We start from the raw sequence: 72,089 nt of genomic DNA on the forward strand, positions 1-72,089 counted from the left end.
TATATAATTTTATATATAATATATATTATATATTATTTTATATATTATATATTATATATATTATATATTATTTTATATAATATATATTATATATATTATATATTATTTTATATAATATATATTATATATATTATATATTATTTTATATAATATATATTATATATATTATATATTATTTTATATAATATATATTATATATTATTTTATATAATATATATTATATATAATATATTATTTTATATATTATATATAATATATATTTATTTTATATATAATATATATAATATATATTTTATATAGAATATATTATATATATTTTATATATATTATATATATTTTTTATATAATATATATTATATTTTGATATATATTAATTTGATATATAATATATATTATATATATTTTATATATAATATATTATATAAAATATAATATATATTTTATATATAAAATATTATATTTTATATATAATATATAATATATATTTTATATATTATATATTATAAAATATATAATATATATTATATATAATTTATATATAATATATATTTTATATATAATTTATATATAATATATATATTTTATATATAATTTATATATAATATATATATTTTATATATAATTTATATATATTATATATATTTTATATATAATTTATATATAATATATATATTTTATATATAATATATAGTATGTATTTTATATATAATATATAATATATATTTTATATATTATATTATATATATTTTATATATAATATATATTTTATGTATAATATATAATATATATTTTATATATAAAATATATATTTTATATATAATATAAAATATATATTTTATATATAATATAATATATATTTTATATATTATATATTATATATTATATATTATATATTAAATATATATTTTATATATAATATATATTTTATATATAATATATAATATATAATATATATTTTATATATAATATATATTTTATATATAATATATATAATATATAATATATATTTTATATATTTTATATATAATATATTATATATATTTTATATATAATATATAATATATATATTTTATATAATATATATAATATATATATTTTATATAATATATATAATATATATATTTTATATAATATATATAATATATATATTTTATATATAATATATTATATATATTTTATATATTATATATAATATATATATTTTATATATAATATATTATATATATTTTATATATAATATATATAATATATATATTTTATATATAATATATATAATATATATATTTTATATATAATATATATAATATATATATTTTATATATTATATATAATATATATATTTTATATATAATATATATAATATATATATATTATGAGGTATTTAGAATATTATGAGGAAAATTATGAGGTATTTAGAATACACTGGCAAAACAACTTTGTGTTTCCAGCCAAAACCCTAGAGTCAGTCTTATGGAAAACTGAGATTCTGCATTGCATTTAGTTAATTTATTAGGGCCATTTATTCTTACAAAACAGCATTTCTTTTAGTAAGAAGTAATCCTTTTGCTATGTTTTTAATTTCCACAGCAAATTAAATCTGCACAGCACTTGCCATCCCCTCTTCCTAAGAATCTAGCTCCCTCTTTTTAAGGCCCAATCTTAAATGCCACATCCACAGACAGGAATTTCCTTACCAGCCAATCGAACTCCCTACCCTTTTATCCTGTTCTATTTTCTTCTGGGATTTTGCACCTTCTTTTTATCTTTTTCCAGAACTAAGTCTGCATGAGAGTAGGGCCTTTGCCTTGTCCCTGCTGAGTCCCAGTTCTGGCACCGTTCATGGTGATGGTCAAATATTTGGTCAACAAAAGAATCTCGCACAAAAGCTTTCCTCTTTCTGGGTCCCCGCGTTCCTATTCCTAAAATGAAGCAGTTGCCTGACCTCCCATGGTCCCCCTGCTCTGACTTTCCATGTTCTAGCCCTGCTGAGAGGCATCTGTACAGTAATTGCTCCCACAGACCAAACTCCCCTGCTGCCATGGTCTGTGCAGGGTGACCGGGTTACAACAGAAGACACAAACCCTGGCACGTTGGACGTCAGTGTTTCTTCTCTGTCTAGCGCTGGTTAAGAAACCTGGGTTCAGAGACTGTAAAGTGGGAGTAGTGTTTTTCTTATACAATTCTCTTAAAGCACTTCAGTTATATATCCCACTGAATCCTCAGAATAACCCTCTAAGTTCATCTCTGTGACAAGAAAGCTGTGGACTAGAGACACAGGGAAGTGGGAAGGCCAGGATTCGACACAGGACGGATTCCCTTCTCTGGAAGGCATCCCCTGGTAATATGTGAGGTCCAGCTACCATCTATGGAGGTACAGGAGGGGCAGCAGGGTCTTGAGAAGGGAGCAAGAAGACAGGGCACAGGGTGGGATCTGCTGTGACTGCAGGTCATGGGAGGTGGAGAAGGGAGTCTGCTTGGGGCCTGAGTGGTCAGGGACAGTTTCAGGCAGGAGGGGCTTCTGCTGGGATTGTGAGCAGAGAGGATAGAAGTTATCTGTGCAAGGACAGAGCCTGGTGAATGCCCAGGTAAGGAGGAGGCAGAGCTGGCTGGGGCTGAGGGCACATGGGAATGAGGAGGGTGAGGAGGGCAGGACCAGATGGAGGCAGGGGGGGCTCTGGAATACCGGGCATTGCCAACGTTTTTGAGGTTGCTTACTCCAGTGGTTCTCAATGTATGACTCCAAGAACACTGGGGTTTTAAGCATTGGATTACATGGGAAAAAAATTGTAGTCCCTTATCTCCAAAGGGAAATAAATAAATCCATGAATATTTTTTACTTGGTGGCTGCCTATTCTCACTTCTCTCCACCAGAATCTAAGTCAAGGATAGAAGCTGATTGAGCACGAAGTTAGATAAACTATCTTGCATTTAATCAATCATTACAAAAAGTATTCATGCCACATACAACTTCGTAACACCCAGGTGCGTGACCATCTATAAAAGGGGGGAACCCAACCTCTATCCCTTTTCCATGTGGGCAGGCCAAGGGTTCTGAGGGCTCATCCACAGGGCTCGCCGGCCTGGCCTCCTGCTGCGTCCCGGGCTGTGGACCACTGACCCACAGGCTTCTGAGTCCTGAGCACAGATAAGGGCTCCTTTCAGGCCTTTCCTTGAGCTGCACCTAAACCTGTGTGGGCAGGCAGTGTTTGCAGGCGTGTTTACGTGCAGGCGTAGCACCATGTGAGACCACTGGTCCAGGGTTTCAGAGGTCCTGCTCAGGTAAATCGGCTGTGTTCTCACAAGTTCACAAAGCTGAGTGGGTGTGCAACATGAGACACTAGTGCTGTGAGGGACAGAAGAGACAGAAAGAGGCCGAAGACCATCAGCCAGCTGAGAAAAGCCGAGGCACAGGTATAGCTGGGCACCTGGAAGAAGCTCTGCCAAATGGAGTCCTCCTTGGCAGGAGTGGTAGTGCTAAGGCTAGCAGAGTGGGCTACAGGCAGGTCCAGCAGGCCCTGGGTAGAGCTCATCCTCTGTCTGTCCATTCCTCCCAGACCCCAGCGTGGTAGAGGAGAAGACACAGGCGTAGCAAACGAAGGTGAACAGAAACACAACATCCCCATTGTAGGCTGGCCAGGCTCAGGCCCTGGGGTGAAAGGAGACAGGTGCTGTAAGACCTGGAGAAGGACATGAGAAGACAGAGTCAAGGGTGAAGGAAAGGACCAGGCAGTGGCAAGGGGTGGTGCTGCTGGAACAAGTCTAAGTGGGAAGCCTGGTGGTCAGGGATGGCCCCCAGAGGCCTTCTGAGCCAAGGCAAATTCTGACACCTGGCTCTGTAATCTGAAGATGTCACTATACTTCAACTCATTTCTGAGTTTTGTAGTCTTATTTCCTCAAAACTCAATAGCATATCTAATATCTGGCTCAGCTGATGTAATCAAGCACCAGTGCTTATTTAATAAAGCAATGGTAAGGCCGGGCGTGGTGGCTCATGCCTGTAATCCCAGCACTTTGGGAGGCCGAGGCGGGCAGATCACGAGGTCAGGAGATCAAGACCATCCTGCTAACACGGTGAAACCGTCTCTACTAAAAAAAAAAAAAAAAAAATACAAAAAGTTAGCCAGGTGTGGTGGCAGGCGCCTGTAGTCCCAGCTACTCCGAGGGCTGAGGCAGGAGAATGGTGTGAACCCGGGAGGCAGAGCTTGCAGTGAGCTGAGATTGCACCACTGCACTGTAGCCCGGGCCACAGAGCCAGACTCGTCTCAAGAAAAAAAAAAAAGAAAAAGCAATGGTAAATGAAAGTGCCAGCTGAAACTTGTGAAGTACTTTATAGATATGAGCAGCTGCGATAAAGGAGGCTGCCTACAAAGCCCTTGGCTCCCAAAGTGGTAAGGGAGAGACGTGAGTGCCTCCAGGAAGCCTCTCCCATCCCTGGGGACCCTCAGATGGCAGCAGTCAGGGAGGGGTTAGCACTGCCTTCATGGAGAAGGGGTGGTCTTTCTTTTTGATACAGCCACTGTGGACTAAGAGGGGTCAGGCTCCAGTGGAGCTCACCATACATCAGTCATCTGGCAGCAGCTCGAGAAGCATGTCCTCCACGCCGTCAATCTGAGAGGCAGAGAGAGAGAGAAGGCATTGATCGGCCAGAGCCCTCCACTCCCTCCATTCCTCACTCCTGCGCCTTCGCCTAGCTGGAAACAGCAGGTAGGAACCCAGGTGTGAGTATTTCAGGGGCTCTCGGAGACTGCCCCTCCTCCCACCAGCCTTCAGCCTGTGACTGCCCACCAGAGATGTCTTCCTGCGGCCAGCTGGGGGCTGGGAGGAAATGGAGGTAGGGTTCTGTTAGAGACCTCAGAGGATCTATCTTCTCTCTGGTAAAGTCCTTTAGAAATCCGCACTTGTACATTTCCCTCATTTTTTAATGCTTTTGGGACTGGGATGGAGGGAAGATAAACCACTAAGGCCAGACATGGAGGAGGGGAAACCCAAGATCACCCGATGGATCCCTGGGAGAAACACACTCACCTTGATGTGGTACACTAAGCGCCAGAAACTGGAGTCTGAGGATCGGTATCGTCCATCAGGGTAGAGCTGCCACATGATAGGCAGCAGGCTTGGGCCTATCTGGGTGGGGGTCATAGGACTCCCCAGGACAACGTCTTCCTGACGCAAGAGCACCCGTAACTGTAACCTATCCTTTATCTGAGGAGAAGAAAAGGACAGGGCATACTTTCAGGTTCCGCTTGCCAGGGCTCCTCCAGGCACAGAAAACCGGAATCCTTCCTGCCAGCCACCCACCCATCTGGGCAGGGGTCCGAGTGTGAAATGATGGTCATCACTGTTTCCTGAAGCTCACTTCCTTAGGCCATGCATGCTCCTCTCAGGGACTCTGGCTGGGCCAGGACCACCAGCACGCACATGTGTCTAGCCACCCAGACAGGGCCATGAAAGGCACACTTTCTTCTGGTGGGTTGCAGTGGCTCACACTTGCAATTCCATTGCTTTGGAAGGCAGAGGCAGGAGGATCACTTGAGGCCAGGAGTTTGAGACAAGCCTGGGTGACAGAGCGAGACCCTGTATCTACAGAAAAAAAAAAAAAAAAATAGACAAAGAAAGAAGAAAGAGAGAAAAAGAATACCGGCCTTTTCAATGATGTGAGGCAAAATCTGTCCCACAGTTTGGTAGTGGGTTATTTTTTGTGGAGCATTTATCATGATTTTATGAAAAACTGTCTGGTTCGTGGTTTTGGTGTCATGTTGAAGAAGAGATTTCTCAACCAGAGATTTAAAAAAAATTCACTGAATCTTCAAATTATTTCTTCAAATTTTGATTTAAAAAAAGTATTTAACTTGATTTTTAAAGTAAAAACATATTTAAAAAATAGAAATGCCAATAAAAATGCAAATTTTGTGGTGGTTAAGAGCCTAGAATTCCAACCCCATTACCTACTAGCAATCTTACCTCGGACAAATGTACATTTTTGTACCTCAGTTTCCCATCTGTAGAGACACAGTCAACACTCAATAATTTTTGATTGTTTGCTACTGGACATACATGTTCTAATATATTTTTTAATTGTTATGCTTTCTTCAGTGTATGTTTGGAAAGAGTTTGAACATTTTTTGACTCTTTTTCATTGAGTAAATCCAAATACTTGTAAAAGACTTATCTATTTCTTTAACAAAAACTTAACATGGACTAAGGACCCATCTTAAGGCATCACACATAAAAAAAGTCAATATTGATTCAATACCGGCACTTACACTACGACATCACTTGTTAGATTTGTTTTCTAAATAAAGCACAGAGGTAATGGAAAATACTTCACACTCTAGGGCAGTGTTTGCTATGCCTGGTTGACCCTAAACTGTTGAGGGTTCTTTTTAAAAATACAGATCTCTGGGACCCACCTGAGATGATTCCGATAATCGGCCATATGGATAAGTCACTTAGAGATATTCATTTTTAAGGATTAGGACCCCGAAGCCCGGAAAATCCCTGCTGTAGTCAACATTATAGTCACACTCCACAGGCACTGGGTCCCCCGCTTTGACCGACATTCCTTTGCGGTTTTCCCACCCTTCTTCCCTGCCTGGAGAACTCCTATTCATCCTCCAGAGCCCTGCTCAAAGTGGCTTCATCTGTGGGGATCCTCCCTGCCCCATAGTGAGTGCTCCTTGAGTCCTCGCCCCTCCTAGGGCATCCCAAGCTCCCAAGGGCTGCCCCTGCTGCCTCGCCATCCGCTCCAAAGCTGGCTATACCTCGATGGTTAAGGGCAGCCAGGCACGCTGCTTCTCGTCCAAATACACGAACTTCTCCCAGGCCCACAGGCGGTCCGGGTGGTCGGTGACTGCCTCCCCGAGTATCGGGCACTCGGCCATGACGTCCTCAGGCCGCCTAACAAGCAAGAGCCACAGCCTCTCAAGGCCGCTCGCTGGTCGCTGGGATATGGGGCCGACCCTTTATATCCGGGCAGCATGCGGCCGCCACCAAGCGGCGGGGCGGGAGGACGGCCTTGGGGCGGGACCCTGGGGTCGGGAGAACGACCTTGGGGCGGGGCGTAAGGCAGGATGGGGCGGGCTTTGTGGGGGTCTTGGTGGCAAGTGAGGGTCCCGCGCAGGCGCTACGTCCCGGCCTGACTTGCTCCCTGGAACGGTGGCAGCGCCTGGGAACGCAGACCTGGCCCCAGCTGGCCCGCGGCTTCCTCCAGGCCCCGGCCAGCAACGACCCCGACCGCCGCCCTCCGCTGCTGCTGGAGAGGCACCCGGGGTGACCTTGGCCCTTTCTTCTTCTGGAAGACCCCGCCGCTTCCCTCGGCTGCCGGACCGGGACTCTGGGCCTCTGCTGGGAACTCACAGTCGACACTAGGATGCCCAGAGCCAGGACCCACTCCTCATCTTCTGGGATCAGAAGAGACCTGCGCGGGCCTGAGTTAGGCCTGGGCTTTCCCGGGTTCCCTGGATCTCCACCAGCCTGTGCCTTTGAGTGTCAGAGTACATTTCTTGGCAAAGGACAACTCCTGACGCTCCCTCTCCCTCTTCCGTACACAAAGCATGCGTTTTCCACAGGTCTGATGATGCTGTGGACATCTAATAGCCACTACAAAATGGAGAATCATGGGTTTTTCCCCTTGGGCTTTGAATTTACTAGTGAAGGCATAGTTCGAAATGAATACTTAAAAAGAAATCCCTCCTTCCACCCGAAGATCAATGGATTTGAAAAGTGCCTGGTTTATATGATCAAAACCACCTCTCTGTAAATTACAAGCAATAAGGAAAACAATTTCACTTTATTTTGCGGTAACGCATTCCCACTAAGGCAATTAAGAAAGTCATGCACGATGAAAAACATGTGAAACCAGCTCCAGCCTGGTTCAAACATCACCGTGGGATGGAGTTTGGTGTCTCATCTTCTAGCTCTTTCCCAGTTCTCTGACCAGGCACCAAGAAAATAATTTGTGATCCTTTGAAATATCACAAAAGTGGAAATTAAGAGATCTGATGAGGACATCTGATTCACCTGGCAGCTGGGTATCTGCTTCTTTGCCTATCCAGAGAGCCTAATGCCCAAGAAGGGGCTGAGAGGGCCTAAGATAGTCGAGACATAATGGGATTTACCAGGAACACAACATAGAAGAGAAAAGCCAAGGGAAGTTGGGGATGGAGTGAGGGCCCTTGAGCTCAGCAAACCTCTTTTCCACTGTAGCCCTTAGTGGTGTTTAATATTTAATATGCAAACTTAAAGGTTTCATGCTGATTTTCCTGTGAATGGCTCTTGACTCCAGACCCAGATAGCCACAGAGCAAGATGAAAAGCTCGCTAATAAGCTCTGTTGGGGAGTTCTCAGCCCAGGCCAGAGCTTTGAGGTGAGAATTAACAAGTCCAGTTTAAATAGTGCTGCTGGGTTGGACTTTTGTGGCCAGGGAAGGGGTGTGGCTCCTGGCCACACCCAGGAGCCAGTGTGGCCACTGACCCAGCCTCATCAATGGCCCTAGGATCCAGAATGCTACAAACAATGGAGCAAGAATCAGATCCGGGTGTCTGGGTAAGCAGAATGTTCTGGGAATATAATTCCTTTTTCCTTCTTTTGTAAGAACAATTTATTTCTTCAGTTTTGCATGAGGGCTTCTTAATATTGAGCAAGAATATATATCATTATTGCGTGAGATTTAGAAAATTATTTGAGAGAGGGTTCCAATAAATGAAAATGAATTAAAGATGTCTGTGGAGTTCATTGGGCAACTTATAGAGCCCTTGAGCTTTTTTAAGTGAACATTCCACTAGAGGGGAAACAGTAGCTATTGCATAGTCTCAGAGCTGTCTCTGAGCCTCTGTGGCATGTTATCTGCCCCATCTAAGGGTTATAAAGGCCATAAGCCTAGCTTTAGAATTTTATGTTCCTTTCCGAGTCTTTGTTAGTCTGATTTCCCTGAGGATAAGCAAATGGATGTTTCACACAGAAAGCTACAGGAAGCAATCATTTTGACAGAATCCTTAATGGATGCATTCATGTCCTGATTTAGATCTAGTTTTGCCTTTACCACGATCACCTGTGAACCTGGCAAATCCTTTGCAACTTGGCCTCAGTGCCATAGTTTTGTAATGAGTGGGCCAAACTACCTGCTCTCTAAGCTTGTTTCTAACTCAATAGGCCCCAATCCTCCTATAACATTGCCTAGTGGGAGGAGGGAATAGTTAAGAAAAGAGATGGACAAAATATATGATGTTAGTTCAGGAAAGCCTACAGTTTTGGGTACAGTGGCTCTAGATCAAGGACCCCAGTGGAGTTCATGGAAGCCATTCTTCTTGTTTGGGTTCCAAAGAAGGGGTTGAGGAGTAGTCAAGGCCATCAGGATGACCTTGACTCAAAGTGTGGTCCCTGGACCAGCTACAATAGCATCACCTGGAGCTCATAAAAATGACAGAATCTGGAGCCTCCCCCAAGACCACTGAGTCAGAATCTGTATTGGAACAAGACCCCCAGGAGATTCATGGGCATGGTAAATGTTGGGCTATATGGAGGGAGGGTCAAGAGGGAGAGATAGGGGGTGTCTGATTCAACACACCAGTGCCCTCCAGACTTCTCCAACTATGACACAGGACTTATATCAGTGTTTATGTATCATTTACTTCCAGGCTATCTTATTTTCTGCCAAAATCACCTCTAATATATAGAGTGTTTTCCTCTTAAAAGAAAATCCTAGTAACCAAGGTCATCCTAACCAACCCTGGGGTCCTTGATTGTCAATGATTATAGCAAGCTGGAAAGAGCCTATTTAGAGGCTACTCAGGTGTTTAGGCCTCTGGGCCCTATGATGACTGACCCTAAACCACTAAGAATCACCTGGGAAGCTTTAATAAAACACCTGCACCTGGATTCCACTCCAAACCAATTAGATCAGAATCTCTGAGATTGAGGCTTGAGAAAAGTAGGTGATTCTAACATGTAGGCAGGGTTAAGTACAAGTTCTCTAAGATCTGAGTGACTGTTTTTGATGTGTGCACAGATTTATAAATCTAAATAACTATGAAAATGACAAAGCTATTCTTTCTACCATCAATTCTCATTGTAAACTTCACCCGAACTCCATATTTTACTTCTTTCCCTTTGCCCTACTTTGCTGCTTCCAATCCTTTGTGGTCAGGGATCCATAGCCCTAAGTTTATTGGAATCATAAGGGTCTGAGATCTTGCTAATGTGTAAAACACAGAATCTGTGATATATATGTAGCTATTAAGGCATCCATGCCTGGAGTGTTTTGTTTGTTTGTTTGTTTTTTAAGACACAGTTTCCCTCTTGTTGCCCAGGCTGGAATGCAATGGCGCGATCTTGGCTCACTGCAACCTCCACCTCCTGGGTTCAAGTGATTCTCCTGCCTCTGCCTCCCGAGTAGCGAGATTACAGGTATGCGTCACCACACCTGTCTAATTTTGTATTTTTAGTAGAGACGGGGTTTCTCTATGTTGGTCAGTCTGGTCTTGAACTCCCGACCTCAGGTGATCCTCCCACCTCGGCCTTCCAAAGTGCTGGGATTACAGGCATGAGCCACCGTGCCCAGCCTGTTTTTTTTTTTTTTTTTTAATTCCTAGGTCTGGGCCATAGTTGAAATAATTAAGGCTGCTGATCAAGTGAGTTGTAGCCTTTATTCATAAGGGATGAAATGGTATCTCTAAGTTAATGGAGAATCTGGGACAAGGATATTTCAAGTAGAAATTAGGGACTGATCCTACTCTGCCCACTACATAGCTATCATCTCTCTCTTTAAAATGAACAGTTCTAAGAAACTTAAAGCTTCTCCAACGTTAAGGTGTATATGGAGATTTTATTTAAATACAAATTCTAATTTGGTAGGGTTGAGGCGATTCTCAAGATTCTGAATTTGTAACATATTCATATCCTCAGAGTTGAGGCAGGTACTAATGGTCTATAAATCACCTCTGGGTAGCAAGGACCTATACTAACCCCCATGCTACCCTTGATACCCACACAAAACACAAATGCAAAACACAACTCACAACCCCTACTCAAAATGCAGCGAATAGTTGATTCTGCCAAGCTAGTGAGTGACCAAGATGTGATAGAATTGCGCTGGACACTTTGAGCGACAACTGTGGCTGCCATTTTCCAGCGGCAAGTTAAAGTTGACCTACATTTGTATTGGAAACATTTCTCAGTCCCAGGATTACTCCACACCTTGGGTGTGACTGTCCTACTGATGCTATGATGCCTACAGCTTTGTTTTTGTTTTTCTGTTTTGTTCAAAAATGCGTTAGCTATTCAGATCTTTTGTGGTTCCATATGAATTTTAGGATTATTTTTTCTGTTAATGTGAAAGTGTTGTTGGAATTTTGGTAGGGATTGCATTGAATATGTAGGTTGCTTTGAGTGGGATGAACATTTTAATAATTTCAATTCCTTCAATCTATGAACATGAGATATTGTTCCATTTGTTTGTGTCTTCTTCAGTTTCTGTCATGGGTATTTTGTAGTTTTGCGTGTTCAGATCTTTCACCTCATTGCTTACATTTATTCCTAAGTATTTTATTATTTTTTGTAGCTATTGTGAATGGGATTTTTAAAAATTTCTTTTTCACATAGCTCATTGTTAGTGTATAGAAACGTTACTGATTTTTATATGTTGGTTTTGGTATCCTGCAATTTTACTGAATTCATTTATCAGTTCTAACAGCTTTTGGATGGCATCTTTAGGAGTTTTCTATACATATAAGATTATGTCCTCTACCAACAGAGACAATTTAACTTCTTCCTTTTCATTTGGATGCCTTTTCTTTCTTTTACCTGTTGCTCTGATTAGGATTTCCAGTTCTGTGCTGATTAGAAGCAGTGAGAGTGAGCATCCTTCTCTTGTTCCTGATCTTAGAGAAAAAGCCTTAAACTTTTTACTATTCAGTATGACGTTAGCTGTGGACTTGTCATATATGCTTCATTGTACTGAGGTACATTCCTTCTAGACCTAATTTGTCGAGAGTTTTTACCTTGAAAGGATATTCAATTTTGTCAAATGCCTTTTCTGCATCTATTGAGATGATCATATGGTTTTTGTCCTTCATTCTATGAATGTGATGTGTTACTTTTATTGGTTTGTGTACATTGAACTATCCTTGTATCCCTGGGATAAATATCATTTGATAATGATGAATGATCCTTTTAATGTGCTGTTGAATTCAGTTGGCTAATATTTTGTTGAGGATTTTTACATCTATATTCATCAGGGATATTGGCCTGTAATATATTTTTTTCTTGCAGTGTCCTTGTCTGACTTTAGTATCAGGGTAATGCTGGCCTTATACAATAAATTTGGAAGTATTCCTTCCTCTGCAATTTTTTGAAGCACTTGGGAAGGGTTGGTATTAGTTCTTTAAATGTTTGGTAGAATTCAGCAGTGAAGCATCGGGTTGTGGGGCTTTGATGGGAGACTTTTTATTACTGATTCAATCTTCTCACTTGTTATTGCTCTGTTCAGATTTTCTATTTCTTCATGATTCAGTCTTACTAGGTTATATATGTCTAGGAGTTCATCCATTTCTTCTAGTTTATCCAATTTGTTGGCACAACATTATTCATAGCAGGCTCTTATGAACCTTTGTATTTCTGTGGTATCAGTTGTAATGTTTCATCTTTCATTTCTGATTTTGTTTATTTAGGTCTTCTCTTTTTTTAGTCTAACTAAAGCTCTGTTGATTTTGCTCTTTTCAAAACATCAACTCCTAGTTTCCTTGATCTTTTCTACTGTTTTTCTAGTATATTTCATTTATCTCTGCTCTGATCTTTATTATTTCCATTCTTGTGCTAATCTGAACCTTAATTTCTTCTTTTTCTAGTTTGTGGAGGTATGATGTTAGGTTGTTTATTTAAGATCCTTCTTTTTTGATGTAGGCGTTTATTGCTATAAACTTCCATCTTAGAACTGCTTTTGCTACATCTCACATGTTTTGGTATGATATATCATATGTTGTGTTTCCACTTTCATTTGTTTCAAAATATTTTTAAATTTTTCCTTGTAATTTCTTCTTCAACCACTGGTTGTTTAGGAGCATGTTGTTTAATTTCCACATACTTGTGAATTTTCAAAATTCCTCCTATTGATTTCTAATTTCATGCCATTGTGATTGGAAAAGATACCTGATGTGATTTCAATTTTATTAAATTTTTTAACACTTGTTTTGTGGCCTAACGTGTCATCTATCTTATAGAAGGTTCTCTGTGCTCTTGAGAATATATTCTGCTTATGTTGTATAGAATGTTCTGTGTGTGTCTGTTGGGTCCATTTTGTCTCAAGTGTAGCTCAAGTTCAATATTTCTATATTGATTTTCTGTCTGGATGATCTGTCCATTGTTGAAAGTGGAGGTATTAAGTTCCCTGACTATTATTGTATTGCAGTCTATCTCTCTCTTCAGGTCTATTAATATGTGCATTATATATTTAGATGCTCTGAGGTTGAGGGTATATACATTTGTAATTATTTTGTCTTCTTGATGAATTGACTCATTTATCATTATATAATGACCTTTGTCCCTTTTTATAGTTTTTAACTTAGTCTCTTTTTTTATGTAGTCAATGTTCTCCTGAATTAAGGTCTATTTTATCTGATGTAAATATAGCTATCTCTGCACTCTTTTGGTTTCCATTTGTATGAAATATGTTTTTCCATCCCTCCACTTTCAATTTTTGTGTGTTCTTAAAGGCAAAGTGAGTCTCTTGTAGGTAGCATGTAGTTGAGTCTGTTTTTTTTCTTTTTTTAAATCAATTCAGCCACACTTTTTATTAGATAATTTAATCCATTTACATTCAAGGTGATCATTAATAGGTAAGGACTTACTACTGTAATTTTGCTCATTGTTTACTGGTTATTTTGTAGATCCTTTCTTCCTTTCTTGCTCACTTGCTATTTACCTTTGTGATTAGATGGTTTTCTCTAGTGGCATGCTTTGATTCTTTACTTTTTATCTTTTGTGTATCTACTATAGATTTTTGCTTTGTGGTTACCATAGGCTTACATAAAACATCAAATAGTTACAATGGGCTATTTGAGGCTGATAACAACTTAACCTTGATCACGAAAACCTCTACGCTTTTACTCCAGTGCCCCTCCAACTGCATTTTATAAGTTTGTGTAATAATTTACATATTTTTATATTCTGTATCCCTTAACAAATCATTGCAGTTGCTATTCTTTTTAATAGTTTAGTCTTTTAACCACCCCTCTCCTTTTTTTTTGAGATGGAGTTTCACTCTTGTCACCCAGGCTGGAGTGCAATGGCATGATCTCAGCTCACTGCAACCTCCACCTCCTGGGTTCAAGCGATTCCTGCCTCAGCCTCCTGAGTAGCTGGGAATACAAGCATGTGCCACCACACGTGGCTAATTTTTGTATTTTTAGTAGAGATGGGGTTTCACCAGGTTGGCCGGGCTGGTCTCAAACTCCTGACCTTAGGTGATCCGCCCACCTTGGCCTCCCAAAGTGCCGGGATTACAGGTGTGAGCCTCCATGCCTAGCCTTAACCTTCATACTAAAGATATAAGTGATTTACACACTACCATTTCAGTATTAGGGTATTGTGAATTTGACTCTGTACTTACTTTTACCAGTGAATTTTATACTTTTATATGTTTTCATTTTACTTGTTAGCATCCTTTTCTTTCAGGTTAAAGAATTCCCTTTAGCATTTCTTGTAAGGTATGTCCAGTGGTGACAAACTCCCTCAGCTTTTCTTTTCTGGGAAGTCTTTATCATTTCCTAAAGGACAGCTTTGTCAGGTAAAGTATTATTAGTTTGCAGGGGTTTTTTTTCCCTGCAGCACGTTGACTATATCATCCCACTCTCTCCTGGCCTGTAAGGTTTCTTCTGAGAAATCCACTGCCAGCCTTGTTAGAGCCCTCTTTTATGTGATATGCTTCTTTTTTCTTGCTGCTTTCAGGATCCTCTCTTTGTCTTTGATTTTTGACAGTTTGATTATAATATGGCTTGGTGCAGTCTTATTTGGATTGAATTTGATTGGAGACTTTTGACCTCCCTACACCTCAATATTTATATCTTTCCCCAGATTTGGGAAATTTCTAACTTTTATTTATTTGTTTATTTATTTTCTTTGGTGCCCCTTATGCGCCAGGAAGCTTTTATTTTTTTAGATAAGCTTTCTGGGTTTTTTTTTGTTCTTCTCTTTTGCTTCTTGGTCATCCATAATTTAAATATTTGTTCTCCTGATGCTGCCCCATAAATTTTTTAAACTTACTTCATTATTAAAGTTTTTTCTTTTTTCTCCTCTGACTGTATACTTTCATATAACCTGTCTTTGAATTCACAGATTCTTCTTTTGCTTTATTAATTCTGCTGTTGATGCTCTCTGTTGCACTTCACATTACATTCACCAAATTCTTCAGCTCTAGAATTTTTATTTTTGCATATGATTTCAATCTCTGTTTATTTTTGTATATGATTTCGATCTATGTTGTTCATTTATGTTTCTCTGATTTAATTGAATTGTTTTTCTGTATTTTTATTGAAATTCTCTGAGCTTCCTTATAGCAATTATTTTGAATTCTTTGTCAGTCAGTTTATATATCTCCATTTCTTTTGGGTCAGCTACTGGGAGATTATTGGTTTTTTGTTTGTTTTGTGGTGTGGCATACTTTGGATATTTGTCTCCTCTAAATCTTATGTTAAAATGTAATCTCCAATATTCAAGGTGGGACCTGGAGGTATTTGGATCACAGGGAGAGATCACTCATGAATGGCTTGGCAGCCTTCCCACAGTAATGAGTAAGTTCTTGCTCTATTAGTTCATGTGATATCTGGTTGTTAAAGAGTCTGGGACCTCCCCCCAATCTCTTGCTTCCTCTCACCACGTGACATGCCCCTTTACCTTCTACCATGAGTAATAGCTTCCTGAGGCCTCACCAGAAGCAGATACTGATGTCATGCTTCTTGTACAGTCTACAGAACCATAAACCAAAATAAACTTCTTTTCTTTATAAATTACCTAGCCTCAGGCATTCCTTTATAACAATGCAAAATGGACTAATACAGAAAAATTAGTACTGAGTAGTGAGGTATTGCTATAAAGATACCTGAAAATGTGAAAGTGGCTTTGGAACTGGGTAACAGGCAGAGATTGAAGGAGTTTGGAGGGCTCAGAAGAAGACAGGAAAATAAGGGAAATTTGGAACTTATTAGAGACTGGTTAAGTGGTTGTGACCAAAATGCAGATAGAAATATGGACAGTAAAGGCTAGGCTGACAAGGTCTCAGATGGAAATGAGAAATTTACTGGGGGCTGGAGCGAAATTCACCCTTGTTACTCCCTAGCAAAGAACTTAACTGCATTTTATCCATGTCCTAGGACTTTATGGACAACTAAACTTAAGAGTGATGACCTAGGATATCTGGTGGAAAAAGTTTCTAAGCAGCAAAGCATTCCAGAAGTGGCATGGCTACTTCTAACAACCTACAGTAAGATATGGGAGCAAAAATCCTCAGCCTGCTCATGCAGTAGAGAAGGAAAGAGCATCTTCAGGAGAGGAATCCAAAGGAGAAGGATCCATGCAGTCTGGGGAACAAACTCTTCTAGAGAGATTAGCATGACTAAAAGGGAGCCAAATGCTAATATTCAGTAAAATGGGGAAGAGGCATTTCAGGAATCTTCCAGGCCACCCCTCCCATCACAAGCCCAGAGGCCTAAAAGGACAGACGGGTTTTAGGGGTCAGGCCCAGGGCACAACTGCCCTGTGCTGTCTTACCTTGCAATGCTGCTCCCCACATACTTGCAGCACAGGCTCCAGCCTTGGCTCAAACAGCCCCAGGTACAGTTTGGGTCACCACTCCAAAGAGTGTAAGCCATAAGCCTTGGGGCTTCCACATGGTATTAGATCTGCAGGTGTACATAATGCAGGAGTTATGGAGACTTGGCAGCTTTCACCTAGATTTCAGAAGATGCATGGGGAATCCTGGGTGCCCAGGCAGAAACCTGTCACAAGGGCAGAGCCCCTACAGAGAGTCTCTGCTAAGGCAATGATGAGGAGAAATGTGGGATTGGAGCCCCCATACAGAGTCTCCACTAGGAGACATACACAGTCCACTAGGGGACTACCTAGTAGGACTGTGCAAACTGGGCTAATACCCTCCAGACCCCAGAATGGTAGAGCCACCAGCAATATGCACTCAGCCTGGAAAAGCTGCAGACATTCTACTCCAACCCATGAAAGCAAAGCCACATGGCCTGCACCCAGCAAAGCCATGGGGATGGAGCTGCCTGGGGCTTGGAGGGCCTACCCCTTGCACCAGTGTGCTCAGGATGTGGAACATGGAGTCAAGGGAGATTATTTTGGAGCTTTAAGGTTTAATGTCTGCCCTGTTGGGTTTTGGACTTGCATGGTACCTGTTGTTCCTTTCTTTTGGCAGATTTCTCCCTTTTGGAAAGGGAATGTTTACCCAGTGCTTGTATTATCACTGTATCTTGGAAGTAAATAATTTATTTTTGATCACACAGCCTCATAACTCTAATGAATTTGTCTTGAATCTCAGATGAGACTTTTGAGTTGATGTTTGGAACAAGTTAAGACTTTGGGAGACTACTGGAAACGGATCATTGTATTCTGCAATATGAGAAAGACATGATGAGATTTGGGGGCCCAATGAGAAATAATATATTTTGGATATTTGTCCCCTCCAAATCTTATTTTGCAATGTAATTGACAATGTTGGAGGTGGGGCCTGGAGAGAGATTTTAGATCATGGGGGCAGGTCCCTCATGAATGACTTGGTGCCCACCCTATGGTAATGAGCGGGTTCTTGCTCTATTAGTTAATATGAGACCTGGTTGTTTAAAAGAGTATGAGACCTCCCTCTTTCTCTTACTCCCCCTATTGCCAAGTAATATATCTGCTTCCCCTTTGCTTTCTGCCATGTGGAATAGCTTCCTGAGGCCTCACCAGAAACAGGTGCTGGTGCCATGCTTCTTGTACAGTCCGAAGAACCATAAGCCAAAATAAGCCTCTTTTTGTTATATAAGCTACCCAGCCTCCTCTATTCCTTTATAGCAATGCAAATGGACTAATACATGGTGATATGTATTCTTGGCTTTTCATGTTTCTTGTTGCCTCATGTTGAATTCTGCACATTTGTTAAGATCAATCCCTTCCAGACTTTATGGGCTAGTTTCAATGTGGAAAGACCTTCTTCTACTTGGAGGTGTGAAGGCACTTCCTGGATGCTATGTAGCAATTCTGACACCAGTGAGGGTGCCACTGTTGTCAGACAGTGTCTCTGTGCAGCTCCGTCAGCTCAGGTGTTGATGTTGCTGAAGATTGCAAGTGGCCAACAGTGTGGATGTCTGCAGTGGTGGTGAAGATTGTTGGGTTTCACTGGTAATAGCTGCTAAGATCTTCTCAATTTCTTTTTCTCCAACTGGGGAACTTGTGGAGAGGAGTTCCCTTTTGGTACTGGGTCCAGCTTGTGGGCTGATTTGCATTGGCAGTGGCATCAGTATTGATGAATGGTACCCTGGAGTAGCCATAGAGCTGAGATCTGAAGCTTGGGCGTGTGTGGAGGGACTATGGCTCTGGGTCTGCTGGTGCCTGGGAGAAGGCACCCCTGCTGCTGCATTGGTAACAATATATGAGATGTGAGTGCTTGTGAAGTGTCAGCCAAGAATGGGAGCACAGACATGGTCAGAGTTACAGTAGCTGCGGGGTCAGGGCAGGGCCTAGTTCTCTGTGGCAGCTGAGCAGATGCCTGAAGCATAGGCATGTACATGTGCAGAGAGACCTTGATTCTGGGCTGTGGGGTGTAAGCTTGTTCTATGGCTATGTCTCTGGTGTCTGACACACGGGTGGGTGCAATGCGGCCACAGAGCCTGGTGTCTGGACTGTGTTCACTCATGGGGCCGCTGTGGCTCATGTGTCAGGGTCATACCCAAGGGAGGGTGGTGGCTGTGGTCTTGAAGCCACACAACAGCTGTTTCTTGGGTGGGGAAAACCCTACCCAAGGGTTTTTTCTCTCTCAGATTCACCAGTGAAAGTGGCTGTTGTTCAACCTCAAGGCAGAAGATGCTGTTACACCCTGAGAAACAGGCTGCTGGGGACAGGATGGCTTCTACCATATGGCTGATGTCAGTAGCCTCTGCCTTTCTTCTTTGTTTCTAACCATTTTCTGGCATCTCTGTTCTGCCAGTCTCACAAGCAATCTTTTCTGTGTGGGTATTCTCTGTGTTTTTTTTTTTTTTTTGAGATAGAGTCTCGCTTTATCCCCCAGGCTGGTGTGCAGTAGTGTGATCTCGGCTTGCTGCAAACACCGCAGTGAGTTCAGTGATTCTCCTGCCTCAGCTTCCTGGATAGCTGGGACTACAGGCACACACCACCACGCCTAGCTAATTTTTGTATTTTCAGTAGAGACGGGGTTTCACCATGTTGACCAGGATGATCTTGATCTCTTGACCTCGTGATCCACCCGCCTTGGCCTCCCAAAGTGCTGGGTAATGGGCTTATGAGCCCTCTCAAGGCTATTTTGGTTTGTGGATAACTGTCTATATTTGTTTTGTTGTTTGGGGGTGAAGGCTGTTTTCTTCTACTCCACTATCTTAGGTGACATCACTCTACATTTACTTCTTATATATATTTTTCCTTCCTAGATTCACTTTTTGATGGAATAATTCCTCTAAGAGCCCTTATATATAAGGCCTTCATGTGATTAACTTTCTAAAGATGTGCCATCCAATATGTGACCATTGTCCACATGTGGCTATTGAACATGTGAAATGTGGTCAGTCTATATAGAGATATACTATATGTGTGAAATGTGCCCTGGATTTCAAAGATGACATACATGCGTGCACACACACACACACACACAAACACACACAATGTAGTGTTACTCATATCCCCATATATGCCAGCATTCTTCATTTTGCTTATACATTTTGCTTTTAATCTTTGTCAACAAAAAATTCATGAGTTTCTTAGTATTCTGTGTGTTGTGCAAGCAGATGGGCTCTGAGCAGAGCCTGAGAGGCTCCCATAAGAGCAGAGACATGAGCTGTAATGTGTAGACATTAAATCGCCTAAAAGCTGCACAGAGAGCTTTTCAGTGACTGTCGAGTCCTGGAAACTCTCCTGGACAATCAGCGCTGCTGTTCAAGTATACTCTGGGCAGAGATGATGTCACAGTACCTCTCCATAAAGGAGGACATTATTCTTACATTTAATAAATAACTTGGAATTAGGAAAACTGTAGGGGAATTTGGGTAGAGGTGGGAAGCAGGGATTCAGCAGTCAGGTGCACCTGGGCAGGAGGCATGCTGTGGCCTGGGTCCACAGGCCTGAGGATGGAGGAAGCTGAGATCAGGCAAGGGTGTCTCCAGGTGGGTGAGGCCACAGGGTGGTGCACTGAACAGGTGAATAAATATAGCCTTGCATAAATTACTCAGCAATGAAGTGGAGCTGGGGAAGATTAACCAGGATTACACTGTATTTATAAACATGGGTTTTAAGCTCATTGTTATTAAGAAATATAACTGAGAGGGTATCATGGAAGATTCACTAACTTTGGCAAAGTGGAACAAAAATAGTAACAGTATTTTTTTTTGTATTACTAATAAATGAGAGTGTTACATATAAGTCAGAGATTGCAGCTTGAAGTTCAAAGCTAGGCATCAGAGTCCTGTAATTGTGTGCAAAATTTTCTTTATGTGTAAATAAATGACTTCTTTTTCTAGGGAGAGGGTCTAAGACTCTAAAAGTTAAGAACTACTGATCGTGTGGTTTATATTCATGATAACTGAAGTTTTTCTCCATTTATGACAACTTAAAAATATCATTGGCAGTAGGGGGTGGGGCAGAGAATTCTCCCTCTAGAGGACAACATCACATCTATCCTTGAGTTCATTAAGGTAGTAGACTAAATATAAATAAATCTTTTCTGGGCTCTATCATGTCAAGTTATTGCACCATGTAATGATTTGGAAATGTTCACAAGGAGCCTGACTACATCCCCTGATCAGGCTGCTCACCCCTTAAGAGTTAAAGTCTGTGCTCCCCCGACTCCTGTATTTCTTAGCTCCATTTGCCTTGCAAGGTGCTCATCTACTTTCTCTTCTCTTCCTGTTAGCATCACTTTCTGAGGGTCTCTGTGCATCTTCATTCTCCTAATCTGTTGTCTAATTTTACATGATCTTATCTGAGTGAGAGGCTAGGGATGGCAAAGGCATTTTTCCTAAAGCTTAGTGACCTCACTAAAATCTTTTTCATTTCCTAGTTTCTGTTTGAGCCAAAAAGCTGACCACTGGATTAGTCTGGGCATTGCTATATTGTGTTAAAATTGAGCAGAACAGTTGTGGCAATAACCTCTGGAGATTAGAATACATTGCTTGAAAATCAAGCCAAAGAGTTGCTGGGTTTTTTCCTCATTTTAATTTCCAACCCTCTGTTGCCAGCTTTATCTCTTCCCAGGCTTCTGAGTGCCGCTGGAGAAGGTCATAGCATCTTTCTGATTTTATACATTCATCATGTCTAATCCCAGCTCAGCCCACTCAGCAGTCTTGATGATTTATTTCATTACTCACATTGAAGATTTCAGACTTATGCTTTTCTCACTCCCTATTAGAATGTAAGCTCTATAAGGGCAAAGCTTTTGTTTTGTTTCATTGAATCCTACACAGCCAGGAGAGAGCCTGTCACACAGGAGATGCTTAAGAAATACTTGAATGAATGAATTGCTGTCCAGAAAGAAACCTTATATTGGGAAATGGCAGAAGCTCATTGGGCCACCCAGAGTGGGGCGGAGGGTAGCACAAGGAGCCACTAAACTCTACCTTAAATTCTTCCCTAATAACATTGGTGAATTGGATTTCCTGAGATTGAGAACTTCTTTTCATTAAAGAAAGTAAAATTCCACAGAGGAGGAGAAAATATTTGCGACGTACAGAACTGACAAAGTGCTCAGATCCAGAATATGTAAAAAAAATTCTAACAAAGTAGCAGAAGACTCACTTCCCAGATTCCCCACCTCCTCATATTGTTATATTGGTGATTAGGTTTTAACAATATGAATTTTGAGAAGACAAGCAGTCAGACCATAACACCTATTAAAAGATGCCGCATTCCCCTTGCTGAGATAGTAGAATAGTAATCAATAAATACTGAGGGAATTCAGAGACCCACACCGGCAGGAGAACAGGGTGATAGTGGGGAGAAGGTCAGCAAGGAAACATGTGAGCAAAGGAATCTGTGTCACAAATAAGTTCAAGGGAAGGTACTATGCCTGGATGTGCACATAGGCCAGATTTATGCTTCTTTCCACCCAAACATCTCAGTGTAGCAAAGAGTAACAGAGCAGCATTGCCCCCAGCATATCCCGCCTCCAGCCACAGGGTGGTTTTCTCCTCTCAGAATAGAACGAATGTATGATCAGGTTTTACACTGAGTCATTCTGTTCCCAGGGCCATGCAGGATACGGAGGCCTTCCTCTTATCTCAACTGCAAGAGGCCTTCCTCTTTTACTAATCCTCCTCAGCACAGACCCTTTACAGGTGTCAGGCTGGGGGACGGTCAGGTCTTTCCCTTCCCACAAGGCCATATCTCAGGCTCTCTCAGTGGGGAGAAACCTTGGACAGTAACTGGCTTTCCTGGGCAGAGGTCCCTGCAGCTTTCCGCTGTGCATTGTGCCTCTGGTTAATCAAGACTGGAGAATGGCGATGACCTTTACCAAGCATACTACTTGTAAACATATCGTTAACAAGGCACATCCTGCACAGCCCTAGATCCCTTAAACCTTGATTCCATATAACACATGTTTCTGTGAGCACAGGGTTGGGGCTAAAGTCACAGATTAACAGCATCTCAAGGCAAAACAATTGTTCAGGGTACAGATAAAAATGGAGTTTCTTATGTCTTTCTTTTCTACATAGACACAGTAACAGTGTGATCTCTCTTTCTTTTCCCTACCATCTGTAAGAGAAAGTGCTTCTCACCAAAATCGGCAGGAGCCCCTCTCAGGTTTTATCTAAAGAAAACCTGTCTTTAACTGCCAGCCACATTTCCTGTTTCTTTCCTCTTTCTTTAACTCTTACACTTTCTTCTTTCGCTTATTAAACTTTTGCTCCAACCTCACCCTTGGTGTTCTCGCTCCTTAGTTTTCTTGGTTGTGAAACAAAGAACTTCGAGTGATGCCTTGGGCAATGAGATTGCTTCACCTGGATGGATGTGATGACTCAGTATTGTAAAGATGTCAGTTTTCCCCCAAAGTGGTCGACAAATTCAGTGTGATTCCAATCACAATAAAAACTTGACATATTCTAAATTTTTATGAAAGAATAGAGTTCTTCTAGCGGCAAAGTTAGAGCAAAGAGGGTGTTCCTTATGCATTTTAAAAATATTCTAATAGCTATAATGGTAAAATGAGGCATGATTTTTCCAACAACAGACAAATAAATCAAATGAATAGAGGAGTGAACCCAGTATACATGAGGATTACATATAAGATCAAGGTATCATCTAATGAGGAAAGCATGAGCCTTTTAATAAACAGTATTTTGGAAACTGCCTTACTATATGGAGAAAGCTAGGTTCCTATCCTTCACAATGTTTTAAAAACAAAACAAAACCCCAAAACAAAAACTCTAAATGGATTAAAGAGGCACACATGAGAGGCAAAACAATATATATGTTTGTGACTCAGGAGTGCAGAAGAATCTCCTTAACAAACGCTCAAATTAGAAAGCATACAGGACACTGGGCACGGTGGCTCAAGCCTGTAATCCCAGCACTTTGGGAGGCTGATGCGGGCAGATCACCTGAGGTCAGAAGTTTGAGACCAGCTTGCTCAACATGGTGAAACCCCGTCTCTACTAAAAATACAAAAAAAAAAAAAAAATTAGCCGAGCATGGTGGCGGGCGCCTGTAATCCCAGCTGATTGAGAGGCTGAGGCAGGAGAATCGCTTGAACCTGGGAGGTGGAGGTTGCAGTGAGCTGAGATGGTGCCACTGCAGTCCTGCCTGGGGGACAAGTGTGAAACTCCATCTCAAAAAAAAAGAAATAAAGAAAGATAGAAGAAAAAAAAAGAAAGCATACAGGAAAAAAAAAAAAAAAAATGGGAAGAAAACTATCAGCAAAAATGACAGGCAGGTACCAGGACAGGGAAATGTATTTGCAGTATCTAAAACCTATGAGGAATTAACATTTAGAGCATTCCAAGAGCTTTTTTATATCAGCAATATAAAGACAAAAAGTCTAAAGGAATTCACAAAGTCTATACAGAAAATTCAGATGGAGAAACCCCATTGCTTGAAAAGAGGTGTTTAATCATAACACTAGTCAAAGAAATGCAAATTAAAGCAACATAATACCATGTCACACCCATCACATTGAAAAACAATAGGAAGTCATCTAATACTGAATTCTGGGGAGTCTGCAAAGAATAAAAACCTGCAGGCATAGGTGGTAGGAGGGTAACGGATACAGCCTTTCTGGAGATCCATCTGGCAGGAGTCTGAGATTAAGTATGTGTACCTCCTTTGACCCAGCAATCCCACTCAAAGATGTAATCCCCCAGAGTAATAGTTGCTATAAGGGTGTTCAATTTAGTATAATTTAGCCCCAATATCTAGATTATTGCCTGAAGGATAAAAGCACTCATCAGATGTTTGTGAATCAGGAAATGAATGAACGTCACAAAGAGAGCAGAAAGTAAACAATCTGCACCTGTAGGCATAGACAAGTAAAATGTGGTATATTCCTATGATGGAAGAGGATACTACAGTAGTTACAAGGAGCAAACTGTATTTACGTGAAGCCACCTGGATAGACTGCAAAAGCACCTGTCAAAGGAAGCAAGTGAAAAACAGAATCAGATTTGTTGAAAAAATCCCATTCATGTAATTTTTAAAACCACACCCCTCAAATTATTTTTTAAAAAGTTATACATCCAAACAAACATTAGAAGGGAAATTGGGAGGACGCATAAGCACTAGGTTGGATACTCCATAACATTGACAGAATAATGGAGAGAAATAATGAGATACCAAAGGGGCATCTTGCCTGAAACTGTTACCGGAAAGGGGTCCCGATCCAGACCCCAAGAGAGGGTTCTTGGATCTCACGCAAGAAAGAATTCAGGGTGAGTCCATACTGTAAGGTGAAAACAACTTTATTAAGAAAGTAAAAGATGGCTACTCCATAGTCAGAGCAGCAGCTTGGGCTGCTGGACTAAGGATATATATTTCTTGATTATATGCTAAACAAGGGGTGGGCAATTCTTGGAACTGAGTGTTCCTCCCCCTTTTAGACCATATAGGGTGACTTCTTGATGTTGCCATGCCATTTGCAAACTGTCATGGCACTGGTGGGAGTGTCTTTTAGCATGCTAATACATTATAATTAGTACATAATGAGCAAATAAGACAATCAAAGGTCACTTTCATCACCATCTTGGTTTTGGTGGGTTGGGGCTGGCTTCTTTATCACAACTTGTTTTATCAGCCAGGTCTTTATGACCTATATCTTACGCCAACCTCCTATCTCATCCGTGACTAAGAATGCGTAACCTCCTGAGAATGCAGCCCAGTAGGTCTCAGCCTTATTTTACCCAGCCGCTATTCAAGATGGAGTCTTTCTGGTTCAAATGCCTCTGACAAAATGTGCTAATGTGCCAGGAAGTGACCATGAGGAACTCAGTTCTGAGCACCTGAGCTCCTAAAAACCACCCACCTCCCAAAATTTCAGACCAGCTCTTGGTACAGATAGTGGGTACAGAAAGTGGTCAGAGGAGGATTCCATTCCTTGTTTCTTGCCTCCCAACTCCCTTTCCTCCCTGCCTTGAATAACCTCTTTCTCCCTCTGTGCATCCATTTACCTGACCAGTCCCCACTCCCAACAAAGTGCCCAGTGCTCTGTGTCTGTAACACAAGGTGAAAGACTTTGGGAGCAGAAAGGATAGTTTTCAGACAAAATTCAGTCTGCAACATGAGAGAGCAGCAAAATTAAAGCCCTAAGCACTTTGTCCAGAATTACTCTCTTTAAAGGAGGAACTTGACAACTTGGCATGCACATGTGGCTCTCATGGAAGACAGAAAATGAGAAAGTAAGCAATGAGTTTGAAAGGTTTTTGCCCTTGTACAAAAATAACTAAGCACCTTCTGTGTCCCTAGTTCAGTGCTGAGGAAAGAGAAATTTACTCAGGTACAATGTCAGTCACCCTGTCTGCTGTAGCATAAGGAATATAGACCTTGGAATCAGACATTCCAGCATTGGCATTGGGCTCTGTCATGCACAAAAAGCCATGTGACCTTCAGCAAATTGAGTCATTGATGATACTCAGTTACTGTATCTTTAAACTGGGGCTATTTATACCTATCTCAAGGACTGGTGAGGGAGTTAAGGTATGTCAGACTGGGAGCCCAGTGCCAAGATCTCCTTTAGGAATTACAGCCTGTTGGGGAAATAAGACACATGCTTTGAAACTTAAGCAACCATCTTGCTGGATATAAAACCAATATACAAAAAATTCAATAGTATTTCTATGTGCAAGAAACAGAAAGTAAAATTTTAAAGGTACTATTAAAACAGCATATTATTCATATATAAACATAACAAAATATGCATAAGATTGTATATTGAAATTTGCAAAACATTGTAGAAAGGAAACTTAAATAAATGGAATGATTCAATATATCATGGATCAGATCACTCAGTATTATAAAGCCATCACTCAAAGCAATCCCAATCAACATCCCAGCAAGTTTAATCTTTTTTTGTTGTTCTTGTCAGAAATTGACAAGGTGGTTGTAAAATTCATATGGAACTGCAAGAACCAAGAACAGCCAAGGCCATTTTGAAGTAGAACAAACCTGGAGGATTACCAGACGAAAAGCTACAATAATTAAGACAGTATGGGCCGGATGCGGTGGCTCACGCCTGTAATCCTGTTACAAATAAGGTTTCGGTGCTGCAAAAGAAATAGCACTTGACTATAAAATTTTCTTTTTAATTCTCAGCAAGGCAAGGTACTTCTATAGAAGGGTGCACCCTCACAGATGGAGCAATGGTGAGCGCACACTTGGACAAGGGAGGTGAAGGGGTTCTTATCCCTGATGCACGTGGCCCCTGCTACTGTGTCGTTTCCCTGTTGGCTAGGGTTAGACTGCACAGGCTAAACTAATTCCGATTGGCTAATTTAAAGAGAGTGATGGGGGTGAGTGGTTTGGCAGGAAAAATGGTTATGACAGAGCAGGTAATCAGAATGAGTCAGGGTGGAGCAGGGAATCGGAATGAGTCAGGGTGGAGCAGGTAATCGAAAAAGGTTGCTTTATGACGAAGTTAAATTTAAAAGTAGAAGGCAAAGAATTGAACATACTGACGTATTGATTCTTTGAAAAGAAATTTAGAACTCATATTAAACAATCCCAACACTTTGGGAGGCCAAGGCGGGTGGATCACCTGAGGTCAGGAGTTCGAGACCAGTCTGACCATCATTTTGAAACCCTGTCTGTACTAAAAATACAAAAATTAGCTGGGCGTGGTGGCACATGCCTGTAATCCCAGCTACTTGGGTGAATGAGGCAGGAGAATTACTTGAACCCGTGAGGCAGAGGTTACAGTGAGCTGAGATCACACCACTGCACTCCAGCCTGGGGGACAAAGTGAGACTCTTGTCTAAAAAAAAAAAAAAAAAAAAAAAAAAAAAACAGTTTGGTAGGCTCAAGGATAGAAAAACTCCACAATGGAACAGCATAGAGAGCCCAAAACAGACCTAGAAAAGAGACATCACAAGCAGTGGGGGAAAGGATGGCCTTCCCAGCCATATATGTGTGGACCAAAATGAATCTCAATTCTTACCCCACACAATGTACAACGGATTGCAGATTTAAACAAAAAAGATTTTTACTTTTTAAAGGAAAACGTGACCGAATGTATTCATAATCCTGAAGTAGGCAGATTTCTTAAGGAGGACATAAAATCACTAACCGTAAAAGAAAATCTTATAAATCTGGACTAAATTTGGATAAAATGAAAGATGCTCGTCATGACACACCATTAATAGAATGAAAAAGCAACCTACTTCTTCTGCAAAGTAGTAGGAGATATTTGCACTACATGTGTCAGAAAAAAGACTCGTATTCAGAATATATAAAGAACTCTTACAAATCAACATGAAAAAGACAAGCAACCCAATATATAGGTGGGCAAAACACTCAGACAAGAGCTTCACCAAAAGGGTTATCCAGATATCCAATAAACATAAATGAGCTCTACCTCACTGGACATCAGGAAAATGCAGTTTAAAACCAATATTAGACATCAATATTACATACTTACCAGAATTACTAAAACGAAAAAGAGAAAATACTAAGTGTTGGTAAGAATGTGAACAACTGGATTTCATATTTTGTTAAGTATACACTTATTCAACCACTTTGGAAAACTGGCAGTTTCTACTAAAGCTGTGGTTTTGCTTTCCACATTTTCAGTTATCCGTGGTCAACTGCAGCGCAAAAATATTAAATGGAAAATTCCAGAAATAAATAACTACTAAATTTTAAACTGCATGCTATTCTAAGTATTGTGAAGACATTTCTCACTGTCCTGCTCTGTTTTGCCTGGGATGCGAATCATCCCTTTTCCCAGCATATCCATGCTGTTTACACTCCTTTCCAGTTGCCACTTAGTGGCCATCTTGGTTTTCAGATTGACTGTCAAGGTATCGCAGTGCTCATATTCAAGTTACCCTTATTTTATTTCATAATGGCCCCAAAGTGCAAGAGTACCGATGCTGGCCATTCGGATATGCCAAAAGGAAGCTTTAAAGTGCTTTCTTTAATAGAAAAGGTGAAAGTTCTTGACTTAAAGAAAAAGAAAAAAAGTATGTTGAGGTTGCTAAGATCTACAGTAAGAACAAATCTTCTATCCATGAAATTGTGAAAGAAGAAAAAGAAATTCATGCTACTTTTTTTGTCGCACCTCAAACTGCAAAAGTTACAGCCACAGTCATGATAAGTGCTTAATGAAGGCAGAAAAGGCATGACATTTGTAGGTGGAATACACGAACAGAATCATGTTCAGATTGGCAGCAATTGGGTTCAGTATTATTCCAGGTTTCAGGGACCCACTCTTCTTACCTAACAGGAATGTGTGCACATGTCCACCAGAAGACATGTATTGGGAGGTGCATTGTAGTGCTGTTCAAAACAGCCTCAATCTGGTGACTACCTGAAAGCCCTTCTCAGCAATGAGAATGAACAAACTACAGCTATGCACAAAAAGATGGATGAAACTCACAAACATAAGGTTGAGGGGAAGAAATCAGCCATGAATGAACTTCACAGACATTCTGTGGGCAAAAGCAGACAGACTCAAACGAGTACACATTGTATGACTCTATTCATGATTCCATTTACAGAACACAGAAAAACAAGCCAAGCTGATCTGTAGTGCTGGAAGTTAGAAGAGGGATTACCCTCAATGGGGAAAGGCGGTAGCTGGAAGGGGGTATAAGCTGAAGGATAATGGAGGTGTTAGTTATGATCTCCTTTCTTGAGCTGGGTGCTGGTCACACAGGTGCATTTGTGAACATTCACCATGCTTATACTCAAAATACTTGCACTTTGCTGTATGTCTATTATACTTCAGTTAAAGGGTTTTTATTATCAACATTAAAATTAATATCTTTGGTGAAGCTTCTGAGTACTTTGCCCACTTATGTATTGGGTTGTTTGTCTTTTCATGTTGGTTTGTAGAAGTTCTTTATATATTCTGAATAATAGTCTTTGACACATGTACTGCAATATCTTCTACTACTTCGTGGGTTGCCTTTTCATCCTTTTAATGGTGTGTCATGATGAGCAATTAAATAATAAAGAGAAGTTGTCTGAAATGCTGACCATCAAGAACCAAAGGGGCCAGGTGTGTTGGCTCATGCCTGTGATCCTAGCGCTTTAGGAGGCTGAGGAGGGAGGATTTCTTGAGGCTAGAAGTTTGAGAACAGTCTGGGTGAGACCCCATCTCTACAAAATTAAAAAAAAAACAAAAAACAGAAAAAAAGGCTGGGCACGATGGCTCATGCCTGTAATCCCGGTGCTTTGGGAGGCCAAGGTGGGTGGATCACTTGAGGTCAGGAGTTCAAGACCAGCCTAACCAACATGGTGAAACCCCATCTCTACTAAAAATATAAAATTAGTCGGGTGTGGTGGCACATGCCTGTAATCTCAGCTGCCTGGAAGGCTGAGGCAGGAGAATCATTTGAACCTGGAAGGTGGAGGCTGCGGTGAGCAGAGATTGTGCCATTGCACTCCAGCCTGGGCGACAAGTGAGACTCTGTCTAAAAAAAAAAAAAAGGAACTTAGCCAGGCATAGTGGTGTATGCCTGTGGTCCTAGCCGCTGGAAAGGCTGAGGCAGGAAGACCACTTAAGCCCAGGATTTCGAGGCTACAGTGAACTATGATTCCACCACTGCACTCCAGCCTGGGCTACCTGAGTGAATGAGACTCTGACTCAAAAAAAAAAAAAAAAAAAAAAAGGAAAGAAAAAAGCCACACACGCACACACAAAACAAAGGATGAACACAGGCTTAGATGCTATGAAAGTTTGGAGTAGAAATTGTTGGTGTGGCCTGGAGAGGTCCCAGGGCTCTTCTTGGATAGGAGCATTTAAACAGCCTTGAGGCCTTTTGATGAACAGGAAGAGGCCCTTTGGCTCTCTGTAAAAAAATAACCTTTGAAAAATAGGTTGATGATTATAACCAGTTCTTTCCATGCAGGGAAATTTCTGACCAGCCTCATGTAATTCTGAAGAAAAGGATTAAAAAGAAATTTCAGTGTGATGTAGTAGGTGCAGAGAGAGGCATACTTTCTTCTATGAGCCTAACAAAGTTACTCACTTCTCTGAGCTGCAGTTTCTGCATCTGTAAAATGAAAAACAATGCCCCTTCAGAGGGTTATGAGTGTTAAATATGATGGTTGGCATGAAACTGTTAGTGTGGAAAAAAAAGAACCCTAGACAGCCTTTATTAGTCCCTAAATAAACAGTGTATTATATATCGGGTTTAAACATAGCAAGCCTTTTCTAGATCTCCCACCTCCAAGAACCTGTGGGTGACATTGATAAATATATAAACAGCTAACTTCAGGCTTCTGCTCTCCAGATTGGAACAGTTGTTCATCAGCACAAAGGCTGAGGGTATTGGTGCTGGGATTATTCACAGGGAGAACTGGAGTGGGTCTATGGTCATTATGCAGTTTATTACTTAACTCCCTTTGGCTGCTCCATGCCGTGCCTAGAGATGAAGCAGCACTTTTATTTGAGGACAAGAAGCTGGCTCACAGTGGGTTTGTGAGTCCCCCATGCCAAATGTGCTTGCTTTGTCAGACTCTGCAAGGTTGCTCCCTCCTGCTGAAATCCTGGAGGTGCAATGTCATGAGTTACAGGAATCCCAGGATACAGGAGATGGAGAGTGAACTCAAAACCTTTACTGCCAAATTTGCTGCTCCTTGGGATTGTACCACCTCTTTCCTGGTCTCCTGGTAGCAGTCTCATATTAGACTTAATTATGCTAACTTATTTAGGCTAAATTATCTCCCTGTACCTAGACTCTTCTTATCATGCCCGCTACCAAGTAAGATCTTCTACAACAGGAATCTGAACAGGTCACTGCCCTGGGGATAAAGTGCCAGCTCCAGGGCAGACTGTACAAGTTTCTCTGAGATCTGGCCTTGTAGAGTGCTGGAGGCAGAGAGACTATCAGGATGGTTGCTGTGTGCTGAGAGAGGGACGATGGTGGTTCAAACAAAGGCAGTGGCAGCTGGGAGGTAAGAAATGAGCTGCTGAAAAGCTATTAAGGAAGTAGAATCAATAGGAAGAAAAATAATCTACAGGAAGTAAAGTCAAATCAACAGGAAGTAAGGTTGACTCAATGGGAAGTTGAGTAAAATCAATGGGAAGAAAATCAGCTGATTGTTGTGTGTGTGAGTGTGTGGTTGAGGGCTAGGCAGGGGGATGAAGAAGGGAAAGGAAGAGTAGATTTTCTTCCCAGATGCTTTTCTGGAAACTGTGTTGTTGGGGATGCTATTTACTGTAATGGGAGCATAGTGAGAGGAGCAGGTTTTCTTAACCTGCCCCCACCATCCCCTACCCCTGGACCCCAGCCACAGAACCTGAGAGAAAAGTTCACAGTGGGGTTGTTTAGTTGAGAACGTAATGCCAGAAATCAGCAATGACGGCCTCGGGAGGTGAAATGGGAAGGAGAGACCCAAGGCAAGGAAACATTATTCAACTGGCCACCACCATGAGTGACTGGTTGCTCAATCCCATGGAACTTCTGAGTCACTTTATGAAACGCGTCTCAGGACTGTCCTCAGATGATGAAAGTGGAAGGAAGGCATTAGCTCCTATCCCTGTTGGCCCAAAGCTGCCCATAGAGTTAACATTCCTACACTTTTGATTGCATGGATCTGAGGGCCCAGGAGTGTGACACCCTGAGAGAAGCCCAGGGATAGGGCACAAGAGACATACAGCCCTAACCTGAGAAAAGGCACTGCCAAATGGCACCTGCACAAAGCCAGTTGAAGCTCGGTGGAACAGGCCATCACAGCAGTGGATGGAAAGAGATGGAGTAGAGGGCAAGAGCAGTGGACTCCATCTCAGGGAGCTGTGTGAGAGTGATCCAACATCCAGTTCAGAGATAAATGTACTAAAATATAAAATGATCCCTGAACTTGAGAAGCCCACAATCTTGGAAGGAGGACATTTAAACACAAGTTACACAGCAAGGTGGGGAGAGTGTCACTGCTGCTAATTGCCGTGAATATAAATATCTATTTACTTTTACGGGACACTGCTTTAAGTATATGCTTTACTGTAAATTCACTCATTTAATTCTCACAGCCATCCTATCAGGAGTTAATATTATCCCCAGTTCACAGATGAGGACATGGTGATACATTGTCCAAAGTCATAAGCTAGTAGGTGGTACAGCCAAGATGCAAACTGTTTAAACCCTTTAGAATGATCAAAGGAAGTAGATACTGGATCTGATGAGTTGGAGGGGGCAGATCAGCCATGAGTTGGTTATAAGGACACTCCTTTGTATATAGTTAGTGCCATTTTTGCAAAGGCATTTACAAATACGGTTTAACTGATACTAATAATACAAGGCAGGAGTCATCGTTGTCATCTTTATTTGATGGAAGAGGAAACAAAAGCACAGAAAGGTGAAGCATCTTTACCCAGATCATCCAAAGGATCAGCAGTGGGGCTCCTGCAGGCCACTGGGCAGCTGATGGCTAGCAAATGTCCCTTCTGCACTCTGCTTTGGAAGAAGGATGACCAGAAAGGCCTGGGCCCATTAGCATTCCAGCACTGTCCTCAAGTGAGTCAGGTACCACTATGCAGACTCAATTTTACCTTCGGTAATTTCCTCCCTCTGTAAAGATTTATTTTAGGCTATAGCGGGGCAGAAGGATTCCTCACAGCTAAAAGCATTTGCCACTCATACCAATGTCCACTGTGATTTTCACCCTGATTCTGGACATGGAGGGAAAGGTTTGTTTCCTTTAGACCACATCTCCTGGGCCGGCCATGGGAGATGGTGACAGAAGCTTGTAACAGAAGCTACATTCTAGAGAGCTGAGGATATTCGAAGATATGTGAGTCAAAAGTGGGAGTAGAGAGCCTGGCCCAGGGCAGGTGGGCCAGGCCTGAAGTGAGACCATGAAATAGACAAGCCCACAGAATCACCCCAAGAACCAGGGGGACAAGGGTGTGGTGGGAGGACACTGTCCATACCTCTGAGGATGGAGATTGAGGTCTGTCTTTTCAGCCTGCTCACAGCACAGCCCCTGAGGACTCATTTCCTGGCTCTGAGACCCACTTTTCCTGTTTGGCTTATTGGTTAAAGGTGTGGACTGTGGAGCCAGCTTCATGTGGGACTGACTCCTCCACTAGCTGAGGGGCCTTGGACAAAGCACCTAACGTTTCACTGCTCGGTTTCCCCTCTGTAGATAGGAGATGTTGATAAGGGCAGTCAGGAGGATTGGATGTGTTACCTTAGGCTGAGTGCTGAGGAAGGAGCCTAGTGTACAGGGCATTGAGAAGTCACGTCTGAAATACAAGACATCACTCAGCCTTGCCGCGAGGCTGTTGTGAGATCAAATGAACACTGTAAATTGCAAGGCAGGCAAGGCAGGCAAAGCTACCATGTGGGAGACACTCATGCTCCTCTACACAGAGCCCTCCCCTTTTAAAACCTGCCCTCCAAAGAGGCTCTGGAATCAGCCTTGTGAGCCACACTCCCTGTCATCCAGCTCTCAGCATACTTCCTCCAGCCTCCACACCTGCCACCTGCCACGTTTCTCCTTGGGATCCCCTCTGCCCAGGCCAGCTGTGCACGGAACCCACAACCATGAGCTGCCTGCCAGCCCTGGCTCTTGACCACCAGGCTCAGCACCCTCCTTTGACCAAAACACACAGGGTGAGCCTGCCTGGGGCCCCACTCACTCAGGACCCTAACATTAGAGTCCTCTGATGCTTGTCTTAGTCCAGAGACCGAACCATTCATCTTTGTATTCTCTGAAGTGCTGAGATCAGTGCCAGACCCAGAAGAGATGGTTCAGAAACAGTAATCACGATTGTGTGTGTGTTGGAGAGGGTGGTATGCTCAAGGAGCTAGGCTGCATGTAATCCTCTCAGCAGCCCTATGAGGTGCGGACAATTAATGTCTCCATTTTATAGAGGAGGGTACTGAGTCATGCACAGGTAAGTGACTTGCCCACAGTCTTACAGGTAAGCAAGAGAACAGATATTCTAGCCTAGGCAGTCTAGCCCTCAGAGTTGTGCTTTAACCTTCAGCATGTGTGACCACTCTGGATGAATGGGCATTGGGCTGGATGTTGGATTGGGATTGGATTGATGGGACATATTGCCCATGGCAGCTCATCGAGCAAGATTTTTGTTGTCCTAACTCCCACCCCCACCTCCACCCCACCCTCTGAGTTATTCTGCAGGCAATTTGACCCCAAGGGGACCCTAAAATGTACTGTAACCCCAACTTGACCCCAAAGGATATTGTTGATTTTACTACTCTCTGCAGATGGAGCTGACATATCTGACTACTCTTCCAAGGACTTGGAGGTTATTTTTCCTGGAAGAGTGGATGCATTTGCTGTGAGTCTTACTCAGCTCCTTGGTCCAGTTGCCTTCCAATGTGACATAAGGGGTCCAGACTGTGTCTACTGCCCTCAGATACCCATATCTACCTCTGGAGAAGCCAGAAGAAATTACTCTGCACCAGATCCTGGGGACAGAGGATGGAAAGGATGCTTAAGAAGAATCAAAATGTACCCACCCAAACCCTCCGGAGGTGCTTATGAGAGAAGCCATTGGAATCACACCTATTGCTTCCTGGCTTGTAATCTTGGGCAATTTGGCTGGCCCCTCCCAGGGTCTTAGCTTCCCCATCTATGACTTGAGATGATTCCTAAGGTTCTTGTTTTTAGTAGCCTCTGAGCCCCATCGTTTTGTCTTCTGACCTTGCATTGGCTCTTAGATCCCCAGGGCCCTTTCCCTTTTCTCTCTGCAAAGGTAGGTAGCACAGCTGGCTGGCTCTTCAATGCAATGTGCACTGCTACAGTGAGGACCCTGGACAATACCTTTCGTTGCACTAAATAGCATCACAGTTTTTTTTTGTTTGATTTTTTTTTATTCTTAAGAGGAGCATAAAAAAGTATAAGTAACTTGGTAGGATGTTGACTTTGCCTTCCTAATTAAATCTAGGGGAGAATCCTTGTGGAAAAGATGCCAACAAAATGTATCTCTGAAATTAATTATGACAGCTGAACCAGCATTGGATGAGCATTATCTTTCCTCTTGTCTTCCTCTGACTTAGGTGATTTTAAAAATGCAGTTATTCGTTCTCTCAGCAAACACTTACCATGCTTTTGGGCACTGTGGTTAAGCACTGGGGATTTGGAGATAATCGGGATGCCTGGCGTTGGGTGCCGGAACCTAGAAGAAGCATTCTTCATGCATCATCTTATTTAATCCTAACTCTACGAAGCAGGTGCTCTCATTACCCCCATTTTACAGATGAAGAAGCAGGATGAGCATGATTAAGTAACTTATCTAACATCACAAATTGTAAAAGGCAGACCCTAGGTGCAACCCAGTTATTCTTCAGCAAGATGGTAGGGGAACTCCTTACCCTTTCTTTGAAATGGAGCAATTGCCATTTTCTCATTCTTATGCAGTGTGTCAAAACCACTCTAGAAACTCTTTTATTTTTATATCAGGAGTGCAACAGTACTCTTTCTGGGCAGTTATAGCCTCAAGACAAATCTCCTAGCACCCCTCTTGGTCTAACTGCCATCTCTAAGTCCCTTCTGTCAAGTAAGTCTGTGGCAATGCCTGTAGAGAGACAGAGAGATAAATACATTAGTGCATCAAAACCTCCCATGTGTTGAGATAAAGGTCTCTATAACGTATAAGGCAGACACAAAGGAGAGTCGGCTGCACTTAAGATGATGGCCTGGGCACAAAACTTACATTAGTTCATGAAGGTAACATTAGCTGCTGTAGCAGCTATAAAGTCCCAAGTTCCAGTAGGTTAACAAATGCAAATTGAGGTCTCAGTCCATTGTGGGTATGCTGGCTAATTTTATGTGTTGACTTGACTGGGCTAAGCCATGCCCAGATAGCTGGTTAAACATTATTTCTGGGAGTAGGTGTGTCTGGAAGGTTGTTTCTGGAGAGATTCTCATTTGAATCAATAAAGAAAATTGCCTTCACCAATGTGGGTGGGCACCATCCAATCTGTCCAGGGCGCAAACAGAACGAAAAGGTAGAAGAAGAGTGAATTTGCTATCTCTATTTGAGCAGGGACATCCATCTTCTCCTGCCCTCAGACATCAGCACTGTGAGTTCTTAGGTCTTTGGATAAACCAGGACTTACACTATCAGCCTCCCCAGTTCTGGACCTTTGCATTGGATTGCAACTTATACTGTGGGTTCTCTTGCTTCTCAAGCCTTCTGACTGAGACTGAATTATATCACTGGCTTTCCTGGTTCTCCAGCTTGCAGACAGAAGATGGTGGGACTTCTGAGCCTCTATAACATCAAATTAATTGTGTGTGTGTGTGTCTGTGTGTATCATATTGATTTTGTTTCTCTGGAGAATTCTGATGAATATGGTGGGTACTCTTGTTTGGAGGTGGTCATTCCCAAGGCCATCCAGGTAGCCATGTCCCTCTCATCTTGTGGCTTTGCAATCCCATGGGGTCTCACAGTCCTTTGCTGGATCCTCTGTATCTGGGTAGGAGACAGGGAAAGGACAGGAGCCAACCATAGGGGGCTCCCATGGGCCAGGCTGTGAGTGAGTCCCATCACTTCTGACTCACAGTCCAATGTCCAGAATGCAGAGACCCTGGCTTCAGAGGAGGCTGGGAAATAGGGTATGGCTATGTGTGCAGGAGGAAAGGGAGCAGGTTTGGAGAACAACTGGTCACTTTCTGCCACAGGCCTCCATACTCAATCCATCCCATTTTCCTGAAATTGCTTCTCTGCAAATGTCTGTTCCCATTAGAGTGTGCCCTTAAAGGGCAGAGGCCACTTTTCACTGGAATCCCATGCTGGAACGCAAGGTCTTGGGCATAAAAGGAGCTTGACACGTTTCTATTGGTTGACAGATGAAGGCATCAATGAAGACTTGGGTTGGATCTCCATCCAGTTTTATATAATTTTGGATTAGCATTGTGATTTGCAAATGTGATGCTTACTTGTGTACATGAAGGGTTCTGATTTGGAAAAGAAGGACCTTCTTCCATTGGAAACCAACTTGTTCTTTCGATCAAGCAAGTCTCAGCACCGTCATTCATGGGATGGCAGACAGACTATGTAAACTAACCTGTGTGTTATTTTGGCAATAATAAAATAGGATGGCAAACATCATCATTCTATTCAAAAGAGAGAACCTTTTCTTTGGCAATGACTGTCGTTATTGGGTTCACTATGTAGTTGATCAGGAAGCCCCCTCAAGAGTCATTTGCCATTAAGGAAAGACAGGCAAAGACTAGTGGGGGTAACAACAGCTGCCAAATGTTTTTAAAAGCCCTGAAATATTATGTAGACCAGGGTTCCTCAGCCTCAGCCCTACTGACATTTTGGGCGGGATCTCTGTTGTGGGGGGTGTCCTGTACATTGTAAGGTGTTTAGCTGTGTCACTGGCCTCTACCCACTGGATGCCAGTAGCTGCTCCACAACCGTTATGACAATCTAAAATCTCTCTAGACATTGTCAAACACCTCCTGGAGGTCAAAATCACTCTGGGCCGAGAATTACTAATCTAGAGAGTTCCTGGTGAAGGATGCAGAGGCAAGGACCATATTTCCCAGCTCTCTCTCACACCCTCTGTAAGGAGCAGCATGGATCACCAAGCACTATTGTTTCTGACAAGGCGTTTGCACACACCTCAGTTATGTTTAAGGGAAATGTGGCCATGAACACTATCTCAGCTGTCACTTTCCAGCCCCAGCGCCGAGCAAAAGGTCAGGTTGGAGGGATGAGGTGAGCAGTTCAGGCTGCCTCAAAGGGGGCTGTTCCAGCAAGATTGTTCCATGCAACATGTCACATGTCACACTGGGTGGCATCCACAAAGGGACCCTTCTGATGGAATCTCAGAAGGGGGTCTCTCCCAGTGGGCCTAGGTCAGTAGAGAGGACTTGATCATAACATGAGATAGAAAAGCCAGCATTCCTCTCTGGTCACCAGGTGTTGCAGGGTCATCGCCTGGCTTCTCTGCCCCATGACCCTAATTCAGAGAGAAGAGAGCATTGCTCAGTGTAACTCTCTTACTTTAAAAAAGAGTTCTCTGCAACATGACTCTATATTTGGTGTCTCCTTTCTGTTTTCAGTTCAACAACAACCTTGGAAGGTAGACAGACTGGAAAGCATTGGCCCTATTTCATGGATGAGGAAACTGAGACTAAGGTTGAATGACTTTTCCCGAAAAGAACTCAAATCATTATATCATGGTCCAGATGAGTCCAAGCAACCCAAGTGTTTCCAGTTTGCAGGCTGCTGTTTGAAATGCAAACTTAGGTGGAAATTTGGGGTTGTTAGATTCCCAGCCATTTGCCATGATGAGCCTGGTGAGGACACAGGGTTTTGCAGAACATGTATGCCTCTCATCCTCCCTTAGTCAGGATACCAGAGGGATGGGTAAGAACCAAGCGGCCGGGGGAGGGGTTGGGGGGGTGGGGACGGGGTGCTTGTTCTTATGCGTGTGGTGAGGACAACATGTGCAATTGTTCTTGTCCAGGACATGTTAGCCATGATAGCCCCTCTCCTGCTTTGTTTTCCTGCTATTCAACACAGCTGGTTCTGTTCTCCATAAAACAGGGATGAATCCCTCACAGGGGAATAGGTCTTGTTTTTGTTTTTGAGAAATGTAATTAAAATCTGGAAAGAGTTCACTAGTTCTGGAGAAAAGATAGGGCCTCGCTCTGTGGCTCATCCCCATGCCTATTACCTTGGATGCTTTTGAGTATGCTGTTCTTCAGAGTAATTAGTATTTATTAGATTAGCAATTTTTAATGAGACAAGGAATTAGAACTCAGTGAGCTGGCAACATAACAAAGTAAATAGAGGGCATGGAGGTGGGGGATCTAGCTCAAAGGGAAGTGGAAGGGTCACCCACATCTTTCCAATGGTCCTGGAGGTACAGGGGCAGCAGGACAATGGGACATGTGGCTTATTGGGAAAGTGAGGGACAGAAGGGAGCTCCTGTCAGCCTGGAATTGAACTGCAGGCATTGCATTCATTTTCATGTTTAACCCTCTCAACACCCAATGATAAGGAGCTGCTCTCCAGGAATGCCTGAAAATCCCCTGCGTCTCCATTAAACCAACGTATTTATGGGCTTTTTTGGTGTATGAGGTCCTTTTATTTGATTATCACAAATTCTGAGACTTCTCTATTGTTATCCCTATTTGACAAGTGGGAAATTGAGGCCCAGACAAGTTAAGGGTCATAAACTTAAACAAAGCAGTGTTTACTGGCAGAGTTGTATGGAAACCCAGGCCTGCCCCTTCCATGGCACCATGTGTATCTCAACCTTGATCATAATGAGGTGTGACAACCAGAAACGGGGTCTGGGCCAAAAGATAGACGATGCATTTTGCATGGGAGACAGGTTGCTGATGCAATCAATGAAGAAACAATTTCCTGACATTTTGCATTTGGTTGTGGCCAGTGTAAGGTGAGGGAGACAGAGACTAATTAGATTTCTCGGAAACAGAAAAGTGGGTAGCAGCAAGATAGGAAGGAAGCTGAGAACTGGAAGGAGGACATATCCTCAGGGAGCAGACAACTGCGTGAAATGGGGGGCAACCAGGATGCCCTTTAAGAAGGAGAAATAGAAGCTGAATGTCGGTCTAGGTGCCCGCCTAACTAGAATAACCAGAGAGACTTCAGAGAAAACGAGAACTGGGGAGTGACAGTGACTTCTGGCACTCAGACAGTGGTAAAGCTCATTGAGATGAATGTTTGAAATCCAGTTCTCTGCAAAGCCAGGAAGGAGACCATGTAGATCCCTATTTACTTTCTGTTTCTAGGCTCCATTGTGTCTCTCGTCTCAGAGCCATAAGAAGAATTTTTGAAGGCATCAACTGCCTTAATTAGATTGGCAGGGTCATAGCCTCTCTTTAACCCTTTTGATGCACTCAAATGGCCTGCTTCTTTTATGTAATTGAGCGTGTGCAATGTTTCTTATAGAGGATAAATCATTTTCTTGCTTGATCACATTTTCTACTGTGGCCCTTAAACTGAGAAATTCTATCTTTTTGGAAATGATGGAAAGAGGTTGTGTCTGTTAGTTCACTCATATCAATTCATGACTCCTGTAGATAGGAAGAGGGACTTCACTGGTCTGGAGGAATGGGCAAAGGGACTGAGCATAAGTGTCTTCTGGGCTCTCCCTATTGGCATATCCAGTCTAAGATAATGTGCTTTTCCTTTTGCTCCTGCCCTCCATGGGATAAGCAAACCTAGGTGAAGCCCAAATCAGTCTTGGCAACTCAAGACTTAGCCCCTCTGTGATTAATCAGATAGGATTAGCCCCTTTCTTAGCCCCTCTGTGATTAATCAGGTAGGAGTCAGTTTCAGTTCTCCTTCAGCTGCTTGGAGAGGTGTCTGCTCTGCATACCCGGCTTTCCCATTGTGTATTCCATGATACACATTCCATGATCTTTATGCTTCCCAGAGGAGATGATAGCTATGCTGAGATGTGAAAAATTACTGGGAATCAGCAAAGAGAAGATGCATTGGAAGAGCCATCCAAACAAAGGTCATGGCGTGAGCAGTAAGGAGGTGAGAGATGGGATGACGAAGATAGGGACGGGCATGTGTCTGCTGTTTCCACAGCACAAGAGGTGAGGTGGGGAGTGGTAGGAGTCAGACTGGAGTGGTCAGTTTGGTCAATATCATGGCATCCTTAGATGCTGAGCTCTGGAGCTCTGACTTTATGATGTAGACTAATGAGTCCTAAAATACTTTTCTTAGAAAGCCAGTCCTGTGAAATACTCCTTAGGAAAAGTCCTGAGGCCAAGTATGTTTGGGTTATATCTTAGAGATTCCCAATAAACAGTAGGCCATTGGGCACTGAGAAGTCCTCCAATGAAGAAAACTATTCAGTTTATTAACTTGGTAACCATTTTTAACATTCTGAAAAGCCAGTTTTTAAAAACCTCTTTGGTAAACATTGCTTATGGGCAATCCAGGGTCTTTGAAAGGTCTTAAAGAAGACAGTGATTCTATAGGATTTATCTTTAACAGTTTGGAGAATGGATTTGAAGGAAACAAGGCTGTATATAGGAGACTAGTGAGGCAAGGGTTACAGGAATTCAGGGGAGAGATGCTAAGGATACACACAACACTAGGAGATATTAGGAAGTAAGCAGTTTCAGAGACATTTAGGACATAAAACAATCAGAACCTGGAAATCTATTGGATGTGATGAGTGAGGGAAGGAAGAGTCAAGGATGACTTCCAGGTTAAATCAGGTGGATGGTCATGTCATCAACTAAGAGAAATAGCACTTTGATATGTTAACTTTGAGGAGCCAATGGTGTGTCAAGGAATAGATCAGGTATGCAGATAGATTTGAGTCTGGCTCATGGAAGAAGTTCAGGTTGATGATACAGTCTTTGGAGTTGTCTGTATTTAGTTGGTGATTTGAATAAGAGCCCCCAGACAAGGGTATGTGTAAAGTTAAAAGAGTCATGGTCTGCTACTATAATGTTAAGGAATAACTTCAAGGGGCAGAAAGAGGAGGAGGTACCCATGAAGAATTTTGAGAAAGAATGAAAGTGGTATGAGATAAACCAGAAGCTGTTGCTCCATAGAAGTCATGGGGGTGGGAGACTTAAGAAAAATACAGTGACTCACAGAGTCAAATATAAGAGACAGGCATAGTGCGATGAGGCATGGAGGAAGGATGTGGCCATTGGATGCTGGAAGCTCCCTGATACCTTCCTGAGAGTGGTTCCAGGAGGGCAGTGGGAAGGAAGGCTGATTTTAATGGGTTTGGAAGTGAATGGAAGTCAGTGAATGTCATGGAAGGCAAGTCCTTTGAAAGTTGGGAAGAGAAAAATATGAGAGATGGGATGACAGCTGAAGTATGGACATCTAAGTACGGGGCCAATGGAGAAGGGGAGGCAGAGGTGCAGGAAAAGAGGGGACAATTTATGGAACAACAAGAGCAACGATGGAATTAGAGAGTTGAAAAATGACAAGTGGAAGGTTTTGACAATGGAGTAGGGAGCCCAACTGAGGAAAGACCATTAATTTTAGTATATTTGATCAATGTAGTTGCGTGATTTTCCTCCTGCTTGGCAATCTAGCATAGAAATAGAGAAGGTGGGGCCCTGCATTGATGGAGTGATGGAGTTTCATCAGCTGGTTGCAGGGCATAAGGGAGGCGCAAGAGAATTAAGGATGTTGGTGAAAGAATGGCTTAGAAAGTCCCTGTGGAGTAAAAGCACCAGAGGGATGAAAAATGGGCACAAATGATTCTAAAGACCGGGAGAAAAAGGACAGGCTGAAGGGGGAAGAGTGCCAATAAAGCCAATCTGAAATAAAGTCTTGAGAAGATGGGATAGTTAAGATCAGAGTAGAGAATACTAGACATTATGACTTCAGAGGGAGGAAGATCCCAGGGATGAGGAAATAAAGGAAGTGGCTCAGAGAATAGATACTGAAAGGTCAATGAATTGGAGGCATAGGTGTTGCAGGGCCTGCTGCAGTGATGATGAGGCTAGAATAGATGACTTCTAAGGCCTCTGCTGGGTCTGCGATAGAATGTGCTGGAAGGTGTCAACCATCATCTCCAGCACTTGAGGTATACCTCCACCTACTCACTGAACATCTCACCCAGATGTCACACAATCACCATGAACTCAACTGGACAAAAAATTGATTTCATTGTGTTGTCCCTGAAGCCTGCTTCCCTTCCTGGCCCCCCTCTCCCAATTAATGGCCCACCACCTATTCAATAACTCAAGTCAGAAATCTCCCCAACATAAGTCTCATCATTTCTATCTTTGATATATCTCATATTCCAGTGCTCTCCTCTTCATATCTCCCAAATACTATTACGTCATGAGACATACCTGCTTCCTCTTTGCCGTCTACCAAGACTGAAAGTTTCCTGAGGCCTCCCGAGAAGCCGCTACACTTCCTGTACAGCCTGCAGAACCATGAGCCAATTAAACCTCTTTTCTTTATAAATTACCCAGTCTTGGATATCTTTTATAGCAATACAAGAATAGACTAATACAACCTGTTTACTGGGCAAGGGAAAGAAGCAAGGGCATAGGACCAAAGAAGATTTCTCCTCTTTTACTTCCAGGATTTTCTTTAATGAACATTCTTATGTTTTAAGTTAGAAAGCATTTCTATAAGTGTATACATACAAGTACATACATATAAGGATTTATATATATAAAACACTTGTAAGTTTATAAATATAAGCACTTATATGTACGTATATATGTATACACATATTTATATATGTATGTGTTTATATATAACGTCTATATATAAGTATATGTGTGTGTGTAGACATATATGCACACACATATATATATATATATACACACACACATACTTATTTTATATTAGAAAAGCCTTTGTTCACTGACCACTCCAGAAATGTTTTGGGCTTGCTCTTGAGTTTTCATCTGAAGACTGCCAGCTAAGCCAGCTTTAAACAGTCCTGAAGTTATCCAGATCTTCTATGGAGATCCCGCTCTCCCCTCATTTTCACATTCAATTTCCTTTCATTTGTCTCTAGGGCAACTCCTGCAATGAGAAGTTTTACTTGTTGTTCTCCACCAGGATTGGAAAGGGCACACAGAGCATGTTTAATAATTTTTTTTTCCTGTTGGAGTGGGTGATGGACGAGATGCATTCATATGCTGTTTCTTCCCCAGATATGTTGCTGCCATTCTCCTTGAGGTGGGGAGAACCATCATGCTGAGGATCCTGAGATATACAGGAGCCACTCAAAAGCCCTAGAGAATGAGAGGTGCTGGGTGGGGATGGGGGCCAATGTGAGTCTGAGGTGGGGTGTAGCTGAAAGAATACTGGTGAGGAGACAGCCCCAGCTGTGTTTGGTCCCAGCCCTGCTGTGTCCTTACTTTGTGACCTTAGGCAAATGCCTTATCTTTCTGGCCCTAAGCTTGGTCATTGGGAACATGAGAGCACAAACATCTATTTCCTAAGCCTCTTGGAGGGCTAAGCAAAGGTCATTAAACATCCCAGCCAAAACCATCATTCTCAGCAAACTCTTGTAAGAACAAAAAACCAAACACTGCATGTTCTCATTCATAGGTGGGAATTGAACAATGAGAACACTTGAACACAGGAAGGGGAACATCACACACCAGGGCCTGTTGTGGGGTGGGGGGATGGGGGAGGGATAGCATTAGGAGATATACCTAATGTAAATGACCAGTTAATGGGTGCAGCACACCAACATGGCACATGTATACATATGTAACAAACGTGCACGTTGTGCACGTGTACCCTAGAACGTATAATAAAAAAAAGGAAAGAAAAAAACCCATAAAATAAAAAACATCACAATTATAAATAAGGACAAAAAAAAAAAAAAATAAAGAGACCCCAGCCACGGTTTCTATGCATGAAGTAAAGGCTCGATAGATGAAATCCTGGGCACCCATGGCTCCTCATCTGACTGGAGAATATGCCTTTTCAGAGAATGCTGACATTCACGTGACATTCAATTTCAGGGCAAGCACCTACTAGGCATGTCCGGATGATATGGACATGTCTGCCTCTGTCCTCAGGACATGACAATCTAGTGGAGCTTGGGGAAGGATGAAGAGATATTATCAGTCCTCAAGTTCAGAAGAGTTGGCTGGGCCGAGCAGGGTCCTAGGGAGTGCATCTCAAAGGCTGCAGAAGACTCCAGAAAGCAGCAGGAACAACCCATGCTCAAGATCTGACGCCAGAAGCATAGCCTTTGTTCCTGAATATTGACATCCTTCATTCACAGCTGAAGAAACAGAGGCTCGGGAAGGTTCAAGTGCCCTATCCAAAGACACAGGTTCTGCCTGACATACGGAACTCAGTAGCCACTTCTTGTATAAGTTAGTAAACAGGTGATGATGCTCTTACTGCCAACTGGTCCTCAGAAGGTTTCTGGTCCTCCCCACCCTTGCACAATCCATTCTTGCTACTTGATTGCATCATTGTCCTAAGGAGCTGCCCTCATTCCTGCATGCTCTGGTGCAAAGACCTTTAATGGACTCCCGCAGCACATGCAAGTCCTGGGGACAAAATCCAGGGCTCTGCAAAGCCTAACTTCAACTCACCTGCCCAACCTTACCTCTGATTACAAAGTTCTTCTTGGTGGTCTCCTCCCAAGCACTCTAGGCTCTGGATTGCTATAACCTTTCATCTCACAATCCTTGTCATTTCCTTCCTTCATGACTTTGTTTATCTTAGTCCTTTTCCTCACCCTTTCCTTTGTTTTGCAAGCTCCTCCTCAGCACCTCCTGCCTTTGAAGTTCTAGTTAAATGTGACCTCCTTGGAAAGAACCATGTCCTGTGCTCACAAGGCACTGCCTGTCCCTCTGGAGTTGCCCCTTCACATCTTGCCATGGAGTGGAGCCATTTGTGTTCATTACTCACCCATGAGTGAGCTCCTCAAGAATGGGAGAATGAGGCTGATTTGCCTCTGTGACCCCAACTCCCACCCAGGGTTTGGCATGGAGGAGTTGCCCCGTATGTGCTTACTGAATAAATAAATAAATGAGCATAGTTCCTGTTCATCTGCCAGGAGCTTGGGGTAAACAGGGCATGGTGGGATGGGGTGGGGTGGTTGACTGGAAGAATTGAGAACATATGAGTTGCTGAGAGGAGTGGGCTACAAAGGCTAGGAAGGAGGCTGGGCTCAGACAAGGAGCTAGGGTGAGAATCCGGACCAGCCTGGGGGTTGTGTGTCATAGTTGCCATGGTGGAGGTGGTGGGTAGACATCATAATGCCTGTTAGCATGTAATGGATGCCTATGATGTGCCCAAACTTGTATTGGATTCATCCCATGCCTTCCTTCATTTGCTCCTTACAATAACCCTACAAAGCAGGTTTCATTATCACCATCAGTTATTATTATTCTTATTTTTCAGACAAAGAATTCAAGACTAAGCTGGGCGTGGTGGCACACACCTGTAGTCTCAGCTACTTGGGAGGCTGGGCAGGAGAATCACATGAACCTGGGAGGCGGAGGTTGCAGTGAGCTGAGATCACGCCACTGCACTCCAGCCTGGCCACAGAGCGAGACTCTGTCTCAAAAAAAATAATAATAATAATTCAAGACTAAGAAGAGTGAAGTATGAAGTAATTCACCCACAGACACCCAGCTAGTGAGTGGCAGACCTGGAAGACAAACTAGTTCTGTTTGGCATCAGAATCTATGCTGTCAGCCACCTCACCACATTCATGTGACATCTAACAAAGTGGTGCCTTCACCTGCTACTAAGTCTTGCTAGGGCTAGTTCCAGAGCCAAGACTATGAAGTGGACAATGATCTATGAAGCGCTAAGTGAACAGATGTCATGTAAATAGCTTGGATCTCTACGTGCATGTGTGCATTGTATATGTTTATCAAAGACCTTGTTACAGTGTTTTTAGGCATGGCTCACTTTATAAAGGTCATCACAGTTGGCCAAGCTATCTCGTATTCATTACTCATTTGATACTCACACCTGCTCAATGATGCTGGTATCATTACTCTCCATAATGATTCTCCCATCATTTTACAGATGGGGTTCAGAAAGATCAGGCGGTAGATCCATAGTCACACTCTAGTTAATTGATAGGACTGAGAATCCAATGCATGCCCACTGCCTTCTCTTACAAGTCTTGGGGTATTTGAATGTAATTCAGTAATGACAACCCCTTCTCTGTCCAAAAGGGGTAAATGGAACATCAAGCTGTCACAAAGGCTAGGTTGGAGGGCATGGCTTATATCCTTGGGTAGGTAGGCTTACTAAACTTAAACCCTAAAGTTGGACTGACTTAACTACCCAGTCCCAGCAGCTGGAGTGGGACAGGATACTGGGTCTATATGGAGAGGGGTCTGCCCAGATTAGCTTTAGGATGCGGAGAAGCAGAGAACTCATGTTCCTACAAACAGGTTCACTCTCAAGTTAAAGACAAGGAACCAAACTCAGCCTGCCTGCTTCATTTTTTCATATTTGCCAATCAGATAAGTCACTTCCACCCCCAGAGAGATTTAATAAAGGAGCAGAGAAAGAGTTCTAATAAAATTCCCTCCATATGGAAGGAAAAAGAGACATCGGGAGTTACGTTAATCATGCTCATTTCTTAACAGTGCAAATATCAAGAGTTAGAAATTAGAGTTCCTGGCTGGGTGCGGTGGCTCACTCCTGTAATCCGAGCACTTTGGAAGGCCAAGGCAGGCGGATTGCTGGAGCTCAGGAGTTCGAGACCAGCCTGGGCAATGCGGTGAAACCTTGTCTCTACTAAAATACAAAAAAAATAGCCAGGCATGGCAGCGTGCACCTGTAATCCCAGCTACTCGGGAGGCTAAGGCAGGAGAATTGCTTGAACAAGGGAGCCAGAGGTTGCAGTGAGCCGAGATTGCGCCACTGCACTCCAGCCTGGGTGACAGAGCGAGACACTGTCTCCAAAAAAAAAAAAAAACAAAACAGAAATGAGTTCCCACATGACAGCAAGAATCACTGAAAATGCTGGACCCACTGTCAATGCTGTATTGTTGCAAAGAAAATGTTTATCTTGCCTAACTTTAAAGTCACACATGCCTGGGAACTTCCAACTAGAACACAGCTGGCAAAGCAGACACCCTCTCCCTGCAGCCTCGTTGAAAATGACCTCCTTTACATTTCCTCACTGAGAATCTGCCCAGTGAGGACTGTGGCAGAAGATAGTCAGGGAGAATTTTCTAGCTGATTAGGGTTAGAAAATGAAGACAAGGGCTCTCTTGTAATCAGCAGGAAGCTATGATAGAAAAGAATGCCTTTTAAATTTGAAGTGCAAAACTAGAAAATAGAACATTATTAGGGGAGTTTGATGTGAAGTTTCAGAACTCTTTTCAAGACTGTGTGTTTTGAAGATAAGATTTTAAATAATGTAGGAAGGTACAGTCTATACTGATGGGTTCAGGATATGCTAACCCAAAATATGGCACCTTGGTGTTTGAGAAAATGGCGGAAGCAGGAAGGTCATTCTCACCATCCACCTCCCTTTCCCCCTTCTGAAGCAGGTCTCCTTTGAAAGGCCCCTCCCTGTACCAGAAGAAAGGAACATTCTTATCTTTGAAGTCACAGGGTCACAGAGAAGAATCTGAACAGGACATACTAAGTTCTTCCAGTTTGTCACCATTTGCTCATATCATCTTTGTCCAATTATATTTCTCCAAAGCTATCCACTCTTCATCAAACTTAGCATAAAAATTGTAAAACCTTACACATTTCTTCAGGTTTTCCTTTTCCTTAGGAAGCCTCCCATGTCACATGAAACTTAAATAAAATAAATCTGTATGCTTTTCTCTTGTTAATCTGTCTTTGTGAGGCCTCAGCTCTGAATTTAGTGATAGATGAATTTAGTGATCGATTCTTTCTCCCCTACAGTGCCTAGAAATGCATTAGGTTAAATTTAATAATAATTGTTTGAAAATGCCAAAGTGTCCCTGGGTATTTATTCCTTTTTTAAAAAATCAGCTTTATGGAGGCATAATTTACATACAATAAAATTTACCAATTTTAAGTGTATAATTTATAAATTTTGACAAGCGTATGCAGTCATGTAATCACTAATAATAATTATTGATTAGAAAAATATCAAACTCTTCCTATAGTGTTTGTGTCTTTTATAAAGCTTCATGAGGTCATTCAGTGTTCTCTAAGACTTACCAGATTTAATTAATTTTATAGAAAATTCTACTTTTGATTAAGGAGTGATTGAAAACCTTCCTTGCCACCAGCGTGCACTTTTTTTTTTTTTTTTTTTTGAGGCAGAGTCTTGCCCTGTCACCCAGGCTGGAGTGCAGTGATGTGATCTTGGCTCACTGCAACCTCCACTTCCTGGGTTCAAACGATTCTCCTGCCTCAACCTCTCTAGTAGCTGGGATTACAGGCGCCCACCAACACAACCAGCTAATTTTTATATTTTTAGTAGAGACGGGGTTTCACCATGTTGGCCAGGCTGATCTCGAACTCCTGACCTTGTGATCCGCCCGCCTTGGCCTCCCAAAGTGCTGGGATTACAGGCGTGATGCACTTTTAAATTGAAGCCATGCAGTAGGGCAGCCCAGCCTGCTGCAAGGGAAAGTTCCTCAAAGGGGGAGAAAAAACATTGGCTTGATAGCAAAGATTATAAACCTAAATTAATGAAATAGCTAGAAATAGTTGAGTAGAAGTTGGCGGCATTGAGGAGTGCTCCTTCCCACACTGCACCCACACCCTCTCAGGATGGCTCAGGCACTCATCCCAGCGCACATTTACATAACACTTCACCGTTAGAAAGTGCTTTCACAACCATTTTACAGTTTAGAAAGTGTTATCACATCCATTAACTTATTTAATCTCTTCCTGCTTGCCCTGAAGCTAAACAGGCCCTGAAATGAATTTATCCAGAGCTGGATCATAAAAATATTGATCTCTGTTTGCCTGCCTCTCCCTTACCAGGCATGGGGCTCTCTTAATGGCAAGGTGGATGGCTCCACTGCCATCGGGCTGGAAATGAATCGGGGACTATTCATCATTTCTTGGGTTCTGTCCCCACCAAACACTTGGTGCCAGGGGCTAATGAACAAAGGGAGTCTGATCCAACTGTAATTTGGAGCTCTGGGCCCTGCAGCCAAGTCCCCGCTGCCCTGGCTGGGATTTGGGGGAGTATCGAAGGGCGATGCAGAAGAAGGATCCAAAGTGAGTTTTGAGAAAAAAACTTCACATTTTTCTTCTAAAGCCTAATTGTGGGGGTAAGGGAGAGTCCTTGGGTGACTAACGGCTGAAGATCTCCATCTTCAGAGGACATGCTCTGCAAGCCTAGGACATGCACAGAGATGAGACGGGGGATGAATTATGCGAAACCTCATGGCAACTCCCAAGTAAAACCAGGGGAAAGCACGTTACCGTGTATGTCAAGGTCACCCAGGGGAATGACTTAGGAGTCAGAGAGCATGGATCCTACTGCCCACTGTGATGTCAAGTTGCTGTTCACCCTTGAACAAGCCTTTTGCCTTCTCTGATCTTCAATTATTTTATTTGTAAAAGGAGGAAAGTTGGTGATTTGATTTCTGTGTGTCTTCTAGAACTGAAATTATAGGGCTCCATGGAAGGGGAGCTAAGGGAGGAGATATTGAAAAGTGGTTTGAACGGTGGACTGAAGAAGAGGGAAGCTTCTGTTTGTGCACTGTAGGTACAGGAATCTCAGTACTACAATCTTCTTTTCACCTCCCGATGACTCTAATCAACCCTCCTCTCTCCTCTCACTCTGTCTCTGTCTCTGTGTGTGTGTTCATCCTCCCTAAGAGCCTCTTGGATGCTTCAAATGTAGAACCCTGAGAGATTGCCCCAGTTTTCAACATGACAGGTCAGTATACAAGGCAAAGGCTTTGGGGCAAGCAGATATTGATTCAAATATTCCATCCTCACTAGCTGGGCATTCTCCACTACTTCTCCCTTCTGATCCATTCCTGCAAGGAGGGATACGGCTACCTATATTGCAGGGCTGTTGAGAAGATGAGATGAGATGCATAGGAAAACCACCCAACACACAGAAGCACCTTAATGGGTGACAGTTATTATTAAATAATAATAACATTTAAGTAATCAGAGAATCAAGACACTGACATTGTCCCTCCATTGTCCCCATTGTATTCCATAGGGGCTGCCAAGGCAACACCAGAAATGTAGCTTGACCATTTGTCCCTTCCTCCCCATCCCTCTGCAAAGGAGAACAGGCTTAGAGGAGAAGCCTGGGAGTCATGCTCCAGACACATGCTTACCAGCTGTGGAAGTGTGAGCCTCCCAAGCCAGTATTTCTTGTGTTTGTGTATTTACTCATTCACTTGGCAGGCATTTGTTGGGCACTGACTGTGTGCTGGAGGGGTGCTTGTAAGCCCCAATGTTGTAACAAGGATGTGTAGCCACAGCTCTACCAGCCTCAAGGGTTGACTTGAGGCTCTGAGGAGATGATGTCTGCGAAGCACTTGGTGGGATTGAGCATTGTGCGTTATTATTGCTATTAATGAAGTTATTACTATAGTGATACACAAGGCGGGGTATAATAAAGGGTAGATAAGACAGGAACGGCCAGAGAGACCGTGGTGAGAGGGGCTTATTTAAGGATCCAGCTCCATGCACCAGTAGGACTCCCAGCTGGGGAGGAATCAGGCAGTAGGTTTGTGCCCCTGGAAGGGCAGGAACAAGCCCTGATATTGCACATCCCCCATCCCTAGTGGCCAACTAGTTGCCAGGCACAAGGGGGTTCCCAGAAAGGATGGAAGGGAGAGATGGGTGTGGCAGCTGTTTCAGCTGAGGGAACAGCATAAATAGAGGGGTGCGGGCAGGAATGCTCTATGCATGTTTGGAAGAACAGACTCCCCTGTGGTCTGAAGGAGTCTGGATGTCCAGGAGTTCCTAAGGGATTGTGTCATTTTCAGAAACAGGATCTTCCACATCCCAGCCACTGTGAGGCCTGTAAGGTGCCCTTTCACTGCAAGTGTCCAGTGTTCAGCAATTTGATCCAAGGTGCAGTTTGAAGTGGTTGCAATGCATGCTTCTTGCTAATTGTCCAGCTCTGTTACACCATGGAATCTCAGTAAGACACCAGAGCTAACGAAACTGCCTATCTGAACACTTAGGAAAAAATAACATAGCATTTCCAATCATTTACTACATTTCAGGCATTGTTCTAAGCCTTTTATTATATATTAGTCTATCATCACACCCATTTTACAGATAAGGACGTGGTGGCATAGAGAAATTAAGTGAATTGTCCAAAATCACGATGCTGGTGAGTGTCAGAGGTGGGATCTGAACCTAGGCACCTGGATTCCAAAGGCCACCATTTTAACTGCTACAGCATATTACCCTGGACAAAATAGATGTGGTTCCACTAGAGCTTACAGACTAGTGTTGGAGAGGTTCAGAGATTCAAAATCAATTGACAAACAAAATCAATTTTAAGGAAGATAAGTGTTGAAACAGCGATTAGTCTGAGAGACTCTTTTTGGATAGGGTGGTCAGCGGAGGACTCTTTGAGGAGGGAACATTTGAGTGAGAGGTGAAGAGTGGGAAGGGGCCTCGGAAGAGTGTCCGAGGGAGAGGGACAGCCCGAGGCAGTGGAAAGCTTGGTGTGTGAGAGGAGACAACGGAAGGCTGAGTGTGGGGTGCAGTGAGTGAAGAGGGTGAAGAACGCGAAGTAGGAGTGGTTCTGATCTGACAGGGCTGCCAATTCCCAATCAGCAGCTGATTAGAAGTCATGAACTAGGAGAGGGAAATTTCAACACAGGGAATTAGCCCACAGCAGGTAGTAATGGGGGTGAAGCTGATGTCAGGGGAAACCCGACCAGCTACATAAAGCACACACAGACACAAGCCACAAAGCAGCCCCTTACAGAAATGGCTGATTCTTGGGCTAGAAAAGGAGGATGCAAGATGAGCCTGGAGCATCTTAGCGTCCTGCAGTGTCAGAGAGCAAGGAAGTGTGCAAAAGGAAACCCACAGTGAAGGGGATGTCAAAGGGAGGCAGGAGCCAACTGAAGGCGCTCCCGGTGGTCAATGCTCAAACAATTTGAGCAACGTGATAAATAAAGGAGTATTAAATTATAATCCAAATTATAGAATAAATGTCCATGATCCCATACTGATATAAATATGTGATTGAATAAATAAATAAATGATACATCACAGGTGCATCTCACATGCAGAATTTCAAATAATTTATACAGATGTTCTGCCCTTAAGAAGGTAGAGCACGGCTGACTCTGAGAACACTGCCTGGGAGTAGGAGTTAGCCCTGCTCTGCAAGGAGCAGCAAAAATTAAAAAAAAAAAAAAAAAAAAAGGCTGGGTGTGGTGGCTCATGCCTGTAATCTCAGCCCTTTGGGAGGCTGAGGCAGGTGGATCATAAGGTCAGGAGATTGAGGCCATCCTGGCTAACACAGTGAAACCCCATCTCTACTTAAAATACAAAAAATTAGCTGGGTGTGGTGGCACGCATCTGTAGTCCCAGCTACTTGGGAGGCTGAGGCAAGAGAATCGCTTGAACCAGGGAGGCGGAGGTTGCAGTGAGCCGAGACTGCACCATGGCACTCCAGCCTGGGTGACACAGTGAGACTCTGTCTCGAAAAAAAAAAAAGAAAAAGAAAAAAATAAAGTAGAACATAAGTCTCCAACTCCCCACTCCTTAAGTGTGGGCTACGCATAGTGACTTCCTTCCAAAGAGCATAGCATGGACAGGGGGAGGGAAGAACGAGTAATTTACAATTGAGAAATCTAACAAGCACTACCATTGCCAGGTGGCCAAATCAGCATCCAGAGTGATGCGTTGTGAGAACAGTATGCAGCCTCCCTTGGTATGGTGTGAAGACCTTTGTGATCTTCTCCCCAACACCTCATAACCCCAGTCTAATCATGAGAAAAATATCAGAAAAATCCCAATTGAGAGACAGTCTACAGAATACCTGAAAGTAGGCCAGGCGTGGTGGCTCACGTCTGTAATCCCAGCACTTTGGGAGGCCAAGGTGGGCGGATCACCTGAGGTTGGGAGTTCGAGACCAGCCTGACCAACATGGAGAAACCCCGTCTCTACTAAAAATACAAAAAAAAAAAAAAAAAATTAGCTGGGCGTGGTGGCACATACCTGTAATCCCAGCTACTTGGGAGGCTAAGGTAGGAGAATCGCTTGAACCTGGGAGGTGGAGGTTGTGGTGAGCCAAGATTGCGCCATTGCACTCCAGCCTGGGCAACAGGAGCGAAACTCTGTCTAAAAAAAAAAAAAAAAATACCTGAGAGTAATCCTCAAAACTGTCAAGGTCATCAAAAACAACGAAAGTCAGAGAAACCATCACAGCCAAGAGGATCCTAAGGGGACGTGACAACTAAAGCCATGGGATATCCTGGATGGAATCTTGGAACTGAAAAAAAAAAAAAAAAAATCCAGCAACAGGTTAAAAACTAAGGAAATCTGAACAAAGTATGGATGTTAATAAATAATAAGTTATCACTATTGGTTCATTAACTGTGACAAATGTACTATACTAATGTAAGATGCTAAGAATAGGAAAAACTGGATGTGGAGGACATGGGAACTCTGTACTATCTTCACATTTTTTCCCTTTATATCTAATGCTATTCTAAAATGAAAAAGTTTACTTTAAAAATTCCACTGACTGGGTTCGTTCAGTGGAGAGACAAACAGTTCTGTACTCTTTCTCAGAATCGATGTGTCTCCTTGTATTCTAAAATAACACATATTCATTTTGAAGTTTATAATTTTGAAAAAGTGACACTTTTGAACTATTTAGTTTCAGAGAGCAGGGATGAATGTAATACATTTAGAATGATGCTGAAGACTTCTTTAGCTCTCACAATGGTTAAAAAGTCATTGATGCTTAGCAATAATGTTGGTGTCTCTGTTCCAGCTATAACAAAAATACTTTAGACTAGATAATTTATATAGATAACTGAATTTTATTTCTCACAGTTCCAGAGGCTGGGAAGTCCAAGATCAAGGCACCAGCAGATTCAGTGTCTGGTGAAGGCTCTCTCTTTGCTTCCAAGATGGCAGCTCTTACCACATCTTCACATGGCCGGGAGGGTGAAAAAGGGCTGCTTCCCTCACACTAGAACAGGGAGTTCTCTTTATACAGGCACCAGTCTCATTGATAAGAGTGGAGCTGTCATGGTCTAATCACCTCCTAAAGGCCTCACTTTTTAATACTATTGCATTAGAGATTAAGTTTCAACATGAATTTGGAAGGGACACAAACATTCAAACCATAGCAACTGGTTTAGCACTGAAAGCACAGGCTTGGCCTTTAGACAGACCTGGGTTTAAATCTCATCTACCAGCTGTGTGACTTTGGATAAGTCCACTCAATCTCTCAGGACCTTGACTTCTCCACCAACAAAACGGGAATAAAGTATCTGCTTTGTATTCAATACTTTCCTGAGGATTAAATGAAATAAAATACATGAAGTACCTTGCAAAAGCTGCAAGGTTCCTGGCCCCTCATAGGCACTAGATAAATGACAACTTCCAAGAAAGTCATGTTCAAGTCAGCACCCTGCCTTGGATACGCTTGAAGTTGTCTGGGTTACTTAAAATTTACCAGCACACAAGTCACTCAAGGATCTGGATAAAAGGCAGAGTCTGGTTCAACAGGTTGGGGTTTGGGGGTAGATGCCGCATCTCTCACAGGTTTCCAGGTGATAGCGACACTCCTGGACCGGGGCCCCATGCTGAGTAGGGAGAACCTCGGCTGTAGAGCTCGCGCTGACCAAAACCACGTGGTGCTCTTGGGCAAGCGACCTTCCCTTGCTGAGGCTTACTCTCCCACCTTTAAAACAAAACAAAGAAATGCAAAATAAAAACAAGAACTATTTATTTTCCAAAAGCATAGATTTGCTTCTCGGTGTGATACGACTGGTCCACGCTGGGAGCCAGAAAGGCAGCTGCAAGGTCCGCTGCCTGTAGGGGTTTCTCAGGGGGTGACTCAGTTTCCTGCTTAACACCCCTACTGCTTAAGGTTTATAAAGATCATAGTGCAGACCTCGAAAAGACTCAAGGGAAAACAAAAACCAAAACAAAAAAAAACTTCTAATTTTACAGATAAAACTAAATGGAAGAAACTGCATTATTTTCATCTGAATTACTTTCCTCGTGGCTCATTTTGACACGGAGAAAATAAATTGCCATCTACCCCCCAAACCAGCTGCTTCCAGTCAGAGCGAATGGATCATGATTTAATGAAGACAGCCATCTGTTACAGGGTAAAAATCCTAATTAAGCAATATATGAATCAGAACAAAATTGCCATCAGGTCATTAGACTTCTGTAACTGCTGAAAGAAGCGTGGAGTCATTACCACGTGGGGCAGTCCTTCTCTAAGCACCAGACTGCGAGGAGAAACCCGTCCCTCCCCTGGAATGCTGCAGCCCAAACAGGAGGGGTTGGAAAGTTCTGAGGCACTAATTGAAATAAATAACCTGCTTTCAGAGAAGCCCTGGTGTCCTACGTAATGAATGTACCTCTCGTCTGTCCAACATGTCACAGTTTGACAGATGCTTTCGCACCTAGGGGGACCTGAACCCTCCTCTGCTAACCCCTTGTGTAGGTCTGATGGTGGGAGCTGTGGGTCCAGTGACTTGCTCAAGAGACCACAGCTGGAAAGGAGCCAAGGCAAGGCCAGCATCCAGGTGTGTGGCCTCCACATCCTGCCACCGACACTGCCTTCTCCTCAGATGAATGTCCCCAAGGAGCGTGTGTTATCTCAAATTAATGAGAGACTCTAATGACTGAAGCTCTTTGCTCTGCAAGATTGGATGCCTCTCTGAATCTTTCAGATGCTAGCGGGATGACTCTAGCACACTGCAAAGCTGCTGGAAGTGTTCTGCACCACACTCTAGTTGGCCAGAGAACCAGCTGACTAAAAGACCCTGGCTGCCTTTCACTGCTGTTCCAGTAAAGCTGATAGCTCTGCATCCTGCACATAGTAGGTACTCAATAACTAAATGCTGAATCGGTGAAGAATACGTGCACATAGTAGGTACTCAATAACTAAATGTCGAATGGGTGAAGAATACGTGAATAACCTTGACGAGTCCCTGCATCCCTGTTAACTAACCCTCAGGACTCTAGAGAAAGATACTTAGTTGTTCCCTCTTGCCTATAACATAAAGCTCTCAATATATCATCTTTATCAAAAGCCTTTAAATAGAGACAAGTTGTACCACTAGACAATGCCCTCTCCAAACCCACAGGCAAAGAGCAGAAAGCTTTCTGCTCCATCCCTTGCCAGCCCTGGGACTCTTCTATGTTCACAGCTTTGCTAGGGATAAATGGTAGCTCATCTTTATTTCAGCTTACATGTGGTTTGTTACTACAGAGGAGGGGAGGTGCATTTTCCTATATGTCTCCCTACTAATTATGCCCCCTTTTGGAAATTGTATCCTTTACTCATTTAGTTACAGAAAACTCAGTTTTTCTTATTTATGTGTATGATTTTTTTTTTTTTTGAGACAGAATCTCACTCTGTTGTCCAGGCTGGAGTACAGTAGCACAATCTTGGCTCACTGCAACCTCCACCTCCCAAGTTCAAGCAATTCTCCTGCCTCAGCTTCCAAAGTAGCTGGGATTACAGGCACGTGCCACCACGCCCAGTAATTTTTGTATTTTTAGTAGAGACAGGGTTTCGCCATGTTGGCCATGCTGGTCTCGAACTCCTGACCTCAGGCGATCCTCCCACCTTGGCCTCCCAAAATGCTGAGATTACAGGTGTGAGCCACTGTGCCCGGCCATGAATTTTTTATATAATAAAAATATTAACTCTTTGCTGCAAATATTTTTTCCTACTATTTTTCTCCTCTCCCCATCCCACCTCCAAGTGCAGAGACTTTAAAATTTGCTGATGTCCCTTCTGCCCATTGTTTTCCCTTGGGCTTGTTTCCAGTGATGCTGTGCTTAGCAAGTCTTTTCTCCCTCCAGATGTTTGATAGATATTCAAGTCTAATTCTTCTGGTGGTGTACGGATTTTCTCACACTTACCTAACCTCTGTCATCCACCTGGAATGTATTTTGATATTTGATGTAAGAAGCTTTTCTCTTGGCTCCCTACTTCTTCATTCTCCACATGACCACAGAGTTCTACACAGGTGCAGGTTAAAGCTGGACACAGTTAGACGTTGCTGTGAGCCTGAGTGCATCCTGAGGTTTTTTCTCAGGTATGTTGATTGAAAGTGTCTAATATTAGACGGCCCCAGGAAAGGAAGTCTTAGTCATCTCAGCACAAGTGGAAGAAGAAACAAGACGAGGAGTTAACTATGTTGTCTTTAGGTTCTAAACTTTTACTCATTGAAATTCAGATCCAGGGCCATTTCTCCTGGGAAGCCTTTCTTGTGACGCGGCCCCAGTCTGGGTTTGATATCCGCTCTTTGGGCCCCACAGCGTTCTGTCTTACTTGCCTATGAGTAACCACATGGGACAGCCGCTGAGTATCGACTTGGCTGATTCTGCTTTGTCCCCCTCAGGGAAGGGACCTTGACTTCTCATTGATTTGCTATTGTTTCTCCAGCCCCTAGCACAGCCCTTGCTCATAGCAGGCCCTCAGTAAATACATGTCTAATCCATGTCCAAACTCATGAATCAGTGGCACCTGTGACATCCCCCTGGCCACCCATCATGCATGGTAAGCATCATCTGACACTGTCTCATGAACACTCATACCGACTAGGAGGGCACTGATAACTATTGCATTTACCCACCAGGAAACCGAGGCTCAAAGATGTAAGAAACTTGCCTGCCATTTCTCAGGGCTTTAGTTTATGATGATTCTGCACATCCTCACATTATTCAGAACCTGCTTGTTCAGTTGAGGACATTGAGGCCCAGGGAGAGGCACAAAGTCACACTGTCAACATGCTCTTAGGCAGACTCACGCTGCAAATTGAACTGGGATTCTTCAACGGATCCCAAAACCCTCATCTCTCTCCTGCTGGGCTTCTAGTGGGCCAGGCCCATGGTCTTGCCTGTGATTGGTTCTCAGAAAATAATGATTAAGTTGTGCCGATTTGAACCATGATACTAACACCTACTAGTGTGTCTATGAAACTTTCCACTCTTCCAAAACATTCTTGCTCTTCATTCTGTCATCCTTGGACATAGATAAAGTCCAAGGATATCAGCCAAGCACCCTGCAGGGCTGTTTAAGTCACTAGGATTCTCAACTGCAACTGTGTGTACAAAAGGAGAGGAAATTCCTGACCTTGAAAAATCTGTGTCCACATAAATAATTTTATGTGTCAACTTGATTGGGCCACAGGGTGCCCAGACCTTTGGTCAAATATTATCCTGGGTGCATCCAGGAGGATGTTTCTGGATAACATTTGAATCAGTAGACTTAGTAAAGCAGATACGGGGTCCTCATCCAATCAACTGATGACCTGAAGAGATAAAAAAGTCTGAGTAGGAGGAAACTCCTCCTGTCTGTGTGCTTGGACTGGGACACTGGTCTTTTTTGCCTTTCTGACTTGAACTGAAACTCAGCTCTTCCTGGGTCTTGCACCTGCCTGTCTTCAGCCTGGAATGACACCATCAGTTCTCTTGATTCTCCAGCTTACCAACTGTAGATCTTGGGACTTCTCAGCCTCTGGAAGCATGTGAACTGATTCCTCATAATATTTACACACATATGTATCCTCTTCTGTTTCTCTGGAGAACCCTGACTAATACGTTCATATAAGGAGATGGTGTCTCCAGTATCAATTAGAGGAACATGTGCTTCTCAGGTGACACCTGACTCCCTGTGCTCCATGATTGCGGTTTACAAAGTGTTTCCATGGACATGAAGTTTAATTTACACAAAAACCTTAGGAAGAAGGAATTGGTATTCTCACATTTACAGATGGGGACTTTGAGGCCCAGAAAGCTAGGTTACTTGCCCCTGACTGCATCCATTTTCTAACTCCAGTTCTTTCCGTGCCCTCTTCTGGGGTGTGAGCTGGATTCGTTGTCTTCCTCAGGTATGGCAGAGCCTCTGTGGAACACAGCCACATCAAGGCTCCTGATTCAAAAACTGTCCCAAGATGTAGAAGTGTGGTTTTGTACCTGATCCAATGGACCCAGTTCAGCAGGATAGAAAGTTAGGAAACTGTAATCAGAAGGTTGTGGACTGGCTTCAGGGATGCAAAGGTCCTGGGTGACAACATGGCTCAGGATGCGGCTGAACTTGGCTGCCGAGCTAGAGGAGAGTGAAGATCATTCAGCGTGGTAGACATGCAAGAGACTGCAGCAGGAAGGGAGAAAGCAATAGGGAATGGTAGGGATGGTAGTAAACAAGAGGGCATGCATGCTCAAAGACATTCTGCCGAGACCAGCTTAGTCAGGGAGACCCTAACCCAGCGGTGCTAGAGGAATTAAAGACACACACACAGAAATATAAAGGTGTGATGTGGGAAATCAGGGGTCTCACAGCCTTCAGAGCTGAGAGCCCCGAACAGAGATTTACCCACATATTTATTAACAGCAAACCAGTCATTAGCATTGTTTCTATAGATATTAAATTAACTAAAAGTATCCCTTAAGGGAAACGAAGGGATGGGCCGAATTAATTGCAGCAGGAACATGTCCTTAAGACACAGATCACTCAGGCTTTTTTTTTGTGGCTTAAGAATGCCTTTAAGCGGTTTTCCACCCTGGGTGGGCCAGGTGTTCCTTGCCCTCATTCCCGTAAACCCACAACCTTCCAGCTTGAGCGTTAGGGCCATTATGGACATGTTACAGTGCTGCAGAGATTTTATTTATGGCCAGTTTTGGGGCCAGTTTATGGCCAGATTTTGGGGGGCTTGCTCCCAACATCTACCTTATTTTACGGAATGAATGCTTGTGTATTAGTCTGTTTTTATACTGCAGTAAAAAACTTCTCTGAGACTGGGTAATTTATAAAGAAAGGAGGTTTAATTGACTCACAGTTTCGCATGGCTGGGGAGGCCTCAGGAAACTTACAATCACAGAGGCAGGTGAAGGAGAAGCAAGTATCTCCTTCACAAGGCAGCAGGAAAGAGAGAGGGAGTGAAGGGGGAAGAGCCTCTAATAAAACCATCAGATCTCATGAGAACTCACTCACTATCACGAGAATAGCATGGGGAAACTTCCCCCATGATACAGTCAACTCCCACCAGGTCCCTCCCTCGACACGTGGGGAGTGTGGGTATTACAATTCGAGATGAGATTTGGGTGTAGATGCAGAGCCAAACCATATCAGCTTGCATCCCCCTAGAATTCACAGTGCAAAGCCCTGGCCCCCAGTGTGTCTCTATTTGGAAATAGATCCTCTAAGGAAGTAATTAAGGTTAAACAAGGTCATGGGTTGGGGGCCCTAATCTAATAGGATTAGTGCCTTTATAAGAAGAGACAGAGCTAATTTATCCTCTCTCTCTCCCCCTCTCCCTCTCCTTCCCCCTCTCCCTCTCCCTCTCCCTCTCCCTCTCCCTCTCCCTCTCCCTCTCCCTCTCCCTCTCCCTCTCCCTCTCCCTCTCTCTCTCCCTCTCCTATTCCTGCATCCCCTGCATGCACACAGAGAAAAGGCCATGTGAGGACACAGCAAGAAGATGGCCATCTGCAAGCTAGAGAGAGCACCCTCAGCAGAAACCAATCCTACTGTCACCCTGGCCTCAGACTTCCAGCCTCCAGGACTATGAGAAAATAAGTCTCTTGCTTAAGCCACTCAATCTGGACTATTTTGTTATGGCAGCCTGAGCTGGCTAATACACATTCCTATTTACAAACAAACAAATAATGTGTGCGGGGCTGATTCAGCCAGTGGCGGGTTTGCAGCCTGTAATACTCAAAGGCATTCACTGTACAGCCTTCAGGTGCCAGAGTGCTCTGTAAATAAAAAGGAATGTCTAGGGTTTTGGAGACAACAGCAGGAAGGAACAGCATAGGACCATCTGTCCTGAGGATGTGATCCTGAAAGAACGGGCTTTATGTGAAGTTGAAGAAATAATGGTCTAGGAGGAGCAGTGGGGATTAAGAAGAATTTCAGCCTGTGTCTGCCCCTCATGTGAGAAGAAGCCTGTCAGGAAGTGGCACCCTCAGGGGACAGCCAAGCCTCAGCAGGGAGGATGAATAAGGCTGAATGAGAGGTTCAGGATAGAGAGGTGATATGGTTTGGCTGTGTCCCCACCCAAATCTCATCTTGAATTGTAGCTCCCACAATTCCCACGTGTTGTGGGAGGGACCTGGTGGGAGATCACTGAATCATGGAGGCAGTTTCCCCCATACTGTTCTCATGGTAGTGAATAAGGCTCATGAGATCTGATGGGTTTATAAGGGGTTTCCACTTTTGTTTGGTTCTCACTCTCTCTTGTCTGCCACCTTGTAATCTGTGCCTTTCATCTTCCACCAGGATTGTGAGGCCTCCCCAGCCATGTGGAACTGTGAGTCCATTAAACCTCTTTTTCTTTATAAATTACCCAGTTTCAGATATGTCTTTATTAGCAGCGTGAGAGCAGACTAATACAAGGGGCATTCCTGCTCTACAGCTGGGATTCTGGAATGCACAGTGGGGAAGGGGGCAGGTAGGAGAGCAGAGGAAATTTGGGTCAGGGAGCAACATGAGGTGGTAGAAAAAACTGGGTGCCTGGAGGGGTTTCCACTGGGGATGGTGACCAAGCAGGCAGGGCTGAGGGGCATGGAGGACTGACCTGAGCCCATGGTGGGTAGGTGATCCTACACCAGGGAGGGGCAGCTTCTCCTCCTCCACTTCTGGAACAGCAATCAGATAGAAGGCCACATTAGAGTCTGGGCCAGGATGGGGTAGGAGGTGGCAGAGTGAACCCAGTGGCAATGCAGGCCTCAGATCCCATCTCTGTAGCACCGATCAGACTCAGGAAGGCCCATGGCTGTGATGGGTCAGGGGTCTGGAGAAAGCAACTCGATTCTAAGGTGCCACCTGGTCTGGGTGAAAGAGAGCAGGTCTGGGTCGGGGAGACGCAGAATGGAGAGTGGGGCCTGCAGAAGGCAGAGCCCTGATGAACCAGCACCTGAATGAACGGATTCCAGAAAAGAGCTCTAGTTTTATTATTGCTGGCAGTGATTTCCATTTTTATATGTTAATCCCCAATTATGAAACACTTAAAACACACATAGAAAAGTAATTTAATAGCATATTCTCTTTGTAGAAAAATGTTGCAGATATTGTAAAACCTTTGCCTCCCTCTCCCCAGAGAGGAGATATATGCCCATATAGATATATGCCTCCCCATATAGATATATGCCTCTATATGGAAGTTGGCATACAGTCTTCCTGCTCAGACTTTCATGATTTAAGGATAAATACCTAAACAATTTACAGCACTGTCTTATGTATTTTTAAATGCACATACATAGTATCAAACTGCATATACCCTTTTAAGTTTTTAAAATCAATGTGCACATACAAATAACCACTGCCAGGCCCAGGGTTTTTTTTTTTTTTTTTTTTGAGACGGAGTCTCGCTCTGTCGCCCAGGCTGGAGTGCAGTGGCGCTATCTTGGCTCACTGCAAGCTCTGCCTCCCAGGTTCACACCATTCTCCTGCCTCAGTTTCCCGAGTAGCTGGGACTGCAGGCGCCCGCCACCACGCCCGGCTAATTTTTTTTTTGTATTTTTAGTAGAGACGGGGTTTCACCATGTTAGTCAGGATGGTCTCGATCTCCTGACCTCGTGATCCGTCCGCCTCGGCCTCCCAAAGTGCTGGGATTACAGGCATGAGCCACCGCACCTAGCCATCCAGGGGGTTTTATAGGTGAATGTTTACAGTATTGCAAGGACTAGGGAATCCCTCATTGATACCAGTCCTGCCAGTCTTACCAATATAACATTGAGACCTAAGCAGTCTCCCAAGCTGTCCCCTTTGACATTAGAGATGTCTCCAGTTACTGAAAAAGCAACACTCAAGACCTGTTCCAACACAATCGCATTAGGTTAGTACGATTCCTGACTCAAGATCATTATCTAAGCTGTTTCCTCCTCCAGGAACACTTTTTCTGCTGTCTGTGTCTGGTGAACTTGCCTGTGAAGGACTGTGTCCCTTTCTCATAAATCTCCCTGTCTCCTCTGCTCTTGCCTCATAAGCAAAACAGAACCCTCCTGAGCATGGGGCTCCTGGGATGAGGAATAGAGAGCATTTCTTTCTGGGTTCTTTCCTTGGCGTTACCAGGAGAACGTAGGTTCCACAAAGGCCATGGTGGTCCCATTTTCTGAAGGTCAGGGACAACTCCAGGAAAGTGTCTGACTTTGAGTTCTGCCTTCGGACACTTTGTTAGACACTTTGTTAACTGCAGAGTGCCTCAGCAGGACACCTGTCCAACAAGGTGAGTGGCATCTTCCCTTCTTAATTGCTTCCTGCAGGCTTTTATGAACTAGGGCTGCAGACAGATACAGACAACAGCTTCTTGACACCGCATCAGACCCACTGAAGAAGTGGGTGACAGACTGATCCAGTTAGATCATAATATTTTTAGACCCCAGCTTGCTGGAAACCTTTCCCCCTCACCCCCTAGTTGTGATGTGTTTCTGATAACCTCTGTTCACGCTGAAGGACTAAAGTGTCTATATCTGTGTGTGTAGAAAAAATAGAACATTGAACCCAAAGGAATTTTCTAGGCCATCTTCTTCCACTCTCAGACATCTCAGGTGAGAAAATTGAGCTCAGAGAGGCCTCCTCCCACCAGCCACCTTCCATCCCAACTGCCTGCTTGGTCAACAAAGTGATCTTTCAAAATACAACACTGGCCCTGACACCTCCCTGCTTAAAATCCTTCAAAAGTTCTCTCTTGCCATCTGGATGAAGTAGGGCCTCTGCTCTCAGTACAAAAGACCCTTATCTGGTCCCTGCATGAATACTTTGCACACTAACTGCCCTTAGTGCACTTCTTCAAGCAAGACGCACGCCTCCAAGCCTCCCCGTGTTTGCTCTTGCTGGTCCTCCTGCCAGGAACTCCATCCCTGCACCTGTTCATTCACCCATCCTTTCAGACAAAGCTTGAAGGCCACCTCTTCCTGAGCTGTTTCCTGAGCGCATCTCCTGGGATGAATTGGGTGCTCCTTCTCTGTGCCCTTGTGCCATTCGAACAGTCTGCATGATGGCTGTGGTGTTGAAATGTCTCTTTCATGCCTATCATACCCCTTTTATCTCTGAGCTCTCTAAGGACAAGGACTTGACTTTTCAACTCAAATATTCCTGTGCTTTTGGCATATTTCACACTCAGAAAAAGTTTATCCAATAAATGAAATGAGTGGGTGAATGAATGAGGAAACCCCTTGTTCAAGGTTTTATACGGGTGAGCACAGAATCAGGATTTCCAGGCCAGCGTGAATCCCACCATCTTTAATGCCTGATTAAAATATACGCTAACTTTGCCAATAAAATTATGCCATTGAATGCCTTACTGGGATTGTACCTACATCTTCGAAATACAGAAAAGGCTTTTTAGCCCTAACAAGGCTGTCTTACTGCCCCAGCTTGGCTGGGAGCTCAGCTGTGGAGAGTGGGCAGCTTCAACTGAGGCCATTAAACAGGGCATTACCTAAAGCCGCGTGCCGGATAGCATCAGTCACTCAGTTGGTTTTCAGGCTTTAAGGACAGAAATCGCATTATCTTTATGAACCTCAGAGCAGTGCACCCTCTGTTGGTCATATCTGGAATTGCACAGGGTCAAGGTTTGATCCTGTATTTGGTCCGGGACACAGCAGCTCTGTGAAATCATCCACTCGCTCACTCAATTCATTTTCTCGTTCATCCATCTTATAGACATCCATTGAGTGAGTTCCGTATTGCCGCCACTGTACCACGGGTGGGTGTAAATGGTGAATGAGAAAGTCACAGCCCTCCACTAATGGAGTTGATAATCTGGTAGGGAAAGCAAAAATTCAACAATCTATTTCGAGAGTGGTGAGTGCTCTTCTAAGTGGAAATTCAGGATGCTAAGGACACTAACAGGGAAATTCAGGACGCTAACAGGGCGTGGAGAGCTCACCTGGGTGGTGTGGGAAGGAGGGCGGGGAGGAAGAAATAACGCCTATCCACCCCACCTCATACTCATCTAGCGGCTGTCATATGCCAGACATTGTGATGGTTCTGGGAGACAAAAACCAAGAGTCTAGTGGGGGAAGGAGGGCAGGAGACCCCAAAGCGATTATGACAGCAGCGGCAACAAAACAACAGCTATTAGGCATTGCGCAGCTTTAACTCATAAGACTCCTGTGCTGTAGATGTAGGTCTACACCGCGGATGTTGGTCTGTCTGCATGACGTAGATATTATGACCTTTTTTTTTTTTTTGAGACAGAGTTTTGCTCTTGTTGCCCAGGCTGGAGTGCAACGGCACAATCTCAGCTCACTGCAACCTCTGCCTCCCAGATTCAAGCGATTCTCCTGCCTCAGCCTCCTGAGTAGCTGGGATTACAGGCATGCGCCACCATGCCTGGCAAATGTTTTGCATTTTTAGTAGAGACGAGGTTTCTCCATGTTGGTCAGGCTGGTCTCGAACTCCCAAACTTAGGTGATCCGCCTGCCTTGGTCTCCCAAAGTACTGGGATTACAGGCATGAGTCACCGCGCCCAGCCTATTATGATCCTTTTAGAGGAAAGAAATTGAACCTCCTGGTTGATTCCACCACGTTATGCCCCTCCCACTACATTATCCAGCCTCTCCAACCTGAGTAAGTTCAAAATAGAAGTACATCCGGGGCATGATCTTCACCAAACCCCATGCTCTGGGGACTGCCATGACTGCAGGTGAGAGACCCAAGATATAGTGAGGTCAAGAGCCTTGTGCCAGGTCCCCCAGCTGTCAGGAGACAGCTGGTCTAGAATGAATGGTCGGGAAAGAGAGCTGTGCAGTCTCACTACCTGACACTCGCCAGGTGTGTTAGTTCGTTGTGGCATTGCTATAAAGAAATACCTGAGACTGGATAATGTATGAGAAAAGAGGTTTGGTTGGCTCATGGTTCTGTAGGCTGTACAGGAAGCATGGCAGCTTCTGCTTCTGGGGAGGCCTCGGGAAGCTTCCAATCATGGCGGAAGGCAAAGGTGGGGTAAGCACATCACATTGCAAAAGCAAGAGCAAGGGAGGTGAGGGAAGGTGCCACACACATTTAAATAACCAGATCTCATGAGAACTCACTCACTATCGCGAGGACAGTACCACAGCGGATGGTGCTAAACCATTCATGAGAAATCTGCCCCCATGACCCAGTCCCCTCCCGCCAGGCCCTACCTCCAACATTGGGGGTTACATTTCAATATGAGATTTGGGTGGGGACACGCATCCAAACTATATTACCTGGCATGTGAACTTTGGGCCAGTGACATTTTCTGTGCCTCAGTTTCTCCACTACCTACCTCATGAGATTGTCTTGAGGAAACAAAACAATACACTTTTAGAGTCTGGCACATTCAGCCTTCAATATATGTTATTCATTATTATTATTACTAGCTCTTATGGGGGGATAGTTTTCCCCTACTCCTTATGTTTCCATGTGGAGGGACCTCCACTAGGGCGACACCCTTGGTCTCTTTCTGCCACACACTCTTCCCTTTACTCACGCCTCCCCAAGGAAGGTGGCAGCATTTACCGAACTGGTGAGCGTGGGAGAAGGAACTGGGCATGTTGGGATCAGCCCATTCTGTGTCCTCTTTGAGAGCTGGGTAGGCACAGGTGTCTGATTCAGAGGTAAAATTTTAGAGACCCATGCAACTAAGCCACTTGTCCCAACCTTACTTTTCTCAATGGATATTTTGTCTCCCCCGTCTGCCTGACGCCTCTGCCCTTTTTCTGTCATTTATCCTGAACATGGGTGGGGAAGAGAAATTCCAACATTAGCCAGAAGTGATACCCAGTTTCCTTTCTGCAATGTCTCATTGTGCTTTTGCTGCTTCTAAGGGTTTTGTGTCTCTGGGGTAGAAAAGGAAGAAAACCTTTTTCAGACTGAAGGTCTACAGAAGTCTGGACTTGGACTTAGAGTAGACCTCGGGAGCCTGGAGAGGACTGGGCAGTAACAAGCCCAAGGCTGTGGTTCCTCAGAGGATGGAACTTGGATCCCAGAAAGGCAGGTGGTGAAGAGTGAAGCTGAACGCAGCTCACAGATCCTGCCTGCTGGGCGGGGCCTTTCCCCAGAGGTGCTTCCCTTGGCCACCTGGCGGGTGGCAGGATTTCCTCAGCTTTAATTGGTGGATGGCTCACCTGGCGTCAGACATTCAAACAATACTTAGGTAATTAATGGGAAAGGGGTACTAGTTGTGAGAATGAGTAAGATGGGGAAGGCAGGGGCCTCAGTCTCCAGGGGCCCAGCTCCCCCAGCCCAGGCCCTGGTGTGCAGGGCAGCCTTGCCTGCTGTGCACAAAAGGAGGTAAGGCCCTCATTGCTATTCAAGCTGTGTTCCTGTCAGTCTGTCATGATGAAATCCCTGTATAGAAAGCGAAATGGATCTTTGGCTGATCTGAGGCTCCCAGCCCAGGCCTACCTTGCACCTGACACCAGTCTCAGGGAGTGTGTGGGTGGCACGGCTGCTCTCCTGACAGAAGAGCCCTCCTGAGTCTGGCCCCCACCTACTATCCAGCTGCTTGCCTGGGCCCTGTGCTCCCACCCACTGCACAGCAGACGTGGGCACCACCAGGGCTCTGCCGCTTTGCTGTGCTCTTCTCTCTGTCTGAAGTGCCTTTCCTCCCCCTGGGCCTGGAGAACTTATCATTCACCACCAAGGCTCAATGCAAATGTCATCTTTTTTATAAAAACATTTCTATCCTTCCTTTGTGGTTCTCCAGCAAGCCTCTAGTATAACAGTTTTCATTTCATTGAAAACTCTAAGGTTCCTGACCATATTTAGCTACGAATGTGTTTTGTTTGGCCAGCATTGTGATTTTAGAAAACTTAAAAGTAGGTAGAGCTTGTACACCCCAGTTCACCACAGAACCACCACTGCCCTGTTGTATTACACCATGCCTATCAGGTATTTTGATTTTTCGCCTTGACCCTGAAGGCTTTTGAGTTTGCATCCCTGTTGAAGGGCCTGGCTCCAGTACATACAGTTTTGAAGGAGGTTGTTCATAGAGGTATACTCGTGTATATTAGGGTTCTCCACAGAAAGAGAACCAACAGGGGTATATATTAGAAAACAAGTGTGTGTGTGTATATATATGTGTGTGTGTGTATGCACACTTATTGAGTGTATATATATATACACTATATATATATAAATTAGGTAATTAATGGGAATTTCTATTTATATATACATATATACATGAGTTAGGTAATTAACGGGAATATATATATGTGTGTGTGTGTGTGTATATATATATATATATATATATATATATATATATTTGGCTCACATGATTATGGAGGGACAAGACCCAAGATCTTAAATTGGCAAACTGGAGACCCAGGAGAGCTGATAGTGTAGTTCCAGTCTGAGTCGGAAGGCCTGGAAACCAGGAGGGCTGATGAGTCCAAAGACCTGTAGGCTTAAGACCAGGAAAAGTCAATATTTCAGTTTGAGTTCAAAGACAAGAAAAACACAATGTCTTACCTCTAAGGAAGTCAGGCAGGAGGAGCTCCCTCTTACTCTCAGGCATGTCAGTCCTTTGGTTCTATTCAGGCCTTTGACTGGTTGGATGTGGCCCACCATATTGGGAGGGCAATCTAGTGTACTCCATCTACCAATTCAAATGCTGTTGTCATCCAGAGACACACTTACAAACACACACCCAGAATAATGTTCAACCAATGTCTGGACACCCGGTGGACCAATCATGTTGACACACAAAATTAACTGTCACATCCCATGAGATTCCTGATATGGTTTTACTGTGTACCCCCCCAAAAAATATCCTGAACTGTAATCCTCATAATCCCCTCATGGCAAGGGCGGGACCAGGTGGAGGTAATCAGATCACGGGGCAGTTTTTCCCATGCTGTTCTTGTGATAGTGAGTGAGTCCCATGAGATCTCATGGTTTTATGTGTCTGGCATTTCCCCTGCTTGCACTCACTCCATCCTGCCACCCTGTGAAGAAGGTGCCTGCTTCTTCTTTGCCTTCTGCCATGATTGTAAGTTTCCTGAGGCTTCCCCAGCAATGTGGAACTGTGAGTCAATTAAACCTCGTTCCTTTATAAATTACTCAGTCTTGGGTATTTCTTCATAGCAGTGTGAAAAAGGACTAATACAATTCCCATCTCCTGGTTATTCAAGCAAACATGAGTCTAGGTATTGTTGTGAAGGAGTTTTGTAGATGTAAATGAGATTAGAAATTTGAAGACAGGGAGATTATTCTGAAGACAGGGAGATTATTCTTTGCCCAAGCTAACCACATGAGCCCATAAAAGCAGAGAACCTTCTCTGGCTGGAGACAGAGGTGCAGCAGAAGGAGAAGAGACAGCCTAGGCCTGAGGACTTGGCACATCGTGGCTGGTTCTGAGGTGCAAGTGGCCACCACATACAAGGCCTGGGGAGAGGCCTGTGGGAGCTGAGAGAGGCCCCCGGTCATGGTCAACAAAGAAATGGGGCCTCAGTTCTACCATAGCAAAGGAACTGAGTCAGGTCAACAACCTGAATAAGTGCAGTAGTGGGTTCTTCCTCAGGGACTCCAGTAAGGAATGCGGCCCAGATGACCCTTGATTTTAGCTCGGTGTTAGATTTCTAACCAGCAGAAATTGTGAGATAATAAATTTGTGTTATTTTAAGTTGCTCTGTTTGTGGTAATTTGTTACGAAAATAGAAAATGGATACAGGGAAAGTCCATGCCTTTTTCGTTTTTAGCTTCCCTCCCACCTTCTCAAAGTCTGGCACATAGTAGGTGCTTGCCATGTGTTTGCCAACTGACTAAGAGGCAAATCACAAGGGATGAAACTTAGCCCTGCTTCCCCTCAGAGAAAAGACCTTATGATTTCTATTTCTGACTGTATGTGCGGCTCAGTATAGGAGAAGCTGATTGACAGCAAGTTGATGGACAGCCCAATTTAAATCTCCGGTCAGGAAAAACTTGGGTGAATCATTGTTTTCTGCAAAAAATGACACTTCAGTATGTATGTTCCATAATTTGTGGAGATGGGTTCCAGTTTAAAGAGTTCCTTAGTGAAGAAAAAAACCCCATGATTTATCTTCCTAAAGCTTTCTTTTTCTTCTCCTGATGACAACAAATGTCTGCAGCCCCCTCGGGGGATGATGGGATGAAACGCACACCATTGGCCATTGTGATAGAACAGCCCGGACCCCCCAGAACCTTATGGTTTAGGAAGAATGGCATGATGCCCACAAGCAACTGTAGCACAGCACAGAGATGCTGTAGGATGGAGAACAGCAGGGCAGGGAGCACGGGACAGCAGAGAACATCCTGAAACAGGAGACAGAAAACCTGGTGTCCACTCCTCTCTTTGTTGCATAACCTGAGTCTCAGTTCTCTTTTTAAATGAACTTCCTCTGTTTCTTTCAAGCTCTGGGATCAGAAAATATTACCTACGCCAAAGAGTTCTGACCTTGACTCTACTGAGGCCCCAGGAAGGCTCAATCTGACAATATGGTACCTATTCATATGTTATTTTAGCCATAATAGCATGTATGCATGTATATTGGAATATTAAAAACTTGAATTATAAGCTAAAAAAAATTCAAGAATAGGCCGGGTGTGGTGGCTCACGCCTGTAATCCTAGAACTTTGGTAGGCTGAGGCGGGCGGATCATGAAGTCAGGAGATCGAGACCATCCTGGCTAACATGGTGAATGAAGCCCTGTCTCTACTAAAAATACAAAAAATTAGCCGGGCGTG

At 43.4% G+C, this 72,089-nt stretch overlaps 1 protein-coding gene and 1 long non-coding RNA gene across 2 annotated transcripts; one reads left to right on the forward strand and one right to left on the reverse strand.

The window, feature by feature from the left end:
- Positions 1-2,910: 2,910 nt before the first annotated feature.
- Positions 2,911-6,985, reverse strand: TCL1A (TCL1 family AKT coactivator A). Its single transcript, XM_024231971.3, has 4 exons — positions 6,762-6,985; positions 5,026-5,202; positions 4,555-4,608; positions 2,911-3,677 (listed from the first exon to the last, which is right to left on the reverse strand). Exons 1-3 carry the CDS (start codon positions 6,879-6,881, stop codon positions 4,561-4,563), a joined length of 345 nt encoding a protein of 114 aa, XP_024087739.3. The 5' UTR covers positions 6,882-6,985; the 3' UTR covers positions 2,911-3,677; positions 4,555-4,560.
- Positions 6,986-8,301: 1,316 nt separating this feature from the next.
- Positions 8,302-48,290, forward strand: LOC112128793 (uncharacterized). The gene is made up of 3 exons (XR_002911276.3): positions 8,302-8,544; positions 10,308-10,404; positions 46,700-48,290. It is a non-coding gene; the product is annotated as an uncharacterized LOC112128793 (long non-coding RNA).
- Positions 48,291-72,089: the final 23,799 nt, after the last annotated feature.

The sequence above is a fragment of the Pongo abelii genome, chromosome 15 (assembly GCF_028885655.2).
Source record: "Pongo abelii isolate AG06213 chromosome 15, NHGRI_mPonAbe1-v2.0_pri, whole genome shotgun sequence".
NCBI lineage: Eukaryota > Metazoa > Chordata > Mammalia > Primates > Hominidae > Pongo > Pongo abelii.

Coding starts and splice junctions, on each gene's coding strand:
- TCL1A (XM_024231971.3), bottom strand. CDS start 6,881: ATGGCCGAGTGCCCGATACTCGGGGAGGCAGTCACCGACCACCCGGAC. Junction 5,203..6,761: donor GGCTGCCCTTAACCATCGAG/GTATAGCCAGCT, acceptor TCTTCTCCTCAG/ATAAAGGATAGGTTACAGTT. Junction 4,609..5,025: donor GCTTAGTGTACCACATCAAG/GTGAGTGTGTTT, acceptor TCTGCCTCTCAG/ATTGACGGCGTGGAGGACAT.